The sequence below is a fragment of the Lissotriton vulgaris genome, chromosome 3_1, assembly GCF_964263255.1.
Source record: "Lissotriton vulgaris chromosome 3_1, aLisVul1.2, whole genome shotgun sequence".
Taxonomy (NCBI): Eukaryota; Metazoa; Chordata; class Amphibia; order Caudata; family Salamandridae; genus Lissotriton; species Lissotriton vulgaris.
Window position 1 is genome coordinate 1,905,548,630 of NC_141689.1, and position 72,089 is coordinate 1,905,620,718.

At 45.2% G+C, this 72,089-nt stretch overlaps 1 non-coding gene and 1 pseudogene across 1 annotated transcript; both read right to left on the reverse strand.

Moving 5' to 3' along the window:
* Positions 1–15,471: 15,471 nt before the first annotated feature.
* Positions 15,472–15,625, reverse strand: LOC147728604 (5.8S ribosomal RNA). The gene has a single exon (XR_015309614.1). It is a non-coding gene; the product is annotated as a 5.8S ribosomal RNA (ribosomal RNA).
* A 1,011-nt stretch (positions 15,626–16,636) lies between these two features.
* Positions 16,637–19,385, reverse strand: LOC147728605 (18S ribosomal RNA; annotated as a pseudogene).
* Positions 19,386–72,089: the final 52,704 nt, after the last annotated feature.

Consider the following 72,089-nt stretch of genomic DNA (forward strand, 5'->3'; position numbering starts at 1 on the left):
TTTCCCATTTTAAAAGTGACGCACCGGTGGCGCAAGGCCTTCATAAATAAGGCCCCAAATGTTTAACTTGAACAGGTAGTCTCATTCATTTAGGTTTTTCACTGCCGGTCCAGGCAGACTGTGTCCTTGTCCTCTTCTAGACCCACATGTCATCCTTCTGGGCTGTCTTTCAGTTGCCATGCGCAAAACCCACATGACTCAGCTTACTTCAGACATACACAAGGGCCCAAATGCACACTAGTGACAAAGTCAGAAATACAAATGTTACTTTAAAAAATAAACGGTTTCACTAAATACCACCCAACTCTACTCTATTCCCATTCATTTAGTAATACTTTCCCTGCATTAGCATTAGTAAACTAACACGTTTTCTATTCAGCTAAGCAGGTGCTGTGCACATGCATCTTTAAGACTCCATTTTATTGCCTTCTGCAGTACGTCATATTACGTAGATGCAGTTGTAGCATGCGCAGTAAAGCTTTACCTGTTAAATCGATTTTAGTAGTTTGTTCAAATGGTTATTGTTAGTAAACACATATGCAAGATTCTCTAACCTTGTTTTTATGTGGTGCGCATTCGTTTTACACAATACATAATTAATAACATGTTAGGGAGTTAAATGAGAGGATTGCTTCAGAACAAGTCTTTTTTTTACAAGTCCTAGCTCCATCACCATCATGTGTAATACACCGCTGACTGAGTTCATTTAAAAGTAGACTTGAACTGGCGTGGGAGCGAGGACATAGTACCCCCTATGAGACACAAGGATAGAGGTTAACAAAGTGAATCAAGAAGAGGGAGTTAATAATGAGCAAAATGCCAATATAGAAGTCCCAGGGAAGGGTAGTGTCCATCCCAACATGGTGCGCAGACCAGCCACATTTGCTGATGTGGTTAGCTCACAAGCATGGTATACGATATCACAATGGGTTGTCCCTGTGCAGTCTCTCCAGTCCCCCTTAAAAACGTACTTAATCAAGGTGAGTTGTGGCCAACACACTATGTCTAGCCCTGCGCCACATAGAAGTGAAATGCAGTGCTGCTGGCATTCTGTATGACTATGCCTGGCTCCGCCTCCGCTGACGTGAACCTTGCACGTAGTCATTGTGTTCACAACGTGAGTGTGAAACTATGCCGGTGAGAATAAATCCCGCTGTCGGCCATCTTGCGTGAGGGTAATCCTTCAGTGCATGGCTGTCATTAGTGCCCGTAAAACAATCGATAAAGTGGCTCAGAGGAGGTAAATTAAATAAACAAGGAACCGCCTTATGAATAAGACATAAAACGAGGCACAGTGTGAAGCTTATAAATGCACTTGCCACAAGCACTTGATAGGGGCTCTTGGTAGTTTTAATCCCTGATATGACATGTGTATTAGATACGCAGGAAAGGCACAATATAAGGCACAGTGAGGGCTACTTGACCTGGAGGACGGGGGTGAACGATGTTACAGTAATAGAACACTCTCCATTTGAGATAGATGGGGTCCAGCAACCCAAAGAGGAGGGAGTTTAGCTCAGCGAACAGTAGAGAAAATTGCCCCTCAGTAAGGATGTCAATGGGGTGTAAAGGACAATATGGGGAGATTTTACGTTCTACCATGGTTCAGAAGAAGCAACACAGCATTGACTGTTCAGGAATATAGGCCTAGTCCAGGCTAGTTACAGGTTGTTCAGACGATTCCATGAGATGTTGTCGTTCAGGCCCTCGGAATGGTTCTGAACCCTGTAAATCCGCTTCTGTTCCCTTATTAAGAGGGCCCTCTCTGAGTTCCTGATGTTCATGTCCAGATTTGGTTTATCAAGGACTGTCCAGAAAAAATCCTTCGCCAAGTGATTCTTCTATTTGTAATGGGTGGTAAGCAATGTTCCCTCTAATTTTTTTTCTCTGTCTGTGGCAGTGGAGGGTCTCTGTGCTCTGCAACCATGGCTATGTGCGCCAGGAACCAAACCTCGCGTGTCTGCGGCGCCAAATGCCACTCATTTCTGGTGCCCTCCTGCCCTCTGTCCCACTCGTTTTTTGTGCCTTTCTGCCCTCTGTCCCACTCCCTTTTGGTGCCCTTCTGCCCTCTGCCCCACTTGTTTTTGGTGCCCTCCCGCCCTCTGTCCCACTCATTTTTTGTGCCGTTTCGCCCTCTGTCCCACTCGTTTTTGGTGCCCACCTGCCCTCTGTCCCACTCGTTTTTGGTGCCCTTCTGCCCTCTGCCCAACTCGTTTTTGGTGCCCTCCTGCCCTCTGTCCCACTCGTTTTTTGTGCCTTTCTGCCCTCTGTCCCACTCACTTTTGGTGCCCTTCTGCCCTCTGCCCCACTTGTTTTTGGTACCCTCCCGCCCTCTGTCCCACTCGTTTTTTGTGATGTTCCACCCTCTGTCCCACTTGTTTTTGGTGCCCACCTGCCCTCTGTCCTACTCGTTTTTTGTGCCCTTCTGCCCTCTGCCCAACTCGTTTTTGGTGCCCTCCTGCATTCTGTCCCACTCGTTTTTTGTGCCTTTCTGCCCTCTGTCCCACTCGTTTTTGGTGCCCTTCTGCCTTCTGCCCCACTTGTTTTTAGTGCCCTCCTGCCCTCTGTCCCACTCGTTTTTGGTGCCCTTCTGCCCTCTGCCCCACTTGTTTTTGGTGCCCTCCTGCCCTCTGTCCCACTCGTTTTTTGTGCCTTTCTGCCCTCTCTCCCACTCGCTTTTGGTGCCCTTCTGCCCTCTGCCCCACTCGTTTTTCTCTTGTTTTTGGTAACCTTCTGCCCTCTGTCCACTCGTTTTGTCCCTTTCTGTCCTGTGTTCCACTCGGTTTTCTCGTTTTTGGTGCCCTTCTGCCCTCTGTCCCACTCGTTTTGTCCCTTTCTATCCTGTGTTCCAATCGTTTTTCTCTTGTTTTTGGTGCCCTTCTGCTATCTGTTCCACTTCATTTTTCCCTGTTTTTGTGCCCCTTTTGCCTCCTGTTCTGCTTGTTTCCCCAGCCACTCTGGCCTTTTGTTTAAGTATTGATGTTAATCAGAGCCCCTTCACGGACTCCGATTAACAGCAATACTTAAACAAAAGGCCAGAGTCTGCCCCGCGCTTTCCTAACAAAAGCGTAGACAGTTTTCCAAACACAGAGGTGGCGCGCGCCCTAGAGGGAACAGTGGTGGTAAGTCTGCTGATAGTCCTCTGGCAGCTGAATGTGGATCTATGTTCTATGATCCTCGTATTCAACCTCCTAGTCATCATCTCGATGTAAATGAGATCACAGGGACACCTTAGCATGTAAATCACATTAGTGGAGTTACAGCTAGTATGTCTCCGTCATTCCTAAGGATAGGTAAGTCCAACGTTGACTGTCTTAGTGTTTGTAGTCAGATTGCTCACGTTGCACATCCCACATCTCATATGCCCTGTGACCAGGGGGGTGATCCATGTAGATTTTCCTTCAGCTCTCATGTCTAATCTTGGTAGGGGATTTCTTGGTCTGGTATGGACCAATATGTCTTTAATATTCTGACTCCTCTTGAAGGAGAAAAGAGGTCTCTCCAGCTGTTGGCCATTGGAGTTAAGGATCCTTCAATTCTGTAGGGTGATTTTTTAAATGCTGCTGGAAGCAGTGTTAAATGTGGTCACACATACTGTCCTACTAGTGGCCAGTTTCTCCACTGACTCCAGGGGGGCATCCCGGTGGCAATTGTTCACTCTCTTGCTGGCCCTCTTGATGGTCCATTGTGGATACTTTCTCTGGAGTAGTTTCAGTAGTAAGATGTTAGCTTCAGATCTAAAGTCTGCCACATTAAAACAGTTCCGCTGGAGGCACAAGAATTGGCTCACGGGGATGTTCTCCCAAAGGGATTTAGCGTAAAAACTCTCGAATGATAACAGACTATTCCTATTTATGGGTTTATGGAACATTGTAGTCTATAGTCCCCCATAAGCAGGGAAGATTGATAGATCCAGGAAAGGGAGCCTCTCTTTAGTGATGGTAGATGTGAACAAATGCAGGGGGTTGCGGCTGTTGAGCCATTCCAGAAACTCATCAAGCGACTGCCTGTTGCCCTTCCAGATCAGGAGGACATTGTCAATGAAACCCCGACAGACCTTGATGTGGTTGTTCCAGGTCCCCCCCCCCCGGGACATAGATGTATTGATCCTCAAAGGCTGCCATGTATAGTCCTGCTAGGCTGAGGGTAAAAAAGCTCCCCACGGACATCCTGTGTGTCTGGAGGTAGTGGGTACCCTGGAACTCAAAAAAGTTCTTCGTCAATGCAATTTCTGCCAGATGTAGAATGAAAAGTCTTGGGGTGCAGAATTCCAACTCCAGATTGTATAAGATCTCATGTACCACACGCAATGTCTCCATTTGCGGTATATTAGTATAAAGGGACTCCACGTCCAGTCCCACCCGGAACACTTTGCGAGCAGCCTAGTTAGATTTTTTGGTAGTTGGATAAGGGTTGTGTGGGTAGTTCCGGTGGGGTGGTGGGTCCTTGAGTGATCGCTGCGGGAACCAAGGTGGCATTGAGTAGGTTAGAGGGGGTGCATGAAGCCGTGCGGTCTTGGTGAATCTGTGCTAAAGAGGGGGAAGATCTGGTGCTAGATGGCGGCTGATATGTGGCAGATGGGATGAGAGCAAGGAAAGGAAGAGTATGTTAGTTGTGATAAGATCCAAAGAAGGTATTCACCTGGACATAGCCTGAGTTGAAGGTGTGTTATGATAGATCAAGCAGGGAGGTTCACCAGAGGAGGAAGGGGGTGGGAGGCGGGAGAGGAATCCTCAACAAGGGATCCAATTTGCATCTGTGTGGAAACCGGGGAGGTGTGAGAAGCAGTAGATCCAGTTACTGCTTGATTCATAGGTGATGTGGACTGTGTAGGTCTTGATGAAACGAAATCAGGAGGACTGGAAAGAAAAGAGGTCACTTCTGGAGTGATGGAGCTATGATCAGATATGGTCACCCCAGGCCTAATCAGGGATGTGAGAGTGATACCTTTTGTAAGATTATGTTTTAAGGGGAAGGAGAAGGAGAAGACTTGAATTACCAGTTGTCTTGAGGGTATGGAAGATATTATCCATCTTGGCTAAGTTGTCATCCGAAGCATAAATTAGGATAATACTGTTATTGTAAATGGAAATGGTGGTGTTCGCATTGTAGAGTGACAAGGGTGAGGCTGTAAGTTTGCGACCGTACTGTGTTTTCCTGTTACCTGTTATACAAAGCATGGAGTAGAAGACGATCCTCAATGATGCCCAATTCCTGGTGTAGAAGATCAGGTCATTAGTTCATTTCACCTTATTTGCACAGAACTAAAAGTTAGAGATAAGAGTTTCAGGTTGGGTTTTTAGCAACCTATGTGTGTGCTTCTTGGCAGCATTTTTTAGAGGTTGGGAGGGTAGTTGATCGTGAAGATATGGCGACTGGCTGGGACAAGCCCTGTCTCCAATCTGGATGGGCCAAGGTGAAGGGTTATGAGTGGTGGAGCAGATTTAGGAGCGCTCAAGCGCCTTGACAGTGGGAGGCTGAGAGGAGGAAATCCTTGAGTGTGACATATGGAAAATATTTGAAGTTCAAGTTAAAGGCTGAGAGAAGGACAGGGAATTCCTTTTGAATATCTGCGTAGAAATGGGGCTGGTCAGTGAACAAAGTCGCATGAAAATAATAGACAGGCTGAACTCTGAAATTGCGCCTGGATGAGAATTATTAACTGGAGGTCGGTGGACGCTGAGCTCCCTCGAGTATGGCTACAAGTTAGTGTCAATAGGATGGTGGATATGCTAAGGATGCAAAGGTGCACACTTTTTCAATTAAATAAGATGAGCTAATACCAGATAGGACTAATGTGATGTGTATTAAATTGCAAGGGAGAAAACTATTAAAAGAAAAAAGAAAAAGGGTTTCAAACCTAGAGAGTCCACATTGGCAGAGTTAGATGCAGGTTGATCATAGTCCTACTTTAATTTCCCTTTTCTAATGATCTTTTTGGTTAGTCCTACTTTAGTTTCCATATCCCTTTTTTCTTTGTTCTTTTTCTTTCTCATTCAGTAGCCTGACCATATGAGGGGGCGACATCTTCTGTGAACGCCTTAGGACAATGTAGCGGATGTGTGTTATTGAAGGCCCCATCACGTAAAAGAGGGTACCCTTGCCATAGTCTAGCATGACATGATTCTTTTCCAAGACCTGGTACAAAGCCCTTCTCAGATTCCGATGCTGGTGGCAGCCCAAAAAAAAGTCTGGGCAGTGCGACGTGAGCCAGACTGTGAAGCTTCAGGGGCGAATCATAGATGAGGAGGGGATAAGGGACACTCACCAGATCCTCTGGTTAGTGATGATGCAGCCACTGTTGAGCTGGATCACACCTACAACCTGTGGTGACAGGACGGCATGGTGATCCAGCCGAGTGAAATGCTGCCACCACTCTGATGATCGGTGGGCAGTGGCGAGCTGCACCAGACCCACAATAAGCGGTGACCCACCAACATCCTCTCCCAGTAGAGCGTGGCAACTCCATCAACTTGGATGGACAATGGTTGGTGGCGGGCCGGAATCAAACCCACAATCTGGGGCGCTATACCGGGGTCCTCTACCCGCAGATTACAGCAGCGCAATTACTCTCGTGATTGGTAAAATATACATTATTTAAGTAGCAGAGCAGGAGGTGCCTTAAAGTCCAGTGGGAAGGGATAGAATTGTGGATAGTTAGGGTTACCTAAAAGACAATTTATTGTAAAATAACCAATATCTTTAAGAACTGAAAAAAAAAGAAGAGAGAGTGTGTGTATTCGTTCGACTGTGTGTGCATGTAAAAACCAGATAGCCACCTCGCCATACCCGACTGAAAGCATCTGTACCCAACTATCTACTAGTGAATACATTTATAAGGTCCCTGATGAAGTCGTGATTGTTACGAAACAGGTGTTGGCTACACATTGGTATCGCAAGAAACAACTTGTTAAGAACAAGATTGAGGAAACCTCGTTTGAAGATTACATCGTTATAACTGTTACATATACGTTTTTATGTGTGCCAGATGAGCGCACATTGTATCATTGAGAACTCCTTATAGGGGCCCTTACTGATGAATGTTGGGTGAACATTCATCCATCATTTGCACCATAATATTTATGTGTGTTAATTCCTTGGTGGTAATCTAGAGTGAGCGTTATGTTACCCTTTTTTTCACCCCATTCTTTGTCACCTGTTGTCAATCATAGTCCAAAGCAGAAATGGCTTATTTATACTTGCTGGTCTCTATGAAGTTTTTAATACACCCAACCACTGAAACAACGATCCTGAGTCTTAAGAATGCCAATTACATCAGTATTCTCTTTAACTGATTGGTTTCCACCTTTCTTGAATGAAGCAACTAGTATGCACACATTGGAACCTTCTGTTCTCCAGCACCCACAATTACACATGGTTGCCTAATAGATTTTCGTTGTCTCCTTGTCAGTCCTCAATGCAGGACATTCCCTATTAATTGGGACATAGCATGGCACTGCGTCTTGCAGGCCAAATAATTGTATTTAATATATCCCATTGTAGTGGTTTTAAATATATTATTAACATACATGATTCCCCAGAACTTAAGCATCAGAAAGGGTAGCTCTGCAGTAGAAGTTCCATAACAGCATCTGTATTCTGTCCTAAAAACAGAAGACCAGATTTTGGCTGCTACAAAGGATCTCAAATGGCTTTCACTGTAGACACGGGTTACATTTACATATTTATGCATAGCGCATGAATGCAAGACTGCTGGTGTTACACAATTACTTATTGAAAAGATTAAAGGCCATATTTAGAGTTTGACAGACACAGACTATGTCCCAAACATGGAAGACTTCCTGTTTGCTATATAAGAAGTTCCATTGACTATTGTACACTTGTAATATGGTGGACAGGACATCCACCATGTTTGTCATGGAGTACCCTGTCCATCAAAGTCTAAACAAGGCTCTAACTTATAGCACAGAGTTACAAAATCTTGTGTTGGGTTTATGTCATTTTTCTGATGCAGGTTCAATGCAAAAGCCTTGTTGGTTTTTGCAAAGCCACACAAATGTTTATTTGTGGGTCTTTGTAAGAAATAGTATCACAAGGCAGCGCTTGTGGTGCATGGTAGCCGCGGTCCTTGAAGGTAAAAGCGGTGGGGCCATCTAAAGGGGGATTTTGAGGGACGATGCAGAGGGAAAATTAATTATTTATTTACTTTTCCCTGGGCATTGTCCCTCGAAATCTCCCCTTACTCCGCCCCACTGCCCCACCGCTGTTACCTGCACTGACCACGGCTGGTACATGGGCATTACCATGCATCTACTCATGGACCGAAACCCGTTTGTTCAAACAGATGTTGACATTCATTTGTGGCAATATAGTGTGCCTGCCTAAGGCTGGTGCAGTAAGAATAAATACCTTCATCACAAAAATAAATGTGCTTGCTACTTTTGGTTGTGCCACCTGTTTTTAAATATGCCCCTAAATGTATTAAAACTTATTGTATCCTCTTCTGAAGGAAACTACCTGTCCCTAACCACATGTGACTGATGACAGGGTAGGGAGCGATGGATGACTAGGACATCTTGAAATTTGATGGTGATTTGAATTAAAATACCGCTCTAAGCACCTTCCAGTCTGAGTATGTGAACTTTGGCAGCGTTTGTAGATAATGTCAGTATGGTAAGCACTCAATAAATCCTGATAATAATATTAATATCCCGAAAAATTCCTGGCAATTAAGTGGTCATGTAGGTCTTTCAAATGTACTACTTTTGCAAGTAATGACATCTCTTACTGAACTAAGTAAAGGTAGAGACAACGAATTTCAAAACCTCTCTGCGTGCTTGACTTGTACTGAATTCACAGAGGCCAAATAACAGTGATCATTTTCTTTTTTACTAGTCATACAATTGTAAACCTGGCAGCTATTATACTATTAAATTACACTACTTAAAGTATGTGCAATTTCTACTTAAAAGCAATAATGTAATTTCTTGACCTACTGTTGTCAAAAATAAAGCTGTGGAAAATTAAAGGTCATGCTACATTGTGCACAACTGCATCCAAATGGAGATAGGCATCTATCACTAAACATGTACCACATCATAACATTCCCTTAACTGAACCTAAAATGTTAATAACAGTTTCACGATTTTCATGAATACTATGAGTAGATTCAGGAAGACTAGAGTTTAAGCTCTTAACGTGTCCTCCAGATTGCCTTGTTTTTGTCCCACACTCATGTGTCATTGTGGCGGCTCCTTACAAAACCAGTACCATTTCTCTCCGCAATCCGCAAAGGAGCTGAATTTTTTTTATTGCTGCATTTGAAATATCATTTTTCATACGCCGGAGCCACTTGCCAGACCCTTGCTAACACCATGAGATTTGCCAGCCACCCACAAGCTCTTGTGATATTTTGGGGCCACTAACTTGGCTTTAGGCCATGCCAGAGACTTCTGGTGAATGTTTTGTGGAGTACACGATCACGAATGAACACCTTCTACCACAGCTGCAACATGTGGCAGATTCTGTCCTCGAGAAGCATCTACATCTTCCTGAAATGACAATTTGGAGTACAAAACTTCCTCAAATGGAGCATTTGCGTTGGTTTTCCGTGTGAGGACTAATTTTATTTTGTTTTGTTAATTTTTTTCCAGCAAGGAGGAAGTGCCACAGACTCTCCAAATTCCTGTTTCTGTCCAGCAGGCTCGTCCCAGTGCTTTATCCTTCTCCTAGGCACTTTTACTTTGGATTTTGAGCTGGAAGGATCACTCCTTGTGTCTGCTGCATAAAAACTATTGAATTTAAGGATTTTGTAATTGAGATTGCACAAGTAAGTGAAAAAACTGTTGTATAAGGGTTTTATATGCGAGCACGCATTGCTGCACCTCCTGAGGCTTGAGCCAGGAGATTGCTGGCTGTTCATGTTTTATTTGCCATTGCTGCTATCTATTCGCTGCTTTTTCATTTTTAACAGGTTTTATTAAATTTTAATGGTCTGAATTTGAGGTGTGAAGTTTTAATGAATTGTACCTATGGGGTAGCAGGGTTTTTTAACCATTAGTTGATTCACAGCACTATCTTATTTGGGGACTGCTCGTGTTTGCAGGGCTGCCATCTTGAGGTGAATCACGGACAGCGGTCTAGTCTTCTGACCCTGACTCTATATTTCGACACATGGCACGAGCGTGCAGTGGACGCACGCAGTGGGTGCGCCTAAGGCATCCCGTCTGCGCCCTTCCGCGCTCGGTTTGCTCTTTGCGCCACCACTCCAGCCCGAACGCTTCTAGGTAAGCCGCCTTTTCTAAAATACTCTAGAGAGCGGTTATTGTTGTTGAATAGCTGCAAAAGAAAACCTGGATGTGTATATCTCCCGTTTGTCACAGAGCCTGCATTAAATGTGGGATTCTGCCATTATTGTAAAGTGACTCTGCCTGATTTAGTGAAATCAAACCACCTTAGTGAATAATCAGATAGGATATAAAAAAGCAAGGAGGCAGAAGGAGTGCTAAAATGCCTATTGCTGAACGCAAGCTCCCTGGTGAAGCACAGTGTTGAGTGTGCAACAATAATAGAGGAAAGGAACACTAAACTAGCATTTATCCCATAAACTGGGACAGAGGAGGCATCTGGTCCAGATTTAGTGAAGGTGATGCCCCCCGGCTTCTTTTGCCATGCTGTTAATAGACTGTTCAGGAGAGGAGGGGGACTGGCAGTAAGGCAGTAATTTACCATAGCTCAATTAAAGTGATTTTTGAAACAGTCTCCAATACCACATATGAAGCATTGTCCTTTTCTCTCAGCCTCTCCCACCATCACATGTTCAAGGGAATCCTAGTATACAGACCACCTGGTCCTTGGAGCCCGTTTGTATCTTTGATGGCAACCTATTGGAGTAGGGCTTGAGTTCAGACTCCTCTACTATACTGGGAGACTTTAATTTTCATTTGGTGGCAGACTCTGATCCAGATACAGCAGACCTTTTAGATTTGATGAGCTTTGCTGAGCTAAGACAAGTAAGTGGGCCCATTCATATGGCAGGGTACACGTTGGCTGTTACACTTTAGCCCACAAGAAAGCACTAATTCCAAAATGTGCACAACCCACAGACCTATGGTATTCTCAGGCACTTAAGGCACAAAAACTGAACTGCAAATATTTGGAACGGTCCTGGAGGAAGGAGTACCAATCAGCCGAGAGAACAATGTACAAACAAGTTACTGTTTAAGACTAAGCAAGAGTTCTTTGTTGGACAAATTAATTTAGAGCTTAATTCACCTTAAGGAGATTTTCAAAGTAGTAACTAGGTTGGCACATCCACAACCAAACAAACCAGGAACTGTGCGAATACATCGCAAAGTTTTTCCTGGCAAAGGACAACAAAATGGGGCCAGACTCACGGCCCACTATGGATAAATTTGCACGAATATCCCCCAGAGAAACACTCAACTTCTTTTGTCAGCCAAATCAGGCTCACCCTTTGACCCCAGCCCAGCAGCGGTGGCAAAATTGGCCTCAGAACCTATTGCCATGGCACTCACTCCCTTATTCAATGCTATGTTTGCCGAAAGGCACTTCCCTGAAGTGTGGACAACTGCATCAGTAATGCCACTTTTGAAAAAGCTGAGTTGGGATATGAAAGACCAAGACAGCTTTTGCCCCATTTCATGCCTCCCACTTTCCTATAAAATGATTGAGAAACATATGAATAATGAACAGAGCACTTATCTATTTGAGGCCAAGGTTCTGGACCCCACTGAATTCGGGTTCAGGGAAGGGCACAGTACGGAAGCTGCCCTTCTTAAATCTACAGAAAAGATCAGAGAGTGCTGGATCAGGGAGGAAAGGCCGCACTGATCATGCTTGACCTCACCGCAGACTTCGACACGCTTTGATGTACTGATGGACCGTTTGTTGGCTTGCGGAGTGCAGGATAAAGCATGGACTCTCCTTAAATCCTTACTCTCGGATAGATTAAAGAGTTCCACAAAGGTCATCATTAAGCCCTACGCTTTTTAACATTTATGTGTCCTCTCTGGCCCCCTGATTGAGTCATTCAGCTTTTGTCTTACCTCATACACCGACGATACTCAAATTGTGGTGTCCCTTTGACCAGGGCAGGAGAAGGCAACTGGAGAGAGGCTCCAGGAATGCATGGAGGCAATAGGAAGCTGGATGACCCAAAACTGTTTAAAGCTAAATTCTAGCAAAACAGAGGTCATCCTGTTTGGGAAGGATGTTAATTTCTGGACCCCCAGTTGGTGACCAAATTCGATGGGGACTCTACCGATACCCTCCAGGAAACTTAAAAACCTGGGAGTGGTAATAGATGATCACCTTGACATGGGCGGTCAAGTCAATGCTGTAGTCTCAGCCACAACATATATTCTCAGGACAACAAGGACATTTTTTCCTGTTCTGCCGGAAGTCAGCCAGCGCACGGAGGTCACAGCCATGATTATGTCGAGACTGGACTATTGCAATAGTCTATACTTGAACATGCAAGAGCGCTTTATGCAAAAGCTAAAGATGTTGCAAAATGCGGCAGCCAGATTGCTTACTGGAACACCGAAATTTGCATTGATTTCTAGTGCAATCAAAAAACTTCATTGGCTGCCCGTTACAAAACAGGTACACTTTGAAACCCTCTGCTTAGTCTTCCAAGCTCTTCAAGGTAAAGGCCCAGCTCACTTGAAACAACAATTCCAGTGGTATATGCCCAAAAGATCCCTACGCTCGTCAGAAGCTAAATTAGTAGTAGTACCACCTATAAAAAAGTAAGATGGGGAGGCAGAAGTTTTTCCGCCGGTGCAGCAAAGGTTTGGAATGAGCTCCTCTTCCATCTGTGAAATTCTAATGATTTATTGGCCTTCAGGAAGGCGTTGAAAACATGGTTGTTCTGAACAACATTCTGGCAGCAATCTGTGAAAGTTGGGAGGACTGCAGCAAGCGCCAGGAGACCTCAGGGTAACTGTTGCACCAAATAGGTGTTCCTAACATAACATAGCATAGAGGGCATGCACTGGAATTTAGTTTGCATTTCATTCGTTTTTAAACATTATTGTGGTGGGGTGGCCTGTAGCTTCACTAGGGGTCTTAATATTTTTGCATATGATCTTTCTTATTTTGTAAAGGAAACATTTGTATTTTCTCCATTTTTTAAAGTACATTTGCAAAGTTCCTTTAATTCACTCTGTGGCCTAGTCTGCCAATGAGCCTTCCAGCAAGTAGGCACAGTACTAGTCATAGGTGCATTAAACAACTGCTTCTGTGGTGTCTGTTGAATTGAAAAATCATTTAGGCCATGGATGGCACTGGATTAAAATACAAATTTATTTTTTTGTGTTTTGTTTTTCTTTTCCTGCAAACAGTGTATCGAATGGGGTGATGTCTTTAGAGGATTTGAGTTGCTGTAAAAAGTTTTAGCCCAAGTAAATTTCATTTTTGGTATTGCTGAATTAATTCTATGTTACCTGTGTTACCATGCCTCCTTTGTCCAGCACGTGTGTGAGTATATATGCCATAGGCCACCATTTGCCTTTGTTAACCATGCCATGTGGCCGAGGGCCATTTTGTATAATCAGTGTCCATAGATCTGAATGTGTTCTTTGTTTTTCAGACCTCCAGATTGTTGTGCTCAGCTGGCTGGAGGCCATTGTGTGTAGCCAGCAAGTGTGCTTTTGACATAAGCCTGCATGTCTTCTTTTTCATGGCCATTCCTTCTTGCTAGTTTTTGTTATGACCATGTATTTGGCAGCCATTTTGTGTAGGCAGCCAGTGCATGTCTGCCATAGGCGTGCATCTGTTCTTGCTGTGGCTTGCCTCCTTGTTTGCTGTTTGACCTTGTGGTTGGTGGCCATTGTGCGTAGGCAGCCAGTGTGTGTTTGCCCAAGGGCAGCATGTCTTCTTTGTTCCCCATGCCTTCTTGCTTGCTGTTGCTCACCATGTGGTTGGTGGCCATTTTGTGTGGCGAGCCAGAGTGCTTTTGCCATCGGCCTACATGTCTTCTCTTGGGTCCCAATGCCTTCTTGCTCAGTGTTGTTGACCATGTGACACTGGATGGCAGCCATTTTGTTTATCCAGCCAGTGTGCCTATTTGCCCCAGGCTTGCATGAATAGTTGAGATAGTAGTTTAATACATTTTATGCTTGAGAATAATTTTGCTTATTTATTTATCCCCTTGCATGCTCATAAGGCCCCCCGGCCATCATGAGTCACGGTGGGCATGTGCTCTTGATGGCCGGGGGCCGTCCGAATCCCGCCCACTATGTAAATGACCCACACTGCATGAAAATTTGCAACACATGCAGGAGATAAAAAAATGAATTTTCATATTTTTGTTTTTTATTTAACATTTTTGTTATTTTACTTTTTTTATTTAAATATTTTGATATTTGATTTCATTTTTTAATCATAATTTTTCTAATTATAGTTATTTAATGTTTTTTTAATGTTGCTTTGGTATTTTAATAAAAATAAATTCAATGTATTTCTCTAATTGTTTTTTCCCCATTCTCTTTAACATTGGGGATCAACCTATGTCTTCTATAGTCGCATACGAACATTTATTGTCTAGGGATAATTCCATTGTCACCTGCACCTCACTGATTGCCACATCCCGTTCACAACTTGGTGTACATGAAGCAAACAGTTACATTTGCATGTTGTTGCTCTTTCTTATCCTTCCTGAGTGTACACCATGAAAGTTTAGGTTGGTGTGGTTTTATGAATGGATGCACTGTATTGTTCATTATTTATATTAACTCAAGTAACCAGTGACCACACTAAATGATATTGTTTGTTTGTGCTACTAATTAAACAGCAACAATGCCACGTTTCATTGATGTTCTTCTTGCTTGTTTGCTTTTAGGTTCACAAGAGATAACATCACCCACATTACTGCCTGACAGATGACCTGTTCACTAAGGGATGCGTGAATAAACAACATGGACATCTCTTCAGCTGGTGAAGTGAAGTGCCACTACCATCTGACAGCTTGAAGATGACCCAAAAGGAAGGCGCTGCCAAGAAAGTGGCTAGTGGGGAGGAGAAGAACAAGCTGATTTTGCCCTCTGGTGTGCCGGCCAGGACCTTATTTGGCAAACTTGTGCCAGTCGCACTGGCCTCTGTGGGAGAAAGCTGGGAGCAGTCATGGCCGGTGCAGGTGAAACTGGTTGGACAGGATTGGATCTGGAGGGGGTTCGCCCTCCCCAGGAAGCTGGCTACAGAGGTGGGTGCCCGAGGCGTGTGCACGGGCAGCCGGTGGGATACCACAGACAGCCATGCATGACAAGCAGCCAGGTGCCCCGGGACAGGCCAGGGGCGGACCGGTCGCCAGGCCCCTTCTCAGGGCAAGGCGTGCCGGCAGCATACCTCTGCAGCAGGACCCAGTGAGGGGCCCTGCCTCGGGTGATCAGGGGGTCTGACCTTGAGGGGAGACAAAGAGAAATGGAGCTAACCCTGAGACGGCCCCAGCCGTATCCCGGGGAAGCCCCGGGGCGATTGACGATCGAGCAACCCTCAGAGAGGCATAGCCCCGGGAGGAACCCAGGGCTTCAAGGTGCGTTCTAAGTGTCGATGAGAAATGTGTCCTGCAATTCACACTAATTTTCACAGCTAGCTGCGTTCTTCATCAATGTGTGAGCCAACTGATCCACCGCCAAGAGTCACAGGCAACCTTTCAAAAATGTTTGCCTACCTGCAGGTGTAGGAGAGGCAGGAAGATGGTGATGCAGTTACATCCACAGCCCGCACAGCTAGACGGCCAGGGTGCCCCGTTCAAGGCTTCCCCCTGGGAGTCAGACTGCACCGTTGGTAGAAAAAAACACATTACCAGGTGCTCGGCCTAGGAGTCCCCGTCCACCCACCCACCCGTGGGCGAGGAAAGGGGCTCCCAGTGCAACAGGAGCAGGCAGCCCTGCAGACACCGGTCTCTCCGGAGTAACTCAGAAAGACCACACGAATCTTCAAACCCCTCGACCGGCCGCACTGGACCGGGTCAAACCGGGTACATAGCAATGAGGGAGAATCACTCCACTTGCACCTCAACAGGCTGTCGCTGGACAGCTGAAGCCATGCCGGTGGGCTGGCTTTTTCAGCCCATCCCACCCTTGCCCGGGTCGGAGGCGCCAGTAGGGAAGAACCAGGCAGCTCCCCATCCAGCACACCTCCCACTGAGAGGAGCTTGGGTCCCGACACAGGCCCTCGACTCCTTCTTTTCCAGGCTACCTTGCCACACATGAAAGGCCACTCCTCATTCACCCGAATCCCGGTCGGGCCAAGACATGGGCACCAGAGAGCCTAGCCGGCAGTAGGGCCTTTCGGGGGGGATGGTACCAGCCTGATGATGCACTGCCATTCGGTTTCTCCCACCGCGGGGGTCATGCCGGGTGTACTTGGGTTCTATCTCGGGAGGGCCTACCGCTGTGACCCTCCCAGAGAGGAAGAGGGGATGGGGGCCGCCCCATCCCTGGTCCTTTGAGTGTCAGTCGGGTCTTCCCCTGTCACAGAGGCCCGCTGAAGGCCTGGTCCTTACCCAAGCACCACATGTGGCCACGGACTGCTCCACCAGCCGGGGCGTGCCGGGGTAGGGCCACTCCCTGTGCCTATAGTGTGTGCTTGCAGGAGGCAGCAGAGGAATTCGGGCTGGCGCCTATTGTCGCTCGGGCCACTCCGCCCTTAATAATCCTTCTGCAGGTTCACCTACGGAAACCTTTTTACGACTTTTACTTCCTGAAGATAGTCAAGTTTGATCATCTTCTCAGCGCTCCACCAGGGCTGTTGCTGACCCCGGCGGGGCTGAACTAAGGACCTCACTAAACCATACAATCGGTAGTAGAAACAGGCAGTGTGTCAAAGGGCAGGGACTTAATCAACGCAAGATTATGACCCGCACTTACTCAGAATTCCTTGTTCATGGACAAACATTGCAATCCCCAATCTCTATCACTAACGGGGTTCAGCAGGTTACCCGCATCTGTCACCAAAGGGTAGACACACGCTGATCCGTTCAGTGTAGCGAAAGTGCAGCCCCGAACATCTATCGGCATCACAGACCTGTTATTGTATTGTATATGGTTCTTGTATAGCGCAACTGCCACCCTAGGGGTATCCTGGCGCTTTTTGAGAGAACATAATCAGATATTGCTCGATCTTGTGTGGCTGAACGCCACTTGTCCCCCTAAGAAGTTGGACACCGACCGCTGGGGGTCTCGTAATTAGCATGGAGGAGTCTTGTTCGTTATCGGAATTAACCAGATAAATCACTCCACGTACTAAGAACGGCCATGCACTACCACCCACAGAATCGAGAAAGAGTTACCAATCTGTCAATACTTTCTGTGTCCGGGCCAGGTGAAGTTTCCTGTGTTGAGTCAAATTAAGCTGCAGGCTCCACTCCTGGTGGTGCTGAAGGACTGGGTTCTTTAAGACCCAGCGGTGCCAGGGCACAACACCTGAAACCTTCGTGGGCAACCTGCTCCGGCGTACGAATCACAGAGACACGGGACACTTCCTTCGACGTCAAAGATTCAAGGTTTATTTGCTGCAGGGAACACAGAAGTCACGACAAGTACACCACGTGCAACTTGGGGAGACTGCTTCAAATTGGTTCTGTGAATCGCTCCTTTTATACAGTTTTTACCCATAGGACAACATGGTACACAAAAGTTTACAACCCAGTTCTCATCATTATCCCCCAGAGGGGTCGCTTTGGTCACTTTGAAACACATGAGGTCCGGAACATAAGTGCGGAAACATTTGGCGGTTCCCAACTGTAAAACCCATCTTCCCACCATTAACAAATTCCAATCAGCAGTAAAACAGATCGAAAATAGGAACAAGGACAGGTGCAGAGGAAGACGGAGACAGTGGGGAGATCGGAAAGGGTGTAAAAGGGGAGGTATCGGGAAACACGAGATACAGGCATCAAAGGGACGTGCCTAATGAGATGCACGGCTGAGACAATAAGTCCGTGCGGCAAGATGAGCCTCGAGCGGCGCCATCTGCCTTACAGTAGCAACCCCCTCGTCATAAAGACACTTACAAAGAACATGTGTCTTCCGCAAATATCTTGGGAGTCCCAGGGTCGCGAAGCGGACAGCGTCCGTTCGCTGGCTACTTGAGGGCAAGAGACAAAAATGGATGCCGTATCTAAGATGGAACCCGTGGGTACAGATGAAAAACCCACATAACAAACGAACGGTTTAAGTTAGCACAGCGAAACTGCGCACACTTACTAAACTCGTCATTTGCGGTTCATAGATACCAGACTCGACTATATTCGTGCGAGTCGAAAACACCACTTACAATTGTCACGGAACCTCAGTGCCCTTCCGTCAATTCCTTTAAGTTTCAGCGTTGCAACCATACTCCCCCTGGTACCTAAAGACTTTGGTTTCCCGGAAGCTGCTGAGCGGGTCATGGGAATAACGCCGCAGGATCGCTAGTCGGCATCATTTATAGTCGGAACTACGATGGTATCTGATCACCTTCGAACCTCCGACTTTCGTTCTTGAATAATGAAAACATTCTTGGCAAATGCTTTTGCTTGATTCATCTTGCACCGGTCCAGAAATTTTACCTCTAGCGGTACAATACAAATGCCCCGGCTGTCCCTCTTAATCATGGCCCCATTTCAGAAAACTGACAAAATAGAAACAGAGTCCTGTTCCAATTTTCCTAGCTGAAGTATTCAGGCGACCGGCCTGCTTTGAACGCTCTAATTTTTTCAACGTATACGCTTCAGAACCCCCGGACACTCAGTCAAGAGCATCAAGGGGGCGCCGAGAGGCAGGGGCTGGGACAGGCTGTAGCTCGCCTTGCTACAGGTCGATCCCAAGATCCAACTATGAGCTTTTTAACTCCAGCAACTTTAAAATACGCTATTGGAGCTGGAATTACCGGGCTGCTGGTACCAGACAGCCCTCCAATGGATCCTCGTTAAAGGATTTAAAGTGTACTGATTCCAATTACAGGGCCTCGAATTTGCGCGCCTGCTGCCTTTCTTGGATGTGGTAGATGTTTCTCAGGCTTCCTCTCCGGAATCAAACCCTGATTCCCCGTTACTCGCGGTCACCATGGTAGGCACAGAAAGTACCATCAAAAGTTGATAGGGCAGACATCTGAATGTATCGTCGCCATCACGGGACGTGCGATCGGCCCGAGGTTATCTAGAGTCACAAAAGTGGCCGGGCGAGCCCGGATTGGTGTTGGTCTGATAAATGCATGCATCCCGGGAGGTCAGCGCTCATCGGCATGTATTAGCTCTAGAATTACCACAGTTATACAAGTAACAGATGGAGCGATCAAAGGAAATATAACTAATTTTATGTGCCATTCACAGTTTCACTGTACCAGCCATGTGTACTTCCATGTTCGTGGCTTATTCTTTCAGACAAGCATATGCTACTGGCAGGTTTAACCAGGTAGCCGCACCTGCTGAAGGGGTGGGTTTGGGGAAGCTGCGTGTCCATCTCTCTAACCGGCAAACCTTCGCACACCCCTCCCTCTCGAGAGCCTGCTGGGGGAAGGAGCCCGCCCACCTGGGCTGGGGGGCTCGCTGGAGGGGAGTAGAGAGGAGCAGTTGCATGGGCATCGGTGGGCCCAACTGTCTCCCCCCGGAGGGAGAGGCAGGCCAAGGCACAGGCTGAGCGAGACGCAGGGATGCCGGGGCTTGGCAGTAGCGGCACCCCTCGAACAGTCATTCGGAGCTGCTGTGAAAATGTTCTGGGTGGAGAGGGGTGACGGTGTGGCGCGCTGTGCCTATGGACCTGCTGGGCAGCACCAACCGAGGACCTGGTGCCACTCAACCCCTTCTGTTCGGGTCAGACTACTGGGGGGCACAAGCTGCTGGAGCAGCCAGGCCATCATTCTGCTGGTTAGGGTGACGGGCCTCCAGGCAGGTGGCAGGCCCTCGAGTCAGATGGTCCATGCGGAGTGGAAGCTCTTTGCTTGAATCAACAGCTGAGGCTGGCCAAGCAGTCCATCCCTAAATGGACCGAGAGTGCCCAATCGATCAGAGTATGGCCGGGGCCAACCCTGGCAGGCTGCCCTGTGTGGGATGCCGCCATTGCGTCCCTGCCTGCGGGCAGGGCGAGCAGGCTTGGAGGAAAGACCCATTGGGAAGGGACTGAGCGGCAGGCACAGACCCGGGCCCTTGGGGCCCCGGTGGGTGGGTCCAGGTGCTGCCTTCCCCGTTCTTGGAATTGCCAGACCTTACAGAGGTGTGACTGACCCTCTCCCTAGTGATCCGGAGGAAAATGAACCCCTTTCCTGTAATCTGTGCACACGAGGTGACAGAGGGGACCCAAAGGGCGAATGTGCCCGACCTCCCGGAGCCCTTGCTGGTATCGGAGAGGCAAATGAGCCCTCATCGGGACTTCCAGGCAAGCTCGGCCATCTGGTCGCCCTATAGGAAAGCATTGCATGTGACCAGATGGCCGTGGGGGTAGATGCGACCAGATGGCCGAGGGTAAAGTTGCCCCAACAAAAGAGTGCATGGGCACCGGGGCATGGGGTCCGGAGGCCCAGGGCCCCAGCTGGGCCCCAGCCATGGAGGCTGCGAGGGGGACCCGACGGGCCCTCCATCCCGGGGCCCGTGGACACCTTGACAAGGAGAGGAGGCCTGCACGGGACCAACGGACCCCTGTCTTGGGCTATTGGTGGAGCAGCAGGCCAGACGATGGGACCCGGGGTCAGTGCACCCAACCTGGGCTCCAAGGCCCAGAGGTGCAGGGGAAGCCTCCCCGGGCCCACCGGACTCCATTCCAGACACTCTGCCATACAGAAGAACCAAGGACAGAGCCCAGGGTGGGGAGGCTTACCTCCCCGGGGCCTTCAGTGGTCCCGGCCAGAGCTCCTGAACCCACCCAAGCAAGCGGAGGCTCCCCGGGCACAATCGAACCCCGTCCCAGGCCTTTGGCAGAGCAGCTGGCCAGGGGATGGGACCCAGGGCGGGAGCACCTGAGCCGGGGCCCGGCGGCCCACTGGACCCAGCCGGGGCTCCTAGGCCCAGAGGTGCAGGGGAAGCCTCCCCGGGCCAGCCGGACACCATGCCATGTAGCAGGACCAAGGACAGAGCCAGGGGTGGGAGGCCGCCCTCCCCAGGACACTTGAGAGCCCCTGAACCCAGCCAAGCAGGGGGAGGCTCCCCATGCCCACAGGACCCAATGCACAGAAGCCTGCCATGCGGCAGGCCCGGGGATGGAACCAGGGCTGGGGAGGCATCCTGGCACATCCAGCTGCCGACTGAGGACCACAAGGCTGAGAGGGGTTCCAGAGTACTCTATCCCTAGTAATCCGGAGGAAGGCTTACCCCCCTTTCTGGTAACCTGTACACACCAAGAGACTAAGGGGGGCCCTGAGCCCGGATGTGCCTGACCTCCTGGAGCCCTGGCTGGGATCAGGAGGCAAATGAACCCTCATCAGCTCTTGCAGGGAAGCCTGACCATCTGTTTCCCCTATTGGAAAGCATTGCGTGCGACCAGATGGCCGAGGGGAAAGGTGCAACCAAATGGCCGGTGCCGGAAGGACTCACATCTGCCCCCCCTGAGCCTTCACGGTTTGGCTCCCACCGGCTCTTGCAGGGCTCAGGGGCTCCGCTTCCCGGGGGCTTAGGGACCCTGGCTGGGCCAAAGGCACGGGGAGGACCACCAGAGCTCTCGGGCCTAGACACCCGGGGAAGGACTGCACAGGATCCATGGACCCTGTTGGTAACTTTGCAACGCCGTGAGCCGGTGGAGGAAGCCCTCGGACGGAGGGAAGTTGTTGTCCAGGCATAGCTCATATGGTCCCCAGCAGAGAAGCCCCAGCCCTGTGGGGTTTGTTCTGGCATACTCTGCCCCTTCTGTTATGACTTAAACTTGGTTTGTTTCATACAGATGATGACCTGCCAAAAGAATACTGTGCATGAAAACTACTACAGCAATGTAAACACAGTTATATGAGTCATGGTGATGTGACACACATGAGGGAGACACAGCACTACATCAACACAACACATACCTACCATAGCCATATAACTCATTGCATACACCTCTGTGAACTGAAAATACAGTGGAAGGCGCATGCACAATACACATCCAGAGTCAGTATCAATCAGCCCACATGTACAGTATGCAAATGATTGTCGGATGTGTGGACATAGACAAAGCTCAGTCCAAAGTTACTCACAGGTTTATCACACAATCACTACATGTGAACTCCACAACAGATGGAAGGTAAATTCACGTGAGAGTGATCCCAAAGTAACCAAGTAGTAAACAAGGAAAGCCCAGTGGGGTGGCACATCATCGGTTTGACAACGACAACTTGCACTCTGTAATAGGAATCCTTGTTTTCGGGGGCACACTTGACCAAAGACCAGCCAAAGGGCCCTGTGAAGGACAGACACACAACTGAATTAATATCATAAAATAAAAGCATACAGCTCCAATACACATGGCAAGAAATAATCTGATACGTGGGCACAACCTAGTAATCATGTCAACACTGTTTGGGAGTACATACTTACTCAAAGGACACATCACTGCAAATCTCTTGTCAAGTAGCACACAGCCACACATATGTGGCAACATTGCACCACCTACATATATCAGGCCATGACAAAACGTAGACAACACATCGCTGTATACTCACAATCATGTGAAAAAGTTGTTGATGAGCTGTGTCCGAACATCCCCCTCACCCTCATCATCACTGGCATCATGACCCAGCGCAGGATCCTCCAAGGATGGCGGCTGTCAGTCATCATCATCCTGGAAGAGAGACAACTCCTCCCTCACTGCCAGGTTGTGTAGCATGTAGCACACCATTATGATTTTGCACACTTTCTCAGGGGCCTGTCCTGGCAGGGGAATCTGCTTTTCAGTAGACCATAAGTCCTCTCTATCACTCTCCTGGGCCGCCCATGTGCCTCATTATAACGTATCTCTGCCGGTGTCACAGAGTTCCTGAGGGGTGTTAGCAACCACAGCATGTTTGTGTATCAACCAAACATTTTATGTGTCTGAAAAGAGGTTTAAAGACATTTTTTACCAAAAAAACACAAGGGAAACAGATAGTACACACCGACAAGCCAGGCACGCTGGTTCTGCAGCTGTGACATAATTTTTGGGATCCAACTCGTACGCATGATGTAAGCATTGTGTGCTGGATCTGTGAAACATGCACACACATGGGATATTGTCATGTTCCGCAGACATACCACCAGGGCATTAATGGAGTGGAAATGTTTTTGGTTCCGGTATGTCTGCTCCTGTGCTTGAGTTGGTACCAAAGCCACATGTGTCCCATCTATGGAGCCTATAACATGTGCCATCCTTCCCAGTGCATAAAAGTCACTCTTAATGTCAGTGAATGGTCCTGGGGTTGGGAATTGTATGTACCGGTCAAGGACATGCAACATTGCCTCCAGAACATCACGAAGCACACGGCTGAACATGGTCTGTGGCATCCCACCAGGAGAAGCCACAGTGTGCTGGAAGGTACCGGTGGCAAAGAAGTGTAGGGTTGCCATCACCTTCACCTTGGAGGTCAGCGCTGATGGATATTGTGAGAAGTTGGCCTGGCATATGCTGTCCACTAGTTATAGTGGGCACCTTGCACCAGTCCCAACAACCACTTAGAGGTGATAGGTTAAAGACAAACTTTATTGAAAAGTATCCTAGTGGTAGCTATGGAGAGCAGCCTTCAGGCTAAGTCTTGAAGGAATGTAAAGCAGTTTTATTTACCAGTCTATAATCTCTTGAATGACCAAATGAAAGGAGAACCACACCAAGTATATGCATAAAATATATGTATTTATTCTAAACACATCCCTCTAGTCTCTTTATGAGGCTAGAGGCAAAAGTACATTCAGTAATCTTAATATCACACAGTAAATTAGCACAATATAAGTTGAGCCCTAGGGGTGTACCAAACCATATATTAAGAAAGTGGTATAAGAACCAAAACTTGACTAGAGACAAGGCCTAGAGCCTGAAGAATCGCTTGGCCCTCAAGGAACCACCCAAGATAGTGACACGGGGGACACCCGGGGGACGCGTGCAGTGTGAGAACACAGCCGCAAATCACCGTTAGCTTCTATGGGAAAAGTCGCGGTTGGAAATTTAAAGGTAAAGGACACTTAGGAGAGGACTTTGAGCAAATCCCTTTAGACTTAAGGAGTTCTAGGGTCAACACCCATGGGAGCATCGGAGTACTCAAGTTACCTCACCCAAGGAAGCTAGGTGCATAGGTTTCTTTTGGTGTCGGGAATCGTCGTCATTTTCAAAAGCGATCTGCTTCAAAGTGCTGCTGCTGTCGAAGTGGAAAGTGTACACTGTGATCCCAGCCTGGATTAAAGATAAGAAGAACCTGAAAGCAGAGGGGACAGAGTCTGGCTCACTTACCAGTGAGCAGGGACACAATAGTCGAATGCCCACTGATGTCGGGTGATTTCAGGTGAAAGCTTCACTCTTCAGCCACAAGGACCCGGAGGCGTTGACGACAACCAGGATATGGAATGGACTTATCCCATGAAGGATGTTGAATGCTGCTGAGTCGGTGCACGGATTGGACCCAACAAGCCTTGGCAACAGCAACCTATGCAGGAATCAAAGAAATGCTTTTGTGTGAACCAGCAAGGTCCGAGGGAGCCCACCATGCTTTGGGGAGTCAGGGCACATCTGGAGCAACCAGGGATGCCCATGGAAAATCAGAGATGCCTTCAGAGGGACCCAGCAGTCAACTGACCAGGGATCGCAAAGGAGCCTCAAGTGGTAATGCAAGAAGCGGGCTCACGCAACACTTGTAGTGTGTAGGCCCACAATATTCGGTGCAGATGGTGCTCTGGGCTTGAGCTACAAGTAAGCCAAAGCACAACTTTAAGTGACGTTGGGAAGTCAATGCACTTGCAAATGTGGACAGTGTCCAGGAGATCCGGTTCCACGTCACTCACGAGGACTGTTGGTCTCAGCTTTGCTGGGGACTCGAGTCAGCCTTTGAGAAGTCTGGAAATCCTCTTCCTGGGCTGCAAATACTTCAGAGTCCGGCAGGAACTTTAGAGATGCAGACAGGCAAGATGCTCTGTTGGTGCCTGCCAAGCAGGGGAGTCACTCCTTGACCCCAAGGGAGATTCTTCCATCCTCTAGTCTTGAATAGAGTATCAAAGTTACAGGATTCAGTTTCAGAGTTTCGTCCAGGTGTAATCTAAAGTCCTGTTGCCAGGGGTTCCTTACTTATACCTAAGAAAGGGGTTGGACATACTCTGGGGACGCACCTATGGGAGGGTCAGAAAAGAGGGGCGGCTACACCCATTTCCTTTGTCCAGTTCCACGCCAGAGCAGGGACTGGTAGCCCCTGTAACTGGTTTGAACTGGGCTATGCACAGGGACACCAAATGTGCCCCCAGTGCAGACTTCAAAGCACTCTCAGAGTGCACCTACCGAGTCCCAATACACTAAAGCCTGTCTGGGAGGTGATCACACCTCCCTGTGATAGGAAACCTATTGTCCAGGCCTCCTCTGATAGAGTTTCGGTCAGCGGCAGGAGGCCAGTTTCGTGTCTGTGGCTGCAGCATCCATTTTGTGATGCTGGGGCTCTTTCAAACTGGTACCGGGTACACCGGTGTGTACATGTGTACATGTCTCTCCCTCTAAAAGGGTGTAATTCTACCCCCGCCACCAGGACTGTTGGGGGGGGGTAGGATTCCAAAGTGTTTGATACCAAACACAACATATTTCATTGCAGCCACTCCAAAGTTAGCATTTACCGCGAGGGTATAATGCACTTAAGAGTATATGGTCTGGCTGCATCACAGAACAGACCCAGAAAATTGATTCCGAAGGCTGCAGAGGGGTCCTGCTCATGCATGGACACCCTCTCACACGAAACCAAGCACCCTGCCTTCAGGATTGATAAGGCCTTTCATAGGGGTGGCTGATAGGTTTCTATGTGCAGTGATTTAAGGGTAGATATAGGTAACCTAATTCTTAGTAAGGGGTGCATGCACCACCTTACCCAGGCTGCAGTAACATTCCTTTGGTGACATTTTGGAAGGCTTCCCTAAGGGTGGCATAATACATGCTGCAGCCCCTGGTTGGCCTCTGGGGTACCTTTGTCCTTAGTACCTAATGTACGATATACTAGGGAGTGACAAGGATACCCCAGTAATCAAACTGGAGTGTACCTAAAGAACATGCAATCAATTTAGGGAGGAAACAGCAAGACTGGGGTCCTGGATAGCAGGGCCCCAGCAAAACTAAAGTAGAAAAAACTGTGAAACATCAGCAAAAAGTGGGGGTAACCATAGTAAGCAGGTACTACTCTCCTATACAACCCCCCCCAAACACAGGGACATTAAACTAACTTTGACCAGTTGAGTATTCATGTCCTCAGTGGAAATATCTGGAGAGTCCATCGGCATTGGCATGGTCACTCCCAGGTCTATGTTCCACTGTAGGGAATCGACCACTTCAAACGTTTGGGGATTTCATCCTTCATCTGTTTTAGCCATAAGAGGGGCTTATGGTCAGTTTGAACAGTGAAGTGAGTGGCAAACAAGTATGGCCTCAGCTTCCTCAGAGCCCAAACCACTGCAAAGGCCTCCCTGTCAATAGCTGACCAATGTTTCTCTTGAGGAGTCAGCCTCCTGCTAATGAAAGCTACTGACTGGTCCTGACCTTCATCATTCAATTGTGATAACACAGCCCCTACCCCCAACTCAGATGCATTTGTTTGGACAATGAATTCTTTGGAGTAGTTAAGACTTTGCAGAATGGGAGCAGTACACATGGCCTGCTTCAGGTCATCAAATGCCTTTTGACAACTAACTGTCCACTGGACTTTCTTGGGCATTCTCTTGGTAGTTAAGTCATTCAGGGGTGTCACAATGGATCCATACCCCTTCACAAATCTTCTGTAGTACACAGTCAGGCCCAAGAAAGCTCTGACCTGAGTTTGGGTAGTTGGAGCAACCCAGTCCACGATGGTCTGGATTTTGCTCTGTAATGGTTGAACCTGGCATCCACCCATAAGGTGGCCCAGGTACACAACCTGACTCTGCCCTATCTGGCACTTAGTAGCCTTGATAGTTAGGCCAGTTTTCTGTAGGGCCTTCAAAACATTTCTCAGGTGGACCAGGTGAACCCTTCCATGTGTAGCTAAAGGCAGCAATATCATCTAGATATGCTGCACTATAGTCTTCCAGGCCTGTTAGGACTTTTTTCACCAACCTTTGAAAAGTTGCAGGTGCATTCTTCAAACCAAAGGGCATCACCACAAACTGGTAGTGCCCACTAGGGGTAGAAAATGCTGTATTTGGCTTTGCAGTACAAAAGGGGGTGGTGGTGGACAGAGCATCTGAATCAATCAAACAATCACACCCAGTCAAAAGATCTGGGTTTAATCCATCACCGTTCTTTAGCCCACTTAGGCGTGGGCGGAAAATCCGTTCCGCTCGCGGATTTTGCGGATTTTCGGGAAATCCGCAATCCGCGAGATTTGCGAATTTCCCGCAAAATCCGCAAATCCGCGAGCAGCGGATTTTGCTCGCACTGCTCGCACTGTTCGCGTGAGTTCGCGCCCCGCGAATAAGTGCAAAATTGCAGAAATACGATCTTAGCAAAACTGAAAGTAACTACTTACCAGGTTCAAAAGTTCAGGCTCATCATTAGTAGCCATTTCCTGGAGTGCTTCCTGAGGGGCCCCTCCAGAGTTCAGTTGCCAGTTGAAACTAGTATGTGACCCTGCTCTGAACCTCAGAATAGTTACACATATGCCACAAAGGTCCTGAATTACAGCTAAGGGAGACAAGCAGGAGCCAGGCTGGAAGTTAAAATCCATTAATCAGCCCCTAATTCATTATTGTCAGTTGGGGCAGGGCAGGTGTTGTAACTAATTTTGCAACAATGAAAGCACTTAGCAAGTGCAAAAGATCACTAATCAGGGCGCACTAAGGAAGCAGGTGCCAGCTAAAAAAATATTCTGTGACACATGAATCAGCCCCAAATTAATTCAGGTCACTTGAGGCAGGGAAGGTGTGCTTTGCCGAAAATAATGTACACTGGACAACCAGAGGGTGTGGTGATGAAACAGAGGGTGGCATGGGTGGGCCAGAGGGTGGCATGAGTAGTCAGAGAGTGGCAGTGGTGTCAGAGAGTGGCAGTGATGAAGAAGAGTGTCCCAAACAGGCTGGACACGTAGAAACAACAAGTTCGCGAAACTTGCGACCCGACAGGTAAGTTCGCAATTTGCGAAAGTGTACAAAACCCTCGCGAACTGGCAGAAACACGGGCGAACACAAAAAAAAAAAAATCCGCAAATTCGCGGGAATTCGCGGATTTTGCGGATTGCGAATCCGCAAATCCGCAAAATTCGCGAACGCGAGATCCGCAAAATTCGCTCATGCTTAAGCCCACTCTGCCACCCCAGCTCAGACATGGCTATATGCAAATCAGTCTGACCCTGTGCCTCATGGGAACAGTCCAGCCCGAACTTCCAAGCCATGTCTTCCCTGGACCGGAAACAAGCTTCTGAGGACCTGTTTCTTGCATTACAGCCGTCTTCAGCCCGGCTTGCTTGAATCCAGTGGCAAAGTGAGCAAGGGACTCACGTCTGAGTATACCCTGCCACACTTATGGCGGCCAAAAGCAGTACAAAAGGGGGTGGTGATGGACAGAGCATCTGAATCAATCAAACACTCACACCCAGTCAAAAGATCTGGGTTTAATCCATCACCGTTCTTTAGCCCACTCTGCCACCCCAGTTCAGACATGGCTATATGCAAATCAGTCTGACCCTGTGCCTCATGGGAACAGTCCAGCCCGAACTGCCAAGCCATGTCTTCCCTGGACCGGAAACAAGCTTCTGAGGACCGGTTTCTGGCATTCCAGCCGTCTTCAGCCCGGCTTGCTTGAATCCAGTGGCAAAGTGAGCAAGGGACTCACGTCCGAGCATACCCTGCCACACTTATGGTGGCCAAAAGCAGTACAAAAGGGGGTGGTGATGGACAGAGCATCTGAATCATTCAAACACTCACACCCAGTAAAAAGATCTGGGTTTAATCCATCACCGTTCTTTAGCCCACTCTGCCACCCCAGTTCAGACATGGCTATATGCAAATCAGTCTGACCCTGTGCTTTGCATCATCAGCTAACCTGATCTGGCAGCTGTAAGATCAAATGTGCTCCGAAACTTGGTTGAGGCCAAAGTATCTATAAGCTCATCTGCTCTTGGGATTGGATGGGCATCAGTCCTACTGACTGCATTGAGACCCCTGTAGTCTACACACAACCTCATCTCTCTCTTACCACCCTGGGTGTGAAGTTTAGGTACCAAGACCACTGGACTAGCCCAAGGGATATCTGAGGGTTCAATAACTCCCAAATCCAACATCTTCTGGACTTCAGTTCTGATACGGTACCTGACATGGTCAAGTTGGCTGTAAATCTTGTTTTTAACAGGCAGTCTGTCTCCAGTGTCCACTTCATGAGTGCACCAGGTAGTCTGACTTGGAGGCAGAGAGAACTTATGTCTGAACTGACAGAGCACATGTCTGCAATCAGCTTGCTGCTGGGGAGTGAGGCTGCCTGCCACTGCTACACCATCCACTGACTCATCATCAGGGTTCTGTGAGAGCAGGTCAGAGAGTGGATCACTCTCTTCCTTCTGTCCCTCATCAGTAGTCATGAGCAAGCCCTCATCTACCCTGTCAACATATGGTTTCAGTCTGTTGACATGAAGCAATCTATGGGGGCTCCAGCGAGTTCCAAGGTCTACCAAATAGGTAACGTCTCCCTTCTGTTCAACAATGGTATGGGGGTCACTCCACTTGTCCTGCACACTTGTCCTGGATGGCACGGCATGGCTTACCCACACCCAGATCAGAGGGAGCTGTGAGAGCGCAGCCCTAGCTGAGCCATCATTGGGACTGCTTGCCCACACTAGTCTCTTGGGAATGATACATGCTGGCCTTGTAGGCTTTCTAATTGCCATCTCTGTCAGTCGTCCAGTTCTGGGAAGTATTGAGTGATAAAAATGGCATCCGTCTGATCGACAGCTATCACTGAGACAGCGACCTGCAGCTCGAGAGAATCCACGAGGCCTCTGGTAATGCAACCAGATTGCATTTTGCAAGAGTAATTGCTGATGTCTCTCATACTTAGCTGTCATTCCTCAGTGCAGCAAAGTCAATACAACAAACACAACTGTTTCACGGATCATATGTATATTTTGTAGCATTTTTTAGTCTATTGAACATTTTTTTTCAGTCATCCTTTATAAAGGGTAGCACTGTCACCGCTAGGGGTATGTGGAACTGTTACAAAACACTACTTTGCTCTCACACCTTGAAGTCAAGCAGCCACTGACCGCTTAACATAGCAGGCCCCACATTGTATAATGTATTTTTGGCGTTTTGTATTAGCCCATTGTGTTACTATATTCACTAGCTCGATTCCACATCTCTGGTACTCATTGGGGGTTGCCTCATAGAGCCATAATTCAGGCATTTCTCTCACTTTTCTGTTTGCTCCGTATCCCACAGCTTTTCTTGCCATACACTCTTTTTTTCTTGTCCTTAATAAAATACTGTCATCCCCTGATATTTCAGTTTAGTGCATTTCCTTCCTTCTTGTTCAGGACATTTCCTTTTGCCCTATGCTGTTTCAATTCACATAATTTTCACGCCATTTCATATTCTTCTAAACTCACACCCTTTCTTCTTTTTGCATCGATGTATCCCTGCCCCATGCCCTTTTCTTGCCCCCTTGGCCTTTTTGTCCTGCATACGTTTTACTACTTCATGTCCAGCATTCTTTCTCACTGTCATTTTTCCTTGCCCTGCATCCATTTCTGCCTTCCCACTACGCCCCCTTCCAAAACCAATTACCCACCTTTTTGCCTTATGTCTTCATTTTCTTGCCTGTGCTCTCTACATGTGGTACAGTTTTTTTTTCTCACTGCATGAAACTATTTTGCTTTTATCAATCCAGTGCCCTTCTGACGTCTTGGTCTCTTGCCACATGCGCTATATTTTTTTTTAACTAAGCCCTCCTTTAAACTCTTTGCTATAACACCTGGCTGTATTCATCTTGCTCTCTTATTTTCCCCCCTGGGATCGTTCTTCATGTACCATGTTGCATGCTTTTAACATAAAAAAAAATGTTTTCTTCTTTTCATGTGGTTTTTCTTCTTTTACATTTTTTATCTTGTGTGTCCTTTCCACGTCACCTTTAAGTGCAGCTGTCTGTGTGACCTACTGTTACTAATTATTACATTATACACAAAGCGGGAGTTAGCTCCGTACACAGTAGTGGTTACTTAATGTATAATTCGGCAATTTATGGAGTGCATGCACGCACAACATTAGGGAATATTTTACATCTCAAAGGTGCCTGACAAAACTGCAAGTACTTTGCATTGCAGTGCTATGTTAAAGAACAGATGTGGCAGCACCCAGGATAATGTGCTGCTGGATGGCTAAATACCTAAAATGTCCCAGAGGGGAGACCGATTGCATTGCAAAGGATTGTTTTAATAAAATCAAGACTTTACTGCTTCAATTCGATGGAAATCCTGCATTTTACATGCGTACATCTAGTTTGATGACAATATCTCTTTTTGGAAAATGGTGTCAATTGTTTGGAGAAAAGCATAACACCTATGCCAGTTTTTGATTGCTTGTAGTTTTTCCCATTTCCCGTAAAAACTATGGGGCAGATTTACAAGCCCCTTGCGCCACATGTACGCCACCGTTGCGTCACTTCTGTGATACAGCGGCAGCGTAACCATGAACCACATTACACCTTATTTACAACGTGACGCATCCAGGGAGATGCGTCACGTTGAAAAGTCCTGCACCAAATGAAACCTGCGTTAGGTTTCATATGGGCATTCCAGCACAGGGTGGGCATTCCGTCGCAGGAATGCCTCGTAAAAGTGACACAGCGAAATCTACAAGATTTCATGGAGTCACTTTTACGTCCATGCTGTGTCAATACCCTGCGCCTGCTTGAAGCAGGCGTAAGGAGTGACGCAGCATGTTAGGCACAGGGTGCCCCTGAGTATTGCTGGAGCCGCGTTGCGCTTGCGACACGACTCCAGCAATGCGCCACCCTTACGGCAAAGGATGTGACATGCATCGTCGTATCCTTGTGCCACGGTGCGCCGCATTGTAAATGCGATACATTTGTGGTGGCGCAGGGAGGGAATTGCATGTCGTATCTGTTCTGGTGCATCCCTGCTTATTTGCAGAGATGCCAGAACTCGAAAATCTGCCCCTATGGTCTCATTGATTCCTTTGCATTGTGCTATTGAACTGCGTGAGGCACATGACATTCGAATAAACTGTTTTACATTTGAAATTAAATGGGCTTAAAAAGAGGTAATTATGAAATTCATGGGTCACAAAAAAAATTTACAGTAGCAAACCAATTAGAAATTCTGGGGCATATTACCAAGGGGGGCGATAGGCAATTATCGCCGATTTAGCGGCCATTTTTGGCCGCTAAGCGGCGATAATTCTATCGCCCTATTAGCAAGCTGTCGCTAACTGATGTTAGTGGCAGCTTTTAGGCGATAGCGAGCGGTTTGGGGCCCACTTTGCATGTCAGCGATGTTTATCGCTAATGACATGCAAAGTGGGCGTACCCAACCAGTTAGCGACTGAAAGCAGTCGCTAACGTCGCTATCGCCTATTAGCAGGGCAGGCGTAGCGTTGGAAATATTCCCGCTAAGCGCGAATATCTCCAAATACTAACACCTGCCCAGACCAGTTCTTAGCCATGTTATCCAATGGGAGGTGGATAACATGGCTAAGAGCATTTCGTCGCTAATGCGTGAATATCGATGTATTCTCAGCGATATTCACGCATTTCGCCCCTATCGCTGGATATTGTAGCACAATGGAGAAAAATGTTGCTAAAAGCATGTTTTATCCGCTAACATATCCAGCGATAGGCAGCCGTAAAAAATTGTCGCTAAGCCTATTTAGTGATAATTATTGCTACTTGTTGGTAATATGCCCCTCTATGTGGATGCAAATATTTTATTATTCACTACATTGTTTTATTGGGTAAGATAAACATTGTGATTGGATTAAAATTATATTTCTAAAATGAAAGTTTTCTTTCAATCCAGTTATAACAGGGAGGACAGGAATAATTGATTACCTCGGGAATTTTTTATCAATTGTGATGTTGCCTTAGTGTCAATTAGGATGGAAATATTTGGAGTAAAGGTGAAGAGAATAAAAGAAAGAGCATAGGGTATAGTATATTTTTATTTCCCAAGATAGACAGTACATTTTTCTTTAATTATGTGTGTTAATTGTTCATTGACCAGATGCTCTGGGGAAAGGCGTTGTGCTTCTAAAGAGTGCCTATTCATTCACTATTAAAGGAGAAAGTGTGAGATTTCTACGCATAAAAAGTAACTTGAAATGGAATTTTCTGCTTGGGCTACTTGTATTAATTGTTTTGGTTAATGGCTTGCTTCTGGTTTTCATTAGCAGTGGGTTAAAACAAAATTAACCCCAGACATTGCAGACCGCCAGTCACAACATAATGTTGACATATTTTAATTTGTAACTTTCATAAAAGGCCACGCTCTGCTTCCCGTCTGAATGTCACGGGGTTGAGCCGAGTCATGTATACAAGGACTTTACAGTGATCTAATAACACTGAAGATGACTTCCCGGTTTCCTAATTTCCCACATCCTTATGATACTGTTGTAGAACCAGATTAGAACAGATGTCTGTTCTCACCAGATTCATTTGTCTTTTCAACAGCCAAATGCTTTGAGCAAATTTTATTAGTTGAAAAATAATAAAAGGTCATGGTGTGACTTTTAGGTCAAACACTAATATAAACATGCCTGCTCGGTTTTCTTTCTGTGCTGGCCACGTGTTATAAAACTGCGCTAAACAGAATATCATTTTTTGTGCAAATATGTTTCTTAATGCGACTTCATTTCTAACATTGTCCGTCGATTCTTAACTGAGTTCTACTTTGAGAAGCATATTTTGTGGTACGGAAAATACAATTGGTACTAAATGAATGGAAAAATGTTAGATTTCACAATGCTATATGCAACTGTGTTTCAAAAGATACATAACTACGGGGCATATTATCAAGGGGGTTTATCTCCGCTTTTTTGGCTTTAAAAGCCAAGAAAGCAGAGATAAAGTTATCTCCCTATTTCCTAGCTGTCGCTAACACTAGTTAGCGACAGCTAGTAGGAGATAGCGACCATCTTGGGCCCCGCTTTGCATGTCAGTGATATTTATCACTAATGACATGCAAAGTGGGCGTGCCAAGATGTTAGCGACTGGAAACAGTCGCTAACATCGCTATCTCCTATTACCAACTTTAGCGCGAATATCTCCAAAAGCTAACACCTGCCCCTGAGCAGTTCTTAGCCATGTTATCCAATGGTAGGTGGATAACATGGCAAAGAGCAATAGCTCGGTAATGCATGAATATCGCTGACTTTTCAGCGATATTCATGCATTTCGGCCGATTTTTATCGCTTAGGAGATATACCTTGATAATAGCAAGGTTCCTAAGCGATAAAAATCGCCGCAGCTCGGCGATAAAAATATTGCCGCTAAACCAACATAGCGATAATTATCGCTAGTTGTTGGTAATATGCCCCTACCTTTCTTATGAGGAATAAGAGAAGTTTGGAGTATTTGTCAAAGACTATGGTGCATATTACGAGTTTGATGGTCCATAGGAATGCTGAACCTGTGGTGGCGTTCCGACCATCGCCACACTGTGGGATCACCTGCAGTATTTGGACTGCCACAAGACCACTGTCACTGCTGGTATCAAGGATCCAGTGCGGCTGAGGTAGGGCTGGTTGAGGCAGGAATATGCAGGTGGTGCCTGTACAGCACCTCCAAACATATTACGATTTGCCTCACCACCACTGTTTTCATGGCATAGGGTCCCCTGCCACCTCTGGGCCCACGGGTTCATGCGGGGGGCACATGTAGTGCCCCCTTGTATTTGCACCCTCAGTTCCTGCACTGTGTATGCCGCATCGTGCAGGTAGGATTCCACACAGTGTAGGAATATGCTCTTGGCACTCTGAGAGTGGAGGTCTTCATGTCAGGCTCTTCAATGACCCGGACAGACTGCCATTGTCAGACTGCCACAGCACCGCCAGTCAAACCAGAATTTGACTCCTAATCTGACAAAGGTCTGGAAGCAGGCAAAGATTTTGCCTCTTTTAAAAAAGCTGTCGCACGACCCACTTAGTCCAGTGAACTACTGTCCCATCTCCTGCCTGCCTTAGCTAAGGTTTGCGAGAAGGTGGTGAACAAACAACTCATGGAGTTTGTTGAGAGAGACGGCCTGTTGCATCCGGCCCATTCAGGGTTTAGAGCCTTTCACAGTACCGAATCTGCCCTGGTGGAGGTTTTGGAGGCAATTAGGGAGTGTCTGGACACCAGCAGGAGGCCAGCATTCATTTTGCCTGACCTGTCATCAGCATTCGCCACTGTCCCTCACTCTCCTCCTCTCGCGTCTGAGATCGTTGGGTTGGGTACTGCTTGGGGCTGGCTCAGGTCCTTCAAGGAAGGACAGGTCCAGCAGATCTGGCTTACCCTCTCCTCTTCCTCTTCACAAGTTAGTGACCACAGGAGTCCCCCAGGGGTCCTCCCTTAGTCCCCTCCTTTCTAACATTTATGTTACACCTCTGGTGTATCAGACCGAGGACCTTGGGGCTAAGGTTATGGCTTATGCTGATGACACCCAGCTTCTCTTTACTTGGGATAAAAATGTGGACTCTGTTTCCTCTGCTCAACACTGCTTCTCTTCCATTTTTAATTGGCTAGCTGCTATGCAACATAAGTGCAATGAAGAGAAGTCTGAGATTTTCCTTTTTGGAAAGTTTTCTTCTAATTTTAAGGAAACTCTTTGGCCACCTGAGTTCCCTCTTCCCACCTCGACAGGGAAGCCCACCAAGAATCTGGGGGTGTGGTTCGAGGAGAACCTTTCCTCTTCTACTCAGATCAGGAAACTTGCAGGGACCTGTTTTGGCCGTTTGAAAACGTTAAGGAAGTTTCTCCGTCTCCTGCCTAGGGTGGCAAAAGAAACTGTTATCTGCGCCCTTATTCTGTCTTGGCTGGACTACTCTAACGCCCTTTAAGTTGGCATCCGGGCTATCTGTTAAAGAAGCTTCAGGAGGTCCAAAATGTGGCAGCTAGACTTATTCTTGAGATTCCTGCTAGGATTAGCGTGAGATCCCACCTACGCTCTCTGCAGTGGCTTCCTGTAGCCAAATGGGTAAAATTTAAATCTTCAGTTATGGCCCATCGTGCTCTTCATGGTCATGGCCCTATCCACCTGCAAAATCGCTTTTTTTTTATAATCCAGCGTGACACCTGCATTCCATGTCTCAGTGCCTTGCCCAGGTCCCCCGCTTTAAATGTCAGAGGCTTGGAGGTAGCTCTCTTGCCTGGAAAGCTGCTTTTGCATGGAACGCTCTTCCTTTCGCCCTTCGGAACATTCAGGACCCGCTGATTTTCAAGAAGAACCGGAAAACACATCTCTTTGTTTAGTACTAGACTTTCGCCCCTCATGGCTTCCCACCAGGACACACTTGAGTATCTGTGCATGCTACAAATCAAAATAACATAACATAACAAACAGCCGCACCACAGGTCTGGTGGTTCCACAGTGGATCGCACGTTGCAACGTCCACTGTGGGACCGCCAAACTTGTAACGAGGCCCTATGTTTCTTTAGCATGCTCTGCCATCGTGTCTCCCTTAAGGCTGAGTGAATTTTCCCACTGACGTGACTTCCACAACTCCAACTGGGGGTTTCTGCACGTTAAAATTTGTAGGAGACGGTAACATTACTTAATGGTCTGACTTTCTTGTTCCAGTCCAAGTGAATTTGAAGTGAGCATGTGGGCTTTTGCAGAATTCAGAACATTAATTCCCACTGTTGGAAACACAGCCATTTTACTTATATTTTCATTGACGAAAGACCTACTTTTTCTATTTGTTCTCATCCCGCCCCTTTGTTTATAGTCACCACTCCTATTCGCAAGACTGTATCATTTTTGGGCTCCTGCCAGAGACAATTGACCTGGTGTTCTTACATTCCGAAGGTGACATTTAGTTTGTCTTTCCGGCCATCCCACTCTGGGGTTTCAGCTGAGAAGTGTGGGCTGAGAGGCAGAGCCCTGCTTCTGGTACCCAGTCTCTAAGCCTTTTTCATGTGCTGTAACTGTGGGAGGGTAGGGGTGGGTGTGAGGGGATGAGGGGTGCAAAGATTCCCTCTTCAGGCACACACCTTCCACAGGTGATTTTCCTTCTGGGAGTGCCATTTCAAGATGCCACGGTGACACCACTCCTTCGTTCTACCTAGGGAAGAGTCCCTGAGTCCTTGCTTAAACAGGCAGTGCACCCATCTCAGAACAAACCAAATAAATGCCTGCTGTTCAGCCCACTTGGCTGCAGTGCTTTTGCCCACATGAGCGCAGTTCATCTCAAGCTTGTTATGTCCCTGTTGCAAGGTTATCCTGTGCCCTGACCACCCCCATGTATTTGCTCACTGGTACTAATGGTAACTGACTGACTGTCCCTGGGCTCTGCCTAACCAGAAGTAAAGCATGAGCTTCAAAGGAAGATTAGGACAAAAAGAGAAGGCCAGGTCCCCTACCCCAATCCCCCCTGAACCTAGCCAGATGACAGGCTTAAGGAAGGCATTCACAGGTTCAGTTGATGCTGAAAAGACAGCTGAAGTATGTGTAAGACAGCAGTGTTAATTCAATGTACGAAAAGATCACAACAATAACCTCATCACACAGATCACTCCACTGAGAAGGTCTCCCATAACCTGCATAGAGACAAGGTGGCCCTAAGTTTACTGTCAGTAGCTGCACGGATAGCCACCTTACCCGACCCCACCTACGGCTAAGGACATCTTAATCCACATTGGTCCTGATGGGAACATCATCCTCAGATTGCATGTCTACAACTCAACTAAACAGTGAAAGGCTTAAGAGGTCCAGGCAAGCTCCAGTCCATGAAAATGAGGCGTCACATGTGGCTAAAAGATAAGGCACATGACACTACCCAAAATGTTTTTCACACACAAATAACAATGTATCACAATATGTGATCTCCCACATATGACCACAACTAATGTGTATTTCATTCTCTGATATGTTTCATCAGTCAGTGAATGCACCTTCAACAGTGGACATGCGTAGTCCACATTAAACCACAATCCCACATCAATGCTATCAAGGAACATTTTGTAAGACACAACTGTAAGTGAACATAACATGAACATATTTGGAAATGAGTAAAAATTGAGATCAATGTCTCTATATATGTCTAATAAACCCAACAATGTCTACACACTCCGTTCTATGTGCATACATCCCCTGCATTATCAACATGAATTAACATTGTCCTGTACACATTACCCGACACATACAAATGTGTCAGGTAAGTAGATCCTTATATCATGGATCATACACTTGTGCAGACGGTAAGAAAATAGCACAACAAAAAAATGATATACATGCCATCATGTAGGCATAAATATAGATGGTTGCCATCTTACAATGCTGTACATACCCCATGTGCCAAGGCCAAGTATGGCTCATTGCTTTCATCCTATGTACACTGTATACAATGCCACATGCAAAAGATCTCCAGGGCCAGAAACACAGAATTTGGGGATAACTCCTGACACAGAGATGACATGTGGTCTGTGTGGTACAGCTGACACACACAACATCAAACATGAGTAGGTGAAATGTCACATTATACAGCCATGTCTCTGTACAACTCTGAAGACTGACGTGTGACTTGACTCACCTTTGGAACAGAAGCACAAGGAATACGTTTTGACCAAACATTATACACCTACGTCAAGACCTTCACATGCAACAACACTGATAATCCTTAGAATAGGAGTCACCTAAAACATTATTGGTGAAACTGCTGCTTGTAACAGAAGAAAAATGTTAATGCACAATGTCTGACTTTAGACTATACTCACCCCCTACTTGCTGCTGTTGGTCCCTCAACTGTCTATTATGCTCCGGGTAGGCCACTGCCAGGTTGTGGGCCATTAGGGGAGTCAGGGTCTGATGCCCGCCCCTACCATGTTGGAAGGACTCCTCGAATGGACCTCCGGGATCTCCTGGTCCAGCATCTCAGGTCCTCCCAGTCCTTCTTGCAGTGGATGCTGCATCAGTGACAGACCCCCATGGGCTGCACTCTCCAGGTAATGGCTTTTTAAAGCCCCTGCTTCTCATGGCCGTTGACCTGTATAGATACAAGAGATGAAGCGAGAAATTGTAACTGCAAATAAATGGGTCAATGTCGGCCTCAAACACATTTTTGAGACATCTAGCACAAGCAAGTAACACATCTTAATACACTACATTTGTTCTCCTCACATGTTTAGCGCCATATATATGGGTATAGACACTTTTTTTAGTCACTGGCAGACTATCCTTAATCCTTGTTGTGTACCACACTGACAAAGACAGCCCACCAACATCATGCAGGCCAGGGCCATCCTACATGTAGACTATTGTGAGCTAATGTGTGACACACTACACCACACCATTCACACCTTCTGAAGGGCAACATTCTTGTGCATATTCGTACACACCCTGTAACTGCCTGATCCATTACCTACATGCATAAAGTACATACAGACTAACACCACAGTACATAGTGACATCAAACACAAAGGTTACAATGAATGGGATCGCAAGTCTCACTCTGACAGATACCACTCTGGAATAGTCTGGTCATGTCGACTACAGAATGAGAAAATATACAATGTGTCACAGATTTTGAGTGGTTGCTACTAGGGGATAGTGTGGAGGAGGAATTTCCTCTGTGACAGTGCTGGCTATTCGAGTAAGCGGCACTTCTTTTCAAATAAGCCTTTGTTTTAATAGTATATGTTTGATCCTTTTAACATGATGTGATGAAATTGTGTTTTAACGTTTTATAAATTGTAATCCTCACCTTCTTGGCAGCTTCTTTGCGCAGTGCAGTTTCTGCTCCCCGGTCTGCTGCGGCTTTCAGCCGATTGCTGCTGAAGGGAGCAGTCCCTCCCTCTCCTTAGAATGTTCTGAGGAAAGGTCACAGGATGCCTCCGGTCAGCGATAAAAACACATGTTGATCTGGACGCACAGCGGTCACGCCACCGGCGTGCCAAAGGCACCCCTAAGGCAAGCCCATCTGCACCCCTCCGCACCAGGATTGCGCAGAGGGCCGGTTATGCTGCCTGATTTGCCCCTGAAAAAGAGGTCAGGATTACTTGGTCATGCAGTGATTTTTACGCACTTAATACTCAGCGTCATTTCTGTTCACTGGCCAAACGTAGTCATGATGTATAGAGTTTTCAGTGCAATATTTTGTGGATTTCATGTACCTGGTCCTGAGTCACTAACCAATATTAAACAATCTCTTCCTAAGAACAACCAGCACTCAACAGGCCCGATTCACAGAACTAATCTGAGACAAAATCCTAAACTTACTACTTTTGGTATTCACAGAAGGCACTTACTACTTTTGGTATTCACAGAATGCACTTACTAATACTTTGGTTAAACGTACTACTTTTGGTTAAACTTACTACTTTTGGTATTCACATAAGGCATTTAGTAGTAGTACAGTTTGTTTACTGCTACTAAATGCCTTCCGTGAGTAAGTTTAGGATTTTGTCTCAGATTAGTTCTGTGAATTGGGACCAACGTCTTTAGACTTCCGCTTGGCACATATAAATGCTCGTTCTTTTGTTAAACATGCCCATGACACTGCCAAATTAATTGAAAATCAACAACAAGATGTTCTCTTTGTAACAGAAACCTGGGCAACCGACCATTCCATCCCAGATCTAATGATAGCAACCCTCTAGGCTACTCAATGATAAGAGCTGACAGATCAACTAAAAGAGGCGGAAGGTTGGGAATAATTTTTAAAACTCATCTTATGTGCAGAGCCGACCTAATGCCCAATTCAGATTGTGAATCCCTTTTCTTTAGTTTGGAATTAACTAATAACTACTCCTTTAAAGGTTTACTTATATAGCTTCCTCCCTGCCCTAAACTTGATTTCCTTCAGTCTATTTCAACTCTGATCAAAGATGGAGCCTGTAATAGCAATTTTACAGTACTTGAGGATTTTAACTTTCACTGGGACTGCAAAGAGGATGTTGATACTGAAGCTTTTCAGACCATAATGACGTCCTTTAACCTTCCCCAACGTGTACAGCAGCCAACACACAATGCTGGTCATGTCTTGGATGCCTTCTTTTCTAACATCCCTTCTATCTCAGTGAAGGATTTTCTTCAACTTATATGCTCTGACCACAAGGCTAATACATTTAATTTACCGGTTCCCTCCCCGGCTCAAAGTAGGATATCAGATTCCAATCTCACTTTACATTTCCTTTGGTCCAAAACCAATTTTCATATTTGACAATAACTCCTTTCTCAGGCGGATCACGCCTTAGGGCCTGATCCAGTATCGGCCTATAGGAGGTAACCCTTAAACCACATGGAGAGTAGGGCAGTAATATGTAACAAACAAAAGTGTCTCAAGCAAGGGTATTATTTTGCGTTCAAGTATACTAGGCACACTTAATTACCCTAGATTAAATCAAGAGGGGAGAAAACCAGGGAGACATTTTCCAGAATATAAATTGTATTTCAATTGCTGATCATGTTGGACATATTAAACTTATGAGGCGGTAGCACTGCATTACATTAAATGACATGTAACCTATGATGTACTGTGCACAAGTGCTCATGAATTTTTGTTGATGACGCAAGTGACACGCAATGTGATATATACAGCGATTGTGGTGGGCGTAACAAAAGGTAAGTGAACTTAAAATTCTTTACACATTTTGAGATACCCAAAAATTAATGGTACATAAATAAAGAGACGTAAGGTTGGGCATCCAATATATAATGGTGCCAGGAGTTCCGCTGCGGAAGTCAATATTTCAGGTCTGTAGACAAGTTAGGCCATCATCAGGACCCGGTTAAATAAATAGGTTAGCATTGTTGGGGATCATGTATGGGCTTCATCCAGGGGGGCTTGGGATGTCCAGGGATTATAGATGAAGGTTCAGGGGGCGGAGCGGGATGTAAATCAATTGCAGGAGCTCGGATGGCTGCTCAAAGTATCAGCAGGATATGGAACGAATTGCATGTGATAACCTATTTAAGTAACCAGGACTACAGAAGAAATAAAATCTATTCTTGATAAAGGAGGGTCTGCAGCAGTTATCCTCCTTGATCTGTCAGCGTCATTGGATACTGTGGACCACACCAGCCTCAATGACCGCCTTGAAAACTTGAGTATCACTGATAAAGCCCTTGACCTACTTCAGTCATTTACAGATAGGGAGAACTTAGTCAGGTTAGGAAACCTTACCTCTAAGTCCTTTTCCCTCCCGTGTGGGGTCCCTCAGGGATCACCCCTGAGTGCCCTACTCTTCAATATCTATGTCATCAAACTCTTCACTCTGATTAGATCATTCGTATGCAGATGGCACACAAATTGTTGTTTCCGAATCTAACAAAGTAAAATTTAATAACTCACTGTTTCACAACTGTATGAGAGCAGTCATTAACTGGATTGGTAAGCACTGCCTTAAATTGAACACCGAGAAAAGCGGGGTCATTTTATTTGGCAACAAACCCCAATTCTGAAGCCAAGCATGCTGGCCTACCGAGTTGGGAACTCTTCCCACCCCGGTCCAAAAAGTAAAAAATCTAGGCATAGTCATTGACAATAAATTGAATCTCAATAAACACATCTGCAACTTTGAGAATCATTAGGAAAGTTCTATCGTTCATTCCACTCACCCCAGAAAAACAGTTATTTACCTACTAATCCTTTCCAAATTGGATTATTGCAATGGTCTACATGTTAAGGTCCAAAAACAGTACATCACAAAATTCCGGCGTTCAAAACGCAGCAGCCAGGTTTATCCTTGATTTGCCCACATTTTATCCTGCCTCAGCTTATATCAAAAAGCTGCACTGGCTTACAGTGACTAACCGGATCAAATTCAAGGCTCTGTGCCTCAGTTATAAAGCCTTACACGAGTCTGGTCCCAGGTACCTCAAACAATCTCTTTATTGGTACATACCCAAACGAGATCTAAGATCTAAAAATACACTAATGATCTCATGCCCTAGATTTAAGAGACTCAAATGGGGGTCAGTTTTTTCTCCTCTGAAGCGGCAGTGCTTTGGAACTGCTTGCCCATTAATATCAAAGCAGCTCCCATGTTACTGAGTTTTAGTAAATTTGTTAAAACCTGGCTTTTTAATGCTTAGCCTCCTCTACTACTCTACACTGTAATCCCCCAACTCAGCACCATGACACCCTCGGGCAATTGTGCACTTTAGAAGTTACTATAACATAACATAACATACTAGCGTCACAGGACGCATCTCTTGCTACATGTGGCACGGACACGGGGATGACACCTACAAACTTTAGATTACCCAATTGCATATAATTCCTTCTAACAAGCGGCTGGGTGCTGGGACCCGGGTTGTCTCCCCCAGCTGCTCCCCTCCTGGGCCTCTTGTTTTTCCCTCCCGGGGCTGCTCCCGCCAAAGGACGTTTCGGTCCCCCTTCCTCGTCTTTATCCATTCGCCTCTTTAAGTCGGTCACCTCTTTCATGAGAACGCGCAGCATCTGGTCAGTAGTCATGCGCTTTCCCGCCTTCTTCGGCATTCTCCAACAGAGTATCTGAAAAACAAACAAGAACGATTACAACGCTCAAAATTGGCTCTTCGTTCCGTCTCGAGCTCACGTGCAGCGAGGAGGTGCAGCTTCAGAGCACAGGAACAAGAGGATGCCTTCGGATCTTGCTTCTCCTTTTATCCGTCTTCAGGGCGGGCGTAAACCCGCCCCTGCCTGCCCCAAGGGCGTGGCCAGCCGCGTCAGTGTCTAGGCCAACCCACTCTAGGGCGGGAAAAGGCGCGCCCCGGCTACGCCGCTTCGGGCATACCAGCCGAGACTCGCCTCCCGCCCAAGATGGCTTCCCGGGGGGATCGTGGTACTCCGCCATACGTTCGGGGGGACCGAGTGGTCGCCCCTTTCCATTGTCTCCCACATGAGCAACTTCCGGGAAAGGCAAAATGTTACCTCAGCATTAGGCCTGTACAAAGCAAACAATATGAAGAGTAAAACACACCAGTGGACGTAAATGTCCTGACCTATGTTAATAACACACATACACAGTGTGGGCCAACAAAAGAAGTCACAGGTCAGGGGCTGACCTCAGACAACATACGGAATGTACAAAATGCACAGTCAAACTGGAAAAATAGTGGGGGAAGGATCTCATTTTGGGAACATCCAAGGATCTGCAGGACTACAGGTAGCTAAAGCTGTGACTCACAATGGCAGACCAAAGTGACTTTGACTCTCATACTCTGCAATGGACAATGATGGGCACTCTTCTGCCTCATCCCTTGCCCTCTACAGCCAGTGTAGATTCAACCCATATGTGCAACACATTCACAGCACTTCAAAGTAGAATGTACATCTTTGGGCCGTGGTATGTGTGACATGGCCTTTGTGTGGCACTCTGTGGGGTCTATTGCAATATAGGTATCTCCATAAGTATACCATGATGACTAAAGATCAGGCCTGCATCAGTAGATTGACTGTGCACATGCCTCACTTCATCATTACCTACTCATTACAGGACACATGAACAGAATCTGAGCCTAGAAATATCCACCACCCTTCACCCTGGTTTTGTAGCACAAGTGTTCCATGACACCACCAGCTTAAAATACGCATTGAAATGTGAATGCTTCTCAGGAATTATTTGTACCTAAACAAACGTCACAATGATTATGTGTAGCACACAGAGTAAAGTGCTTCACCATCCATTACATGAATGTGTAATGTAGGGACATCAAAATGCCACTTCTTTACTATCATATTACACACTGGACACCTAAGCAAAATCATAGCCTGTGCCACAGGTAGCAATAGAGTACAACTGAGGGATGCAAGTATGTGAGGAACTTACTTGCTCCTCTGGTGAGCCATAGAACTGGCAATACAGGGGAAAACCTCTTCCACCAGCTTCTCCAACTCCTCTGGAGAGGTTAGGGCCCTAGCCTCTTTTGAGCATGCCATGATAGCTCCCGGATATGGCAAACAGCAACTGAAGTCGAGGTGGTGTATATCACAGCAGTGTTAGGAAAGGTCTATAGCAAAGTGACAGACATTGATTAAATAGTACAATTTGCGGTTTTTTGTAAATAAAAACCTAGACTGAAACAGTATATTAAAGTCCACTTGTGTACAGAAACCAATGAGCAAAATAATTTCTGATAGAGCTTTATTGTTGTTGACTATTTTTCTTTTGTTTTCTACTATTTTTTATATATATCGTTTTTATAAGTGATTATGTGGTTAAATTTTATATAGTCTTAAATTAAAAAATACAGAAGAGAAAATACAAAATCAATAGACATGAAACATATATACAGTGATGATAGCTGTGGGTTGACCTATTTACAGGGGACCAACATTTTCAAAGCCAACACTAACACAAAATACTGAATTGTGGAAGTGCTAGTAGACTCAGCAAACAAAGCAGGAATTGAATGTGTGACACAGGAAGATGAGTTAAGAATGATAACGGCCAACACAGATATGTGTACATATGCCAATTACAAATCATACAACACTAGGCCTACATATTTACGTCCATGTGTGTTTTTTCAAGTTTGTCATTTCAACAGCTCAAACATATAACCAACCTACACCATTATGAGCCCTTTAATCCAAATGAGGATCAAATTGTCCAACAGAAGTAGAAAGGCCCACCAAATGATCTCCCACCTAATTCCATGTCACCCAGTATGTACATTCCTGGAACTGTTAGCCTTCTCCTGTGGTATACCATCACAAGTGACATATACTGGTTGAATATAACCTCTGGTAACTGCATACCTAACTACATGTAGGAGCCAAAATTTAGCACCCGATTCACAGAAGTAATTTGAGACGAAAGTCTAACTTCATGACTTTCGGTATTCACAAAGGGCATTTACGAGTAGTAAAGGTAGACTTTTGGTCTAAGTTCAGACCAAAAGTCTAACTTAGCCTAAAATTCGAACTTTACTACTACTAAAGTTAGAATTTTGGTCTAGGTTGAGACCAAAAGTCTAACCACTACTACAGTTAGACTTTTGGTCTAAATTAGGCTTTTGATCTCAACTTAGACCAAAGGTCTAACTTTACTACTCGCAAATGCTCTTTGTGAATACCGAAAGTCGTAAAGCTCAAGATATTATGCGCTGCAACTCATGCGATTACAATGCAGTTGTTACAAAGACCGCTTTGTTACAATGCAAATATTACATCGTAAGTCATATCTACAACTTGCTGTAGGGGACGCACTGGACTTAGGAATAGTATAATTTACTATTGCAACACCAGCATGTGCAACAGTAGGGAAGGTGTTGAAATAGTAAATGACTACTCCTTAGTTCACCACACCCCTTCGTAGAAACAACTTGTGATGTAATGGCTTGCGGTGTAACAACGCGGTCATTGTAACAACCGCGTTGCAATCACATGAGTTGTAGAGCATGCAATGTAAATGCTATTTCCCACCACTACTATTAGTCTGTCTGTAGCTTACCTAGTTGGCCACTTTTTATTTTTAAAACATTTTAAAAATCTGATTTACTAATAGTTTGCCACTGAGTCCAGTCCTTTGGGTTGTCCTCTTCTTAATCTTGAGAAGCTTTTCGACAATTGCCACCAGCAAAATGCCCAACAGCTATTTTACTATTTTTTATTTTTAATTGGATAGGACATACTACTACTATCTACTCTAATCTAGTACCAAATTTGTACTAGTGATGTATGTGGTGTATGTATGTATTGTATTAACTATTGTCAATCTTGCTAGTGAAAAACAATTCATAGGGGGAGGCGTATATGGCATCTGAAAAATGTGCCATGCTTTACTAGGCATACCGACCACCAGTGCTGGTACCAGCGGCTGTACAGGTGGCACCAGCCAGGAGGGAGCAGCATATGCAGCAGCTGCCGCAGGGTTGGCTGAGCCAACAGCAGTGGCAAGCGGTGGTAACTTATACTTATATTCCTTACTTATTGACAATAGTTACACATTCACCGTAAGGATGTACACTGTACTGTTGATAAAGACTAAGTTGTTGTGAACAACGGTTGACGAAGAAGAAACCCTTTATTTAGCATTAGCAAAAGCCTTGCGGTGGGAGTTGAGTAACTAATGGCCTACAAGGGTGCAGCAATACTCTTGCAGTGGGGGATGAGCATGGGCGCACCCGGCCAAGGGCGGGCCCATCTACGCCCATCCGCTACAGGAAGTAGGCCACTTTTTAATTTTTAAAACATTTTAAAAATCAGATTTACTAATAGTTTGCCAATGAGTCCATTCCTTTGGGTTGTCCTCTTCTTAATCTTGAGAGGCTTTTCGACAATTGCCACCAACAAAATGCCCAACAGATATTTTACTACTTTTAATGGGATAGGACATACTACTACTATCTACTCTACTCTAGCACCAGATTTGTACTAGTGATGTATGTGGTGTATGTATGTATTGTATTAACTATTGTCAATCTTGCTAGTGAAAAACAATAAATAGGGGGGGGGCGTATATGGCATCTGAAAATGTGCCATGTTTTTCTAGGCGTACGGACCACCAGTGCTGGGACCAGCGGCTGTGCAGGTGGCACCAGCCAGGAGGGAGCAGCATATGCAGCAGCTGCCGCAGGGGTGGCTAAGCCAGCAACAGTGGCAAACGGTGGTAAATTATACTTATATTCCTTACTTATTGACAATAGATACAGACTCACCATAAGGATGTAAACTGTACTGTTGATAAAGACTAAGATGTTGTGAACAACGGTTGAAAAAGAAGACACCCTTAATTTAGCATTAACAAATGCCTTGTGGTGGGAGTTGAGTAACTAATGGCCTACAAGGGTGCAGCAATACTCTTGCAGTGGGGGATGAGCATGGGCGCACCCGGCCAAGGGCCGACCCATCTACGCCCATCAGCTGGGAAGACTTTTTTTGCTACCTACTGTACTTTGTCTTCTGCTTCCAGGACTGGAATTGGTGATCAGACAAAACATTTTCCCATTCTAAAAGGATTATCTGCGGACTTCCTGTTGAAATTCATATTGTGGACCAAATCTTTAATGGTAGCGAGGGTTTGCCTTGGAAAAAGATTTGATTTTACCCCTTGTGTGTCATCATGTGATAACTCTGTTTTTTTTCTGGTTGCCTATAGCAAGAGGAGGGGCTAGACTATCACCACCAATAGCTTTCTGGGATTAGCATATCTGATACCTCCCACAAACAATATTGGCATGGGCAAACGGAAAACCACGGAGGGCACGGAAAAGGGGAAAAAACCCAAAATAAGAAGAGGTGCCGCAGAGAACTGCACTATTAATGAGCTTGATAACCTATTAGAGGAAGTAGTATCGCTATTAAGCAAGAAACACAAGACAGTTAGTTCCCATAAATCTAGGATCACAGCACTTTATGGGAAATGAGAGGAAAACACCAGGAATAAAATGACCCCAAGAGTATGTGAAACGCTTGCAACCATCGAAGTTCCACCAAATATATCAAATGAACCAGCAATCCCTTTGATAGAATTACCAACTCTGTCTGAAATAGAAACTGATATAGGAAAATAGCATCTAGCCAACAACACAACCTAATATCTCAGAAGATTTACTCTGTTCTGAAGGCTACACTAACAATTGTGTGCACCAATAGGTATTCACTACTAACCACAACATCAACATTAGGTAGTGGGATTGTACTCTCACCACCCCAAAACCAGATTCTAATAACACCCCCCAAACTACAAAGACAAGCAGGTGCAAATGGCCCAAATGGCTCAAATCACTGTGTCTGCCCAGTTGTTATCTGAACTAGTGCAGAAGCTAAAAATCCTGACAGAAGAAGTTGCTTCCCTAAAAACAGAAATCAGAAACCTCACATCTAGTGGCATGCTGGTGACCCACGCAAACTTGAGGGGCGGGGCCCCAGCAAGATACATCATGATGAGTCTAAAGCTGATAGCACCCCAAAATTATGCTGCGAACCCACAGCCACACAACAAAACCCGTAAGTGGCATGAACACCGGTCCTAACGAATTAAGTTACGAAAATGGAAAAAGGCTATGGGGGGAAGATCCCCCGTATTAGGGGGCTAAAGGCTGGAGAGGGGAGTTGGGAGGAACAGGAAGGGTGACCATGATTGGACATATCCCTACTAAGATGCACCACAGCAGAGCATGGGGGAGCACACCAACGATCCCACAGGGCCCATAACTTCTAGAAGGGAGCAGGATTCTAAAGGCGAGATGATAAAACATTGCCTATATAACATAAATATAGATGTCAGACAGACCCACATTAGTGGTGCATTTAATGATAAAAATAGTCAGGCAGACTGTACTCTATACATGAATAATATCCCTAATTTGACCTTTTAGTGAAGATGAGGAGTCGCTTACAAACAAGGTAATCCACTAGATTAGATCAAAGAGCGAGGGTCTTTCAGTACTTTGCTCCAACATCATAAAAACAGAACGTTTCATGAGCAAGCAGGAAGTCTATGACACTATTCTCCTTATATTTAAGTCTAAACATAAAATCAATGGCTCTTAACTCCAACTCATCAATAAGATATAGGCTAAATAGACCTAGAGCTAAAATAGCAACTCAGGGAATGCTCACAAGTATTGATCGCCCACCAAAAACCAACAGTAGTCAAAATGATTTAGAGGCAGTTGACTGACTAGGAACACAGGGAACTGGAATTATGCATTGCACCAGATCTACCTGTGTCCTAAGTCCGCCCCAAGGAAAAGCCAATAGAATATGTTCTCCAGATGCAGTCACACTTCACTCCAGCACACAGAATGGTAGTGAGACATCCACACTAGGATCAAAACATCTCATCTCATGGAACGTAGCAGGGGTTCATAACAAGCTAGCAGATTTAAAATGGCAAGAATATATGAACCGATTTGATCTTTACCTATTACAAGAAACATGTGCTTTGGACCCGCCTTATACGTTGGGCTACAGGACTCTCAGTACCAACGCAAGAGGTAGACCATCAGGAGGATTAGCCATATGGGCTAAAAATCTCCCTAAAAATAGACATCAGCCAACTTAAATTGTCATCTCAAGACATCCTAGTGGCAAAAATAAAAGCACAAAACGAAGGAGAAATACTCTCGATAAATGTCTATAGTAGACCCTTAAAAGCTGGATAATTTCTTATAAAATATTGATTCCAGAACTCCGGTATTTATAGGTGGAGACCAACATCGCAAATTTGAAGATGCATCCCAATAGTGGAAGCCGGAACTTCTGTTCCCTTTTCAATGGCGGCAATGCAATTGGTCCGATTAGTTTCTGGACAAGGATTAAGGGCTTGCAATGGCAGGTTGCCATCAGGCAGCCCAAGTACATATACTTTTAGAAGAGGCACAACATTGAGCAAGATCGACTACATAATAGCAAGCACTAACACATGGGGTAACCTAATTGATTTACATTCGGACAAAAGAGACAACATTATCACTTTTCTCTTTGCCTGAACAGCATAATGAAGCACTCTCTCTAAAGCCCATTGATCAGCAACAATCATGGGCATAAAAATGGCCCTCCATTGGTCGGGATCCCCAAACCTTGGCCATAATCTATAACACCTTTGCAGATGAATTAACACCCTATATAAATAACCCCCTGTGTTATATCCCAATTCTGCAAATACACCATGCCATGGCTTAGAAGTTAGAAAATCTGCTGAATAAAATTCTCTGCAAGAATAAACCTCCTGCATCCTCCAACCATTCCTCCCCCAATCATTGGTTTACTAAGGAATTGCGTGTGGCAAAACAACAATTGACACTGGCCGCTCGGTCAAGTGATATAACTAAGCAAAGAGCCAGTAGAACGAACTATAGGAAACTATTAGCTCAGGCAAAAAAGGATTGGGAGGAAAATATTTGGAACGAAAAATGAAGCCACATGGGATTTTGGAAACTGAAAGCCCAGGGTAGCAAAATGGGAAACACTAGTTTGGACCTTTATCTAGACCCAGGTACTTGGCATAATCACTTCGCAACCCTATACTCGGAACCTCGCGAACCATTGATATCTGATGAATACGCCAATAGAATAAGTTTTAGGGTAGCTGACGGGTATGAACAAAATAAGGTCCCCTACTTCACTCTTGACGAGACAGTGACAGCATCAAAAGCGGTCAAACGAGGGAAAGCTCCAGGCCCGGATAAGATCCCTGGTGACCTGCTGAGACATGACATCAAGGACTGGCCATCCTACATAAATTTACTTTGTAATGCCGTTGCTGCAGGTTCACCAATACCTAAAACATGAAAGGAAGCTGAAATAAAACCCATTATTAAGAAGGGAAATTGTCAGGACCCGGCCAATTACAGGCCAATTAGTTTAATTGATATTCTTCAAAATATATATGCCAAGCAGTTAATAACTAAGCTTAACACCTGACTATGAGAAAACAATCTTATGCCCCAATATCAAGCCAGGTTTGGAGCAAAAATAAGTGCAATAGACCAGGTATTCAGACTATTATGTATAATGTGGAGATGTGTCAAACTCAAGAGAGGCCACAAGTATATAGACTTTAAAGATTTGAAGGCTGCCTTCAATCTCATTCCCAGGGGCTCACTGTGGAATTCCTTAAAACCCCAAGGTGTCCCCGACGACCTTCTCTGTCAAATAGTCGACTCCATACAGATAACTACTCAAAAATCAGATGGGGACCCAGTGGCGAACTCACCGAAGCCATTACAATAAAAAGAGGAGTAAGGCAGTGTTGTTTACTGGCACCAACCCACTTTTTGTTATATGTCAACGATGTTGTGCAATATCTCCAGGGATGTAGGCATGACTCACTTAAGTTAGATGGGGAGCCAGTAGCTGCCTTACTTTTGCAGATGATACAATATTATTATCACAAACACCCGATGGTTTGCAAAACCTTTTAGATTGTTTTGGTGCTTTCTTCCTGGGAAAATGCCTAGAAATCAACACAAAAAAGCAAAATATATGGCCCTAAATCTGCATGAATCGTAAACAAATACATTATAGTCGGAAAGCAAAAACTGCAGTACTTGAAATGAAATGAAATGAAAAGTACATTCATTAAGCGCAAGGCTACCCTGGGGCATCCCAGCGCTGAAGCAGCCTGCAGTAGAGAACCAGCCAACTAGGGAATTAGCCATCTTCTACTTTCTGGGCATCACCCTTGATACCAAAATATCCTGGAAGCCACATATGCTTAAGTGTAAGTCAATTTTGGTTCAGAACTCTATTGCAATCGCAAAGAAGCATACAAAAACGTACATCCAAAGAGTATTGTCGGCCCTAGAAGTTTATAAGTGTAGGGCGCAAACACAACTCTCTATGGTGCAGAGCTCTGGAGCATCAATAACCAAAGCACACTCACTGTACAAGAGAATACATTTATAAGAATGCTTTTACAGCTCCCGGGACATATGCCTATGACATTATTCAAGACTTAAAACGTAGGCGAATTGAGCCCCAGGCCACATTAAGACCTTTGTTACTTTGGGTTTGGTTGTGGACCACAAAAGAGCTTAAACACTACAAAGCTGGGTTAACTGAGATAATACTTCTTGATCATAATGTAACACTTACATGGTTCCTATATGGGCGTAGTTGGTTTGATAAGTTAAGTTTAAATAGTTACTGGGATCACCGCCAATCACTGACATCTCATTCAAAAAGAATTCTGAAAAATTCATACTGGGAGTACATTCAGGACAGTATCTACCATAACCTTAATGTGGGAAGAATAACCAGTTCCTAACTATAAAACTGTCTTCTTTCTTTCAGGGTTACACGCTTTCCCTACTGTTGCACTCTCTGGAGTGGGAATAGTAATTTTAACCCTCCCGCTATCCAACGCTTTCCCTACTGCTGCACTTTCTGGAGTGGGAATAGTAATTTTTACCCCTACGCTATCCAAAGCTTTCCCTACTGTTGCACTCTTTGTAGTGGGAATAGTAATTTTTACCCCTACACTATCCAACACTTTCCCTGCTGTTGCACTCTCTGGAGTGGGAATAGTAATTTTAACCCTCCCGCTATCCAACGCTTTCCCTAATGTTGCACTTTCTGGAGTGGGAATAGTAATTTTTACCCCTACACTATCCAACGCTTTCCCTACTGTTGCACTCTCTGGAGTGGGAATAGTAACTTTTACCCCTACGCTATCCAACGCTTTCCCTATTGTTGCACTCACTGGAGTGGGAATAGTAATTTTTACCCCTACGCTATCCAACACTTTCCTTACTGTTGCACTCTCTGGAGTGGGAATAGTAATTTTAACCCTCCCGCTATCCAACGCTTTCCCTACTGTTGCACTATCTGGAGTGGGAATAGTAATTTTTACCCCTACGCTATCCAACGCTTTCTATACTGTTGCACTCTCTGGAGTGGGAATAGTAATTTTTACCCCTACGCTATCCAACGCTTTCCCTACTGTTGCACTCTCTGGAGTGGGAATAGTAATTTTAACCCTCCCGCTATCCACCGCTTTCCCTACTGTTGCACTCTTTGGAGTGGGAATAGTAATATGGCCGGGATGCCCGCCCCCCCCTCTCAACACCAATTCCCAATGGGAGTAGACAGACACAGGTTTGAACTTTTGGAAGGCGGGGGGGAGTTACCCTCCGGCCGTATTTATTAAAATATGAAACAAAATTTAAAACATTAAATAAAAGTTTCATGAATTATGTACAATTTTACATTTATTACATTTCGATGAAGACATGTTCTTTGGCTAACCTTAACAGATCTCTAATACAAAGGTTTCCTAGCCGAGTCTAGCATCCTGATAAATGCATACATTCTAAATTAAAATTGTACATCCTAGCATTAAGGGCCAACGGCAAGGTCTTAACCAGTGTCGAATCCCTACTACGAAAATCCCGCCCTCACGGTGTGAGTGGCGCATGCGCAGAGGACTTTACCCTCATTGCCACCTGTAACTTCCCTTGTCGTGGGGGCCCCCTTTTCACTCGACGCCATCTTAAAGGTCGTCCGAGTTCCCGTGTGAGGTATCTGTAGGAAGGACAGCGTGGACACCCCCCCATCCCACACTCTCTATCCGCCGTCACGGATATCCGGCCCCCGGGAAATTCGTAGGAGGGGCATCTAGCCGCCTCCCCCCTGGGAGGGGCCTATGGCCGTCTCCCCTAGGCGACCCATCCTTAGTGGGTGCTGCCTCCCCGTGGAAGGGGCCAATGGCCGCCTCCCCCCCCGGGCGCTCCCATCCATTCTGTGTGGGGCCCCCCTCTAGGGACCTTGAAATTACTGTTTACCGATCATGACCTTACCGCCCGACAAAAAAATAAATACGACAGTTGTTTTACCTAATGCAAAAAATGGAAGGTGCACTCAATGAGAGTCCAAAGGAAAGGAAGTATATTGTATATCTTCTCCTTTATTAGCAGTTTTTTTCAAATACAGGCACAGCCAACGCGTTTCGTTCCATTAACCTTGTGGAACTTCGTCAGGGCTGTAAAAAGCGACAAACATATATATACATAAATATACATAAAAAGTCTTACAAGTACCAAAAAAACACAACATTAGACAAACGATCATGACCCAAGACACACATATTGTTTCGATATTTTCTCAACAAGACAAAATTATAAAGAAAATACGTTTATGTCCATCTAGAATTTGAAAACACCCGTTGTTATGTGAGATAATGGCATACCACCATCTGGGTGGCAATGTTCAAATTTCCTCAGGGGACCGTGAGTTGATACTCCGACAAAGGGAAGCAAAATGGATTTGCCGTCTTAGGGCGGTACAGATGGGGAACAACACTGACCGTGAATTACACTATTTCCTTAACTGAAAGTAACCTTGGGAATAGCGAATTCACATAGGTGTCTGCAAATATGGCATATCCTGGTAAATACACATTTGGAACTTATCTAGCACACTGATTGGTTGACATCACTTTTTTCCCTCCCTTTTCCTTTCCTCTTAAGAATCCGTGTTTAAACACATTGCCTTTTTTACTTAATCTATTAATTTTCCCTTTGCTGTTTACTGAATTGTTCTAATAACACCCCGTGGAGGATCTTTCTCTATATATTCATTTATAAACATTACTGGGCCTTCGCCTTATCGCGTTTGCTACATCACCACATTGGACTAGACATTAATAGTGCACACCCCATGCTTACTTGGCTTTTTGTTAATATTTTCCGCCGTGAGCCTTAATAGGGCAGCGTTAATGACTAATCTTAAGAACCCGCCGTGCACTTAAATAGTGGACAAAAAAAAAAAATAATTATTACTTTTCACACCATACTTCCCACGCTTACTGTCGAAGGGAAACGGGGCTATCTAGTTTATAGAGTGAATGTTTTGAAGTGACTATGGGCCGCGACACGTGATCTGCGCTAATGGGCGGGACTTACATGGTAGTGGGAGGAATCCGCCCCATCCGCTTCCGCATATCTAGCGCGATGGAGAACTTGTATGCAACCCGGGACGCCGCCACGAGACGCTACATGAATTTGGAGCACCCAACTGCAGGTAGGAACTTAGGGGGCCGCTATGATACTTGTGACTGCGTTGCTTAATTAAGTGGGGGTTGGCGACCTTCGCACTGACCTGCGAGCTTCGCGCTGACCGATCAATGCATTTCCGGCGAGGACTGGGGTTCTAAGTATTCGGTATGGCCCGCTGTGCTGCCTCGAGCTACTACTCTACGGTAGATTCTAATAGATCAGCAGTGCATAATCATAATGTTAATTTTTGCCCCAAACAAGGCGTTATGCATAGCGGGTTTAGTCCAGAATGGCTCTTGGGCATCTTATATAAATTGGGCTGCCTTTACCGTAACCGGATTTTCGCCTTATGCACGGACATTATATATTTTATAGTAACCGGGACTCCTCGAGGGCAGACAGGTGTGTGAAAAATGGACCATTATGACTGTATCTAGTTGTCCCGCCACAAGATTGTTTTGTGTACTTCTGTTTCGAGTAAGATTCATACAGGATTATATACTATATTATTTTTACTCTATTTACAATTAACTGCTAACTGATGGACTCTCCTGAAGGGTATTTCCGGACACGCGGTCTATTGTCTGTTCCACAAGGTGGATTATTAATTTGGTTAGTGTCATTTATATTCGCTGCAACTGACAAATACTTTTCTCTTTAACGTTTCTGATTATTAAACGCGCATGGTGTATTGATAGTGCATATATGCCTACCTCCTTAATTACAGGTGCACAGTGGTTATCACCGCGAACACCGAGTTTTATTACGGACCGGTGACCTCTTCCTTTTTGTATTGATGCCAACATTGGAGCCTGACACTAGGGGGAATAACAGGATACCATCTTCGCGAATATTAGGTAAATCTTTCCAGTTACAACTTGTATTTTTGGTGACATGGATGTAACTTCTTTTCTTGTAATATTTGCAAATGTTATTCTCGCTTTTTAAATGTCTATCATCAATCGGTGAAACATGTGCGATGGGACCCCCTCAAGAAAATGATTTATGGCCCTGGAACCGAGGGGAGCAAGAAAACACAAAACTAGAGGAGTGTTCCTACAGTGGCCGTATAATTCAATAGCGTGTATACATCTCTAAATAATCATATGAGGCAGTGACAGAGGTGAGAGTGCAAACAAAGTTCATTTAGAAAAATATTTATTTATTCTTTTTTTCAAAAAGTTTTTTTCTTTAGGTATAAATTCATATAAGTATTATTATTCAGCAGAAGAAACCTTTTTTAAATTAATAGGTAATACATAAATTAATTGAGAGATTTCATAAAGAGCACAAGACATTCATAAAAACAACAATAAATTTCACAGGTCCCCTGAAAAGCAATCATGCACCACACCTCACTCACGTGCTAACAATCATTCTACATTCATACCACATACAAGAATGGAGAAGGAACTGGATTCCAAATAGCAAGATGACTGTGCTACTGTGGTCCAAGGGCACCAAGGTGTAATAGTTGGCCCTTGTAGCGGGTCTACGCGCGTTTCGGTGGGCAAGCCACCTTCATCAGGACCTTCTTGACCAAAAGGTGAAAATATCAGGGGATCAAACAAGAGGGGTTTTAGCCTAAAAAAGAAAAGATAAATACACATATATAAAAATCTCTGACACTAGCACATATACCAAAAAAACTGTGTACAAAAGGACATTAATACATTCACTGTTGGGTTATAACCCAGGGCTCATCACTGTGGTTAGAGAATACGTCTACAATGTGGAACAGCAAGTAAAGGAGCCAAGTCATACATGTGCAAGAAATGCTGACGCTGGATAACTGATAATTACTGGAAATATGGAAGGTTCCCATATTATATAGGTTGTTATTACATTTAAAGGAGTGTCCAGTCAGATAGCAGTACTTACGAGTGAAAGAGATCAGCTATCACAAGATCGAGTTTTCTTTTAAAAGTTAGAGGTTAGGGTCACATAAGTTGCATCATTTCTGTGGGGGAGTCAAGGTAGGAAGTTAGGGTAGATGGTAGTAGAGAAGAGAGACTGGTTTGCATATGTGCGTAGTCCTTGTTACATAGGCTTACCCATAATGTCAGGTCCGACGTGCCAGATGACCCTCAAAACTTCATCTTAATGTTATGGAAACCAAATACTGATTTGAAAACTACAAGAGAAATATGTAATAGCCCATGTCATAGTCATTCTAGGTGAGGTAAATCTTAATAATGTGGGACGGCTAGGTCCCTGAAAAAAATAGTTTAGTAGAACATACCGAAATGGACAAGATGTTGACGTATCGGTAGGGATTCTAGGAGGATACTCTTATCTCATAAAAACAAGGAGAGGGTTCCAGTTCACGCAGAGGGTAAACTTATTGCGTAGATTCAAACTCTGAATAACAAGAAAAAGGATATCAGTATAACTGTAAAAGAGGGTCCTCAATATTGTCCATATATTAAAGAAGTGGAGGGACCAGAAGGGTTACATGGCAACTTACTTTTTAGTAAAGATGGGTTATACCAAATGTATAGTTACTCCATGAGAGGATTTGAAGTTGATTAACCACCTCCGCCCTGCAAAACAAAAATAGAGTGCATATGATAATGTACTCGGGCATACGTGTGAGTGTATCGGAGATGGGGAACAGGTAACACATGCGCCAAAAAACTATGGCAAACTACTTATAGAGGCTGGTCCATATACTAAGTCTCCATTACACAGGTGACCAAGTGTAGATACAGCAAGAGGAAAACCTCGCTGTAAAAGTCGGCGATATGTTGCCGTAAACAAGGTTACATTTGAAGGTCTACGGGGGAGACTGTTATATATTTTTAAATGATGAACAAGTTGCACCTACGCTGAAAAAATAAGCGGCGAACTACATGTGGTGATCAATCAAAAGGGGCATTCACCATTACAAAGGTAGCCAATTATAGATATAGAGAAGGTGAAGCCTGCTGTAAAAATCGGCGATATAGCGTCGTAAAGGAAACTACCTCTAAAGGTATACGGGGGAAACTGCTCTGAGTAAGACAGCTTTCTATCAAATTTACCTTGGTGTCCAGTCGGTAGCATCCAAGCCTCTCCGTGTATACAGGACCCTCCGTGGAGTGGTGTTAGCGTCTGCCTGCTCTTATACTCTCCCTAATTGAAAACAATTAGCGCGGAAGTGGCAAAGAGAGACGTGAGAGTGTGGCGTCATAGTAATAGACGACGGACTACATTGCGGCGGCCATATTGCAAGTGTCATTTGATAACGGAAAAGTAAATACACATAATAAGTTAGTACACATAATAGGTTAGTGATGGGAAGTTCCCAAGATGCATTAAAGACGGGAGTCATGTCCGAGCAATCAAGTGTGAAGACGGAATACCTTGACAAGTTGTGTCATAGATTGCTGACTCAGAGATCTAATCAGAATCAGGGTGTATGGGTAAATGTTGACTATACAGTGGGAAATAATATCGCAGTCTAGAGAAAGGGGCCATATGTAAGTGGTCATAAAGAGACTGTGAGTACTCATATGCACTGGATCGCGGGAAGATGGCCCGGAACCGATCGTATAGTGGCATAGATACAAATGGGCGACGGGAAGGGGGGGGGGGGTTTGGGGGGGGGGGGGGAAAGAAAGGGTTGAGAAGAGGAAGGAGAGGGTAGGGGAGGGCAAAAGATACAGATTCTTTATTTAGTGACATACCAGGAAAGTTCTTCGTTTAGTCCCCGCTTGACGCTGTCAAGAAGAAAAATCCAGAAAGTTTCACGTTTTTTACGCGTGATTTCCATGGACTGGCCCATTTTGGGAGTAATCTTTTCCAGGATGGACCACCTGATCTCATCCTCCCTATGCGACTTCTCAATGCAATGTTCTACTAGTGGGGCTGAGAGTTTCTTAGTCCTAATAGCGGACTTATGTTCGCTGAAACGGACGCGAAACTCACGTCCTGTTTCGCCAACATAGGCTAAGCCACAATCACAGAATAAAATATATACAATATTGCTACTACGGCAGTTGGTAAGATAGCGTAGTTTAATTGTTTTTGCATTGTAGGTGATCGTGTCAGAAATAAGGGCTGAGTCACAGGCGTGGCAGCCGCCACACCTGTGGTTACCTACAACCGCTGGAAGTCCAGTAATGGAAAGCTGGTTATTAAAGTAAGCATTTCTGGTTTGGGGTCTCGCATGGACAAGCATGTCCCTTAGGTTTTTATTTCTCCTATAGGCCAACATAGGTAGAGGAAGTGGAGAGCTGCTTTCATCTACGTTCAAAATTTTCCAATTCTTATTTATGATGTTCCTCAGTTTGTGATTCAGGGTAGAGTGGTTGATCACGCAAGTAATACGGTCGTGTTTGTTCTGGGGTTTGCCCTGTAGGAGTGCGGATCTATTGAAATATTTGGCCCTCTTATAGGCTTGTCGTACTAGACGATGTGGGTAGCCTCTTTTGAGAAGCCGTTCTTTGAGAGCATCTCCGTGTCGGTGGAATGAACTGATGTCTGTACAGTTACGGCGAATCCGCAGAAATTCGCCGAAAGGTATGGATTCCCTTTGGCAATTGGGGTGGAAGCTTCCAAATTCCAGAATAGTATTTTTGGCAGTGCTTTTCCTGAAGAGGCTGACAGATAGCTGACCGTTAGTGCCTGAGATACTGATGTCTAAAAAATCTACCTTCTGAGTGCTCAGATTTATCGTGAACTTCAGATTAGTGTCACTGGCATTGAGCCAGAGGTAGAAGGTCTGCAATTCCTCTTCCGACCCTTTCCAAATAAAAAAGATATCGTCAATAAAGCGCTTCCAAACAAAAATATTCTCAAAAAAGGGCGCCAGTTCATTGAAGATATTTTTCAGTTCCCACTCCCCCATGAAGGTATTAGCTACGCTGGGGGCACAAGAGGCCCCCATAGAAGTCCCCTTGATCTGTTTATAGATTTTCCCATTGTATTCAAAGTAGTTGTTCATGAGAACAATTTCCAGGCACTGGAGAATGAAGGCATCAGGGCGGTTAGATGGATATCTACTGAGGAGGGTGGACACCGCCTGTAACGCTCGACACTGAGGGATGTTGGTGTAAAGCGCCTCAATGTCGAGCGTCACCAAGATGTCTGTATTGGGGTTGAATGGTAGGCCTTCTATTTTGTTGATAATATCCCCGGTATCGCGGATATACGAGGCATATTTGTGGGTTAAGGGACACAAGAATCTATCCACATATTTGGACAGTGGCTCAGTACATGAGCCAATAGTCGAAATAATGGGACGCATGGGTGGATCATTTTCTGATTTGTGTGTCTTCGGGAGACCATACATAACAGAGGTGGTGGGAGTAGTTTTATTAAGAAAGACAAACTCATCTTCACAAATGTAACCATCTGTGAATGCCACTTGAGTGGTTTCTTGGATGTATTTGTTCAAGCGATCTAGTTCTTTGCGTTGGGCGGGTCTGTAATGTTCGGTCACAGCTAACATTTCCAACATTTTGTCATCATACTTTGATCTATCAAATACCGTGATACCTCCACCTTTATCACAAGGTTTGATGATGATGGAGGAATTGGTTTTAAGATCATACAAGGAGTTTCTTTCAGAATGAGAAAGATTCGATGGAGGGGAATATGTGTTTTTAATGACTTTTGCAACATCTTGGAGGACGCTCTGTTCAAAGATGCGTACCTCTGCACCTACCATATCCAGGGTTGGTGTGAATGTTGATGCTGGTTTACAGCCCGATAGATTGTCTGCTTCCTCACCAGGTGGTCGGTCATGGAAGAATTTATTCAGCCTAATTTTGCGAAAAAAGGCAAAAAGATCTTCATGTAGTTTAAATTTGTTGACATAACTACTAGGGACAAATGAGAGTCCTCTACTAAGGACCTTTATGTCTTCTGATTGAAGATTGATAGAGGACAGATTGTAGACAGGTAAGTCATTTGTAGTTTTGGGTTCAATTTCTGACTCTACCACCAATACTGTTGGTTGCGAGTCCTCACATATTGCTGAGGAGGTTGAGGGTTCATTTGGGCATGGCTCGCTTGGTCTTGCCAGCGCACATTCCTCCCTCTGTGTTGGCCCCGATGTAAAAAACCCCTCCCATTGAATGGGCGTTGATTCTGTCTGCCCCTAAAGGATCCTGAATTTGGTTGGCCGAAATTCATATCCTGGTAGTTATCTCCATCAGAGCCAGAAGACCCTGTATCGGAGAAGTTGGTATATTGTCTCCTACGATATCCGTTGTAATTAGGATTATAGTTGCCTTGTGGTGTCTCTTGGTAGAAATTGGGATTGAGGTAAGGATAGATTTTCTCTTTGGTGAACCACCTCACATCTTTTTTAAGTTTATCCATTTTTTTATTGGTGAGGTAGGTTTCAAAGTCCTTCATCTCTGATTTAATTTTTTCCAAGCAGGTCTTGGCATCTTCCACAGCAGTGGATGTATTGAGTTTCTCCTCGAGGTCATTTATTTCCTGCAGGAGGGTAGATGCTACATCTTTCGCAGTTTCAATAATGAGCATCATCCAGTCCCTGGAGCAGCGGTTGGAGATGAGTGACCACCGCTCCAGGAACTTTTTGATGTCAATGAAGAGAGCTGGGGCGTTACGAACTCTCAAGCCTGTGGGAATCACGCCTGCTTTTAAGTATTCAAACATATAGAATGCGTGTGATTCAATTCTTTTTAATCTCTTACGCATGTTAAGGAGATTCTGCCATTCACTATTCCCTAGTTGTTGGGGAGGGGTGGGAGTATTATCGCCTGCTAATTTCCCCATCAAGGTGTTGAAATCATCATCTGTAAAACCAAACGTCTGGAAAGAATCCATAATGGAGGAGGAGACAAAAGTAACGAAAAAGAAAGAAGACGCAAAGACAAGACAGAAAGGCAATGTCTTTAAAACGACTCAACACAGGGGGAGGAAGCCAAAGTAGATTCTCTAACAAGTGAGACCCAGCCAGGAGTAACCACAACAGTGAAAATAATTCAAAACTAGAATAATGAGAGTAGTTCACAAAGTAAGAGATGCAAATCCCACGGTTGAAAAACCGCGAATATGTAAAACATGTGCGATGGGACCCCCTCAAGAAAATGATTTATGGCCCTGGAACCGAGGGGAGCAAGAAAACACAAAACTAGAGGAGTGTTCCTACAGTGGCCGTATAATTCAATAGCGTGTATACATCTCTAACAATATGTGAGGACTCGCAACCAACAGTATTGGTGGTAGAGTCAGAAATTGAACCCAAAACTACAAATGACTTACCTGTCTACAATCTGTCCTCTATCAATCTTCAATCAGAAGACATAAAGGTCCTTAGTAGAGGACTCTCATTTGTCCCTAGTAGTTATGTCAACAAATTTAAACTACATGAAGATCTTTTTGCCTTTTTTCGCAAAATTAGGCTGAATAAATTCTTCCATGACCGACCACCTGGTGAGGAAGCAGACAATCTATCGGGCTGTAAACCAGCATCAACATTCACACCAACCCTGGATATGGTAGGTGCAGAGGTACGCATCTTTGAACAGAGCGTCCTCCAAGATGTTGCAAAAGTCATTAAAAACACATATTCCCCTCCATCGAATCTTTCTCATTCTGAAAGAAACTCCTTGTATGATCTTAAAACCAATTCCTCCATCATCATCAAACCTTGTGATAAAGGTGGAGGTATCACGGTATTTGATAGATCAAAGTATGATGACAAAATGTTGGAAATGTTAGCTGTGACCGAACATTACAGACCCGCCCAACGCAAAGAACTAGATCGCTTGAACAAATACATCCAAGAAACCACTCAAGTGGCATTCACAGATGGTTACATTTGTGAAGATGAGTTTGTCTTTCTTAATAAAACTACTCCCACCACCTCTGTTATGTATGGTCTCCCGAAGACACACAAATCAGAAAATGATCCACCCATGCGTCCCATTATTTCGACTATTGGCTCATGTACTGAGCCACTGTCCAAATATGTGGATAGATTCTTGTGTCCCTTAACCCACAAATATGCCTCGTATATCCGCGATACCGGGGATATTATCAACAAAATAGAAGGCCTACCATTCAACCCCAATACAGACATCTTGGTGACGCTCGACATTGAGGCGCTTTACACCAACATCCCTCAGTGTCGAGCGTTACAGGCGGTGTCCACCCTCCTCAGTAGATATCCATCTAACCGCCCTGATGCCTTCATTCTCCAGTGCCTGGAAATTGTTCTCATGAACAACTACTTTGAATACAATGGGAAAATCTATAAACAGATCAAGGGGACTTCTATGGGGGCCTCTTGTGCCCCCAGCGTAGCTAATACCTTCATGGGGGAGTGGGAACTGAAAAATATCTTCAATGAACTGGCGCCCTTTTTTGAGAATATTTTTGTTTGGAAGCGCTTTATTGACGATATCTTTTTTATTTGGAAAGGGTCGGAAGAGGAATTGCAGACCTTCTACCTCTGGCTCAATGCCAGTGACACTAATCTGAAGTTCACGATAAATCTGAGCACTCAGAAGGTAGATTTTTTAGACATCAGTATCTCAGGCACTAACGGTCAGCTATCTGTCAGCCTCTTCAGGAAAAGCACTGCCAAAAATACTATTCTGGAATTTGGAAGCTTCCACCCCAATTGCCAAAGGGAATCCATACCTTTCGGCGAATTTCTGCGGATTCGCCGTAACTGTACAGACATCAGTTCATTCCACCGACACGGAGATGCTCTCAAAGAACGGCTTCTCAAAAGAGGCTACCCACATCGTCTAGTACGACAAGCCTATAAGAGGGCCAAATATTTCAATAGATCCGCACTCCTACAGGGCAAACCCCAGAACAAACACGACCGTATTACTTGCGTGATCAACCACTCTACCCTGAATCACAAACTGAGGAACATCATAAATAAGAATTGGAAAATTTTGAACGTAGATGAAAGCAGCTCTCCACTTCCTCTACCTATGTTGGCCTATAGGAGAAATAAAAACCTAAGGGACATGCTTGTCCATGCGAGACCCCAAACCAGAAATGCTTACTTTAATAACCAGCTTTCCATTACTGGACTTCCAGCGGTTGTAGGTAACCACAGGTGTGGCGGCTGCCACGCCTGTGACTCAGCCCTTATTTCTGACACGATCACCTACAATGCAAAAACAATTAAACTACGCTATCTTACCAACTGCCGTAGTAGCAATATTGTATATATTTTATTCTGTGATTGTGGCTTAGCCTATGTTGGCGAAACAGGACGTGAGTTTCGCGTCCGTTTCAGCGAACATAAGTCCGCTATTAGGACTAAGAAACTCTCAGCCCCACTAGTAGAACATTGCATTGAGAAGTCGCATAGGGAGGATGAGATCAGGTGGTCCATCCTGGAAAAGATTACTCCCAAAATGGGCCAGTCCATGGAAATCACGCGTAAAAAACGTGAAACTTTCTGGATTTTTCTTCTTGACAGCGTCAAGCGGGGACTAAACGAAGAACTTTCCTGGTATGTCACTAAATAAAGAATCTGTATCTTTTGCCCTCCCCTACCCTCTCCTTCCTCTTCTCAACCCTTTCTTTCCCCCCCCCCCAAACCCCCCCCCCCTTCCCGTCGCCCATTTGTATCTATGCCACTATACGATCGGTTCCGGGCCATCTTCCCGCGATCCAGTGCATATGAGTACTCACAGTCTCTTTATGACCACTTACATATGGCCCCTTTCTCTAGACTGCGATATTATTTCCCACTGTATAGTCAACATTTACCCATACACCCTGATTCTGATTAGATCTCTGAGTCAGCAATCTATGACACAACTTGTCAAGGTATTCCGTCTTCACACTTGATTGCTCGGACATGACTCCCGTCTTTAATGCATCTTGGGAACTTCCCATCACTAACCTATTATGTGTACTAACTTATTATGTGTATTTACTTTTCCGTTATCAAATGACACTTGCAATATGGCCGCCGCAATGTAGTCCGTCGTCTATTACTATGACGCCACACTCTCACGTCTCTCTTTGCCACTTCCGCGCTAATTGTTTTCAATTAGGGAGAGTATAAGAGCAGGCAGACGCTAACACCACTCCACGGAGGGTCCTGTATACACGGAGAGGCTTGGATGCTACCGACTGGACACCAAGGTAAATTCGATAGAAAGCTGTCTTACTCAGAGCAGTTTCCCCCGTATACCTTTAGAGGTAGTTTCCTTTACGACGCTATATCGCCGATTTTTACAGCAGGCTTCACCTTCTCTATATCTATAATTGGCTACCTTTGTAATGGTGAATGCCCCTTTTGATTGATCACCACATGTAGTTCGCCGCTTATTTTTTCAGCGTAGGTGCAACTTGTTCATCATTTAAAAATATATAACAGTCTCCCCCGTAGACCTTCAAATGTAACCTTGTTTACGGCAACATATCGCCGACTTTTACAGCGAGGTTTTCCTCTTGCTGTATCTACACTTGGTCACCTGTGTAATGGAGACTTAGTATATGGACCAGCCTCTATAAGTAGTTTGCCATAGTTTTTTGGCGCATGTGTTACCTGTTCCCCATCTCCGATACACTCACACGTATGCCCGAGTACATTATCATATGCACTCTATTTTTGTTTTGCAGGGCGGAGGTGGTTAATCAACTTCAAATCCTCTCATGGAGTAACTATACATTTGGTATAACCCATCTTTACTAAAAAGTAAGTTGCCATGTAACCCTTCTGGTCCCTCCACTTCTTTAATATATGGACAATATTGAGGACCCTCTTTTACAGTTATACTGATATCCTTTTTCTTGTTATTCAGAGTTTGAATCTACGCAATAAGTTTACCCTCTGCGTGAACTGGAACCCTCTCCTTGTTTTTATGAGATAAGAGTATCCTCCTAGAATCCCTACCGATACGTCAACATCTTGTCCATTTCGGTATGTTCTACTAAACTATTTTTTTCAGGGACCTAGCCGTCCCACATTATTAAGATTTACCTCACCTAGAATGACTATGACATGGGCTATTACATATTTCTCTTGTAGTTTTCAAATCAGTATTTGGTTTCCATAACATTAAGATGAAGTTTTGAGGGTCATCTGGCACGTCGGACCTGACATTATGGGTAAGCCTATGTAACAAGGACTACGCACATATGCAAACCAGTCTCTCTTCTCTACTACCATCTACCCTAACTTCCTACCTTGACTCCCCCACAGAAATGATGCAACTTATGTGACCCTAACCTCTAACTTTTAAAAGAAAACTCGATCTTGTGATAGCTGATCTCTTTCACTCGTAAGTACTGCTATCTGACTGGACACTCCTTTAAATGTAATAACAACCTATATAATATGGGAACCTTCCATATTTCCAGTAATTATCAGTTATCCAGCGTCAGCATTTCTTGCACATGTATGACTTGGCTCCTTTACTTGCTGTTCCACATCGTAGACGTATTCTCTAACCACAGTGATGAGCCCTGGGTTATAACCCAACAGTGAATGTATTAATGTCCTTTTGTACACAGTTTTTTTGGTATATGTGCTAGTGTCAGAGATTTTTATATATGTGTATTTATCTTTTCTTTTTTAGGCTAAAACCCCTCTTGTTTGATCCCCTGATATTTTCACCTTTTGGTCAAGAAGGTCCTGATGAAGGTGGCTTGCCCACCGAAACGCGCGTAGACCCGCTACAAGGGCCAACTATTACACCTTGGTGCCCTTGGACCACAGTAGCACAGTCATCTTGCTATTTGGAATCCAGTTCCTTCTCCATTCTTGTATGTGGTATGAATGTAGAATGATTGTTAGCACGTGAGTGAGGTGTGGTGCATGATTGCTTTTCAGGGGACCTGTGAAATTTATTGTTGTTTTTATGAATGTCTTGTGCTCTTTATGAAATCTCTCAATTAATTTATGTATTACCTATTAATTTAAAAAAGGTTTCTTCTGCTGAATAATAATACTTATATGAATTTATACCTAAAGAAAAAAACTTTTTGAAAAAAAGAATAAATAAATATTTTTCTAAATGAACTTTGTTTGCACTCTCACCTCTGTCACTGCCTCATATGATTATTTAGAGATGTATACACGCTATTGAATTATACGGCCACTGTAGGAACACTCCTCTAGTTTTGTATCATCAATCGGTGGACATGCTACATACTAGCTTTACAAATTGGGTCCGATCGAAACTGACTAGTCCTTCTCTACACTTTGTTATATTTCATGCAACAGATTGCCTGTGAATACCTACCCCACCTTGAATCAGTTTTCTACCTAGATCACCGGCACCCTGAAGACTGCGAGACATAGCATAAGAACTACCACTGGACGCACCAAGTTGTATCCAGTTGACTATACCTTCTCTATATAAATGAAGGTAAATATTTGTCATGGCTCTTTCCATATAAACCCCGTTTGCTTCTTCATGAGGCATACTAAGTGACTAGAACGTTAGGGAACATGCCAGAGATGGTACCTTTTGGGGTCACTATATATGAGTCCAACTCTCGTTGTGCTTCTTTACTCTGATTACAATATTCTAATGTTACTGTATTATAGCCCTCATGACTAGAGTGGATATTCTATTATACCTTTAAAATAACGTGACAACCACTAGGAATTATCAGATGTGTTGACATATTCACATTTTAGCCTTTTTCACGTTTCGTATTCTCCCTAAAGACATGTTCAAACCCTTCGCCAAAACCCTTGGGGCCTAACTAATGGAGCACTAATGATCGTTTTTTGAATATATGTGATGTAGCTTCTTGTTCTGATCCTCTTCTTTACTACATAAGGAATTATAGCAATTTCTATTCTCCATCTCAGGTTATATGCCTTTGAATACCTGGAGGCCACTATTTTGCGATCCACTAGTCGGGTCTGTATAGATCCCAATTTCAATACTGAATCAATTCGGTAAGTGCTTTTCTTTCGTTTTAATTGTCTGGTCTCTTTCTTACAACCGGCTCAACTATGACTTGTCCTCGATGAGTAAACTTGGCAATGTGTCTATCCTACTTTTAGACTATCCCTTCGTTCCAATAGTGCTGTTTCCAAATCCCCTTTCTACAAATAGATCTGATTTAACTTCTCTTAAGTATTCCAAGGGGTTTGACTGGATATAATCCTCAGTATCAATGTAGTAGTGCCTAAATGGACGATGTCACTTGTAAATATTATGTGCTATATATGTGTTTTTCTGTACAACTGTTTGTACATACTTAGTTGATTTTAAAAGTGTAACTGCAGGGAATTTTGAATATTGCCACAGAGATGATGGCATACAAATATCTCATAAAACAACGGGTGTTTTTAAATTTTGGATGTACATAAATGTAAATAATATTTTTTTATGGGTTTTGTTTTGCACAACTGTTTGCACATATTAGGCTTATTTTTAAAGGTGTAACCCTGAGGAAATTTGAACATTGCCAGCCAGATGGTGGTATGCCATTATCTCACATAACAACGGGTGTTTTCAAATTCTAGATGGACATAAACGTATTTTCTTTATAATTTTGTCTTGTTGAGAAAATATCGAAACAATATGTGTGTCTTGGGTCATGATCGTTTGTCTAATGTTGTGTTTTTTTGGTACTTGTAAGACTTTTTATGTATATTTATGTATATATATGTTTGTCGCTTTTTACAGCCCTGACGAAGTTCCACAAGGTTAATGGAACGAAACGCGTTGGCTGTGCCTGTATTTGAAAAAAACTGCTAATAAAGGAGAAGATATACAATATACTTCCTTTCCTTTGGACTCTCATTGAGTGCACCTTCCATTTTTTGCATTTGGATCTTTTGACCTAAACACCTACTGGTAGCAGGTGTAGGAAGAAGTTTTGCACCGACCCAAAACTTAGAAACACAGAACTTGTAGTGCTTGACCCGGTCTGCTGCCTTGACCCTTTCTGGTTTTCTGCTAGTTGTTTTACCTACTAAAGGAAGAAAAATTCTGACATAGCCATGATGAGTCATCAACGTCATTTTCCTGCAAAGGGAAACATTATCCGAAAAGCAGAAGTCACATCATAATACGACACATTCCTTTACTTCTCTACAAAGGAAAAAAGGCCTATACATTTCTATTTAATCAAAATTTATTTAAACAAACATTGCCATAAGGGGCTGGTGGGTGGGTCAAAATTGCCGCTTGTTCCATCGAGGGCTCACGAGCAACAAGTTGGTGCAGCCTTCAGAGCACAGGAACAAGAGGACGCTTCTTCGGATTCCCGCTCTATTTATTCATCTGCGGGAGGGCGGGGACCCTCCTCCGGTACGCCTACTGGGCGTGGTCTTCCGTGCGGGTGTCTAGGACAACCCCTCCTGGGCGGGAAAGGGCGCGCCCCGGCTACGCCACTTCGGGCATACCAGCCGAGCCACGCCTCCCGCCCAAAATGGTTTCACGGGGGGATCGGGCACCCAACCATACGTTCGGGGGGACCGAGTGGTCGCCCCTTTCCATATGGCCGGGATGCCCGCCACCCCCTCTCAACACCAATTCCCAATGGGAGTAGACAGACACAGGTTTGAACTTTTGGAAGGCGGGGGGGAGTTACCCCCCCGGCCGTATTTATTAAAATATGAAACAAAATTTAAAACATTAAATAAAAGTTTCATGAATTATGTACAATTTTACATTTATTACATTTCGATGAAGACATGTTCTTTGGCTAACCTTAACAGATCTCTAATACAAAGGTTTCCTAGCCGAGTCTAGCATCCTGATAAATGCATACATTCTAAATTAAAATTGTACATCCTAGCATTAAGGGCCAACGGCAAGGTCTTAACCGGTGTCAGATCCCTACTACCAAAATCCCGCCCTCACGGTGTGAGTGGCGCATGCGCAGAGGACTTTACCCTCATTGCCACCTGTAACTTCCCTTGTCGTGGGGGCCCCCTTTTCACTCGACGCCATCTTAAAGGTCGTCCGAGTTCCCGTGTGAGGTATCTGTAGGAAGGACAGTGTGGACTCCCCCCCATCCCACACTCTCTATCCGCCGTCGCGGATATCCGGCCCCCGGGAAATTCGTAGGAGGGGCATCTAGCCGCCTCCCCCCTGGGAGGGGCCTATGGCCATCTCCCCCTAGGCGACCCATCCTTAGTGGGTGCCGCCTCTCCGTGGAAGGGGCCAATGGCCGCCTCCCCCCGGGCGCTGCCATCCATTCTGGGTGGCGCCCCCTCTAGGGACCTTGAAATTACTGCTCACCGATCATGACCTTACCGCCACAGGCCGGATAGTTGACCAACTATCCGGCCCCCCCAATCCTCCTAAAGGTCATGCTTCCTCAAACCCCTTAGCCATTCTACGAAGTCTCCTATGAGTAAATCATTACCCTCCCTGGACAGGTGAACCCCATCATTCAGATACATGTGATCACCCCGAATACACCCGTGAGGAATGCTATGCAACTGCGCTGAGCAAAACAATTTTCCTATTTTATTGTTAACCCTTTTCACAGAGTGGTTCAATGCTGACACCGAAATGCCCCGCCGCCACCTCTTCCTGGGGATCATGTGAGACCAGGAAATCGTGCACCCCGGGAGTTTCTTAGCCAACCAGCTAACTGCCGACAGGATGTGTTCTAATAACACCCGTCTTCCCAGCTTCACTAAGTCATTGCCTCCCAGGTGTTCTATGACTACAGATGGCGGTGACCTTTGCCGCCCTAAAAGACCCTCAAAGAACGTTTGAAATTGGTCAAGACAGAGCCCGCCCTTCCCATGGAAGGTCGCTCTGTCCCCGTATTCCCCAGATGCGTGAGTCGCGTCACCTGCCTTGAATACGTCTCCGGCGCGCCTCACATATGAGTGGCCCACGACCCATACCAGTCTCTCTCCAGTCGGTGATCCTCGACCGCTGGTCTCCTGCTGCTGGGTCGACTTCCAATTCCGCCGCGCGTGACAGGCTCGCGAAACTGTAATTCAAACAAAAGACAAGAAGCGTGAGTGCATGTCAATTGATCTTTACAACATGTGCAATCGCACATACCTTTTGAAGCAATTCGAGGACCAACGGCCCAGCTGTTTTACTTCCTCTGCACTCTGACCCCGGGCTGTAGCCTCAGTAGCAGCCCCTATCCTAAATGAGTGGGTCCCAAAATTGCACGGGTCCATGCCCTCGGCAGCGATTGACAATGCTAACACCCTCTGAAACTGGAATCTCGTCAGTGGGGTGCCATCCTCGTGCCTCAGCAAGCTCCCCCCCCATGTAGCCGTCCTCAATGCCAAGTATTCCTCTACACATTTTATCAGACAAGTGGGGGACCCCTGTGCGCGCTGAACGATAACACTATCACCCATGGCTCCCTGGTCAGTCTTGGACCTGGCTATCGAGATTACCATTGAATCACCCCTTATTTGGACGTGATCCCTGCCCAGGCCTCCCTCTATATCCTTCTTGTTTCTTGCGGCCAGTTCGCTCACCCGCATAGCCCCATGGAATGCCAAGGCGAATGCTGCCCGGAACAGAACTGCTTCGTAAAGGGAGGAGCACGTCTCATCCAGCTTTGCTAAAAGTAGAGAC